This window comes from Pipistrellus hanaki (assembly GCF_964339955.1).
Source record: "Pipistrellus hanaki genome assembly, chromosome: 17".
Classification (NCBI taxonomy): domain Eukaryota; kingdom Metazoa; phylum Chordata; class Mammalia; order Chiroptera; family Vespertilionidae; genus Pipistrellus; species Pipistrellus hanaki.
In genome coordinates, this window is record NC_140519.1 from 33,598,477 (window position 1) to 33,670,565 (window position 72,089).

Consider the following 72,089-nt stretch of genomic DNA (forward strand, 5'->3'; position numbering starts at 1 on the left):
CTTGTTGATAGTAGTCATTCTGGCAGGTTTGAGGTGATACTTCATTGCATTTTTAGTTTGCATTTTTCTGATGATTAGTGACCTTGTGCACCTTTTCATATGTCTATTGTCCATCTGGATGTTCTCTTTGGAGAAGAGTCTATTTAGGTTTTTTTGCTAAATTTTTAATTGAATTATTTGTTTTCCTGGTGTTGAGTTGAATGAGTTCTTTATATATTTTGGAAATTAACTCCTTATCCCGTATTATTGGTGAATATGTTCTTCCACACAATGGGGTTCTTTTTCATTTTGTTGAAGATTTCTATTGTTGTGCAGAAGCTTTTTAGTTTGATAGTTTAATGGAAACTTCATACTGTTTTCCATAGGGACTGTACTGTTTACATTACTGCCAACAATGCACAGGGTTCCCTTGTTTCCACATTCTTGTCAACACTTACCTCTTGTCTTTTTAATGATAGCCACTCTAAAAGGTGTGAGTTGATCTCATTGTGTGGTTTTGACTTGCATTTTCATGAACATTAGTGTTATTGAGCATCTTTTCATGAACCTGATGACCATTTGGATATCTTGTTTGGAAAAATGACTACTCAGGTCCTTTGCCCATTTTCTTAACTGGATTATCTTTTTGTTGCTGTTATTGAGTTATTTGAATCTCTTACCACATATATGTGGAATTTTAAAAAGAAAAATTCAAAGAAACAGAGAACAGATTAGTGGTTGCCAGAGGTGGAGGTTGGGGGTAAGAAAATGTGTAAATATGGTCAAAGAGTACAAACTTGAGTTATAAGAAAATAAGTTCTGGGGTTATAATGCACAGCATGGTTACTATAGTTAGTAATATTATATCATGTATTTAAAAGTTGCTAAAAGTAGATTTTTAAAATTCTCAACACATACAAAGTATACCTAATTGTAACTGTTAGGTGCTGGCAGTGTTAGTTCACCTTCTTATAGTAATTATTCATAGTATTTACATATATAAAATCACTTCATTATACACCTTAAAATTTTTTGTTGTTGATTATATCTCAACAAAACTAGGAAAATATATTAAAATAATTATGAATCCATATATGGTTTATTACTTTTTGCTTCAAGGTGGAAATTAAGTTGTTTTATTAAAACATATTCTTTTCATGGGATTTCCATATAAGGGGAATATAATTTATTGGGAATATAATTTAAGTTGATTCTGTGTCATTTTCCCTTCATAATTTGGAGTGATTTTCCCATTAACTTTTAGCTAATAAAAAAAGCAAGCTGCTTATTAACTGTATGGCACACATTTTTAGTGTCTCAATTATTTAACATTTAATATAATAAAACACTTTAGAAATTCCATAAGAAATTTGCCTCCTCTATACTTAAATGCAATAAATGTGTCACCTTGGTTGTTGATATTCTATGATATAATTTTAAGACCCAAGAAACCCGTGTATTAAATATTATTTCAGTGTTCTGTGCCTCAAGCAATTTAAACTAATGATAACTTTTCTTTCAAAAGTATAATGTCTCTCAACTTATAATTTTCAGCTTGAATTAGTTCTGTAAATGGTTTCTTCTCTTCTGAGGACCCCATGATACTTTTACTTTCCTTACTAAAACTGCAGCATATTACTCCCAACCAGGGTACTTTTCCTTTACTGGTTAACATAGTATTGTTCATAAATCAGAAAGCATTTATTTCCCTTAAATATATCTAATAATGTCAGAAGGCTAGGGAAGCTATAGAAAGAGTGATGCTAATATATTTTCTAGCTCCTTCCTTCTATCATTGTACTGAGTCAGACTCCATTTTTTGCTGATGGATTACTGTCAGTTTTTAAGCCTCAGCCCTCACTCTGTCCCTAATAAGAAAATCTGGGTATTCCCTCCTTTGGTACCAGCAGGGAATTTAAACCATAAAAGACTCTGCTTCTACATAGGAAATCTCAACCTGGCCCTCAACCCAAACCACTCTTATTTCCTTTCATTTGTAAGTCACTTTCAGATCAATTTGAGATGCATTTCTTTTCCATAAAGCCTCATCCTATCTAATAAAAGAGTAATATGCAGATTGAACATCACTTCAACACACAAGATGGCTGCCCTCATGTGGTAAAAAATGGCTGCCCCCATGTGGACACGAGATGGCTACTACAAGATGGCCAGCAGGGAGGGTAGTTGGGAAGGACCAGGCCTGCAAGAGAGGGCAGTTGTGGATTATTAGGCCAACATGGGAGGGCAGTTGGGAGGGGGCAGGCCTGCAAAGGGAGGGCAGTTCGGGTGGGACCAGACCTGCAGGGGAGGGCAGTTAGGGGTGACCAGGCCTGCAGGGGAAGGCAGTTAGGGGCAAACAGGCTGACACAGGAGCAGTTAGGCATCATTCAGGCTATCAGGGGGTAGTTAGGGGGTGATCAGGCTGGCAGGCAGAAGTGATTAGGGGCAATCAAGAAGGCAGGCAGGTGAGCAGTTGGGAGCCAGCAGACCTGAATTGTGAGAGGAATGTTTAACTGCCATTTTAGGCCTGATCCTATGGGCAGTCGGACATCCCTCAAGGGTTCCCAGATTGGAGAGGATGCAGGCTGGGCTTAGGGACACCCCTCCATGCATGAATTTCGTTCATTGGGCCTTTAGTTCTATAAATAAGCAAACAAACAAACCTTAGTATCTTCTTGGCATATATGTGACCTCATCAGTATTATTATCTGAACTAAAATCTGGGTGGGAGACCATCCAGCAACCACAAGTGGCTTCAGGGCTGATTTGTCATCCTGCCTCTGTACTCTTTTCTAGATGAGTATCCATCCCAATAGAGAAGAACAGCCCTGCCATTTTCAGGTAAAGGGATGAGAATAGACACATATGGTATACAGGAGAGGAAAGACTGAGAAGTTCATACTGTACCAGACTCTCATAGTTAATTTAAAAGAGGGAACTGTTAAGATATTATATATCCATAAATAAATGCTGTCATAGTATTCCTTATATATATTTTTCCAAGAGATAGAATGTGTTTAGGTGCATTATATTAATTTGTTAGGGCTGTTATAATACGTATGTGAAACTGACAATTTTTGTCTCCATTTCTATCTTTCTATCATTTATGTATAATATATGATACTGTCTGGTACATGGAAGGCTATTGAAAAAAAATTACTTATAACATGACCTAAAATGCAAAGCTTGCATTATCTATATCTGAATTTCAACAGACAACTTAAAAGGGGAGATTACTGAGAATATCTTATTTAGATCTTAGCTGTATTTTCTTGCCACTTTTGCCAAGCATCTTCAAGAGAGCTTCTTAATTGTTTTGAACGATGAAGAGTTGTTGTTGTTTTTTAAATGGCATGCTAGAAATTATTATAAAGACAATTTTATCATCAATGTTAAGGAGCACACAAAATTCTAATTTCCCAATGTAGGCTCACAGCTTGTGAGAAATCTGAAAGGCATGAAAAAGGTATTCTGAGAGATAAAAGGTTACTCAGTTTGTGTGAAGCTATTGAAACTTCTAACCAAAGGGCAAAGAGGCAGTCATGCCAGAGGCAGAAGTAGCCTGGAAGTGATAGCAAAAGCTTCAAGAGACACCCTCATCTTGTAACATTGTCCAGTATTTCCTGTCAGTGATCATTTTCTACAGTTTGAAAATATCATGACATTTTGAATTGAATTACAGTCCTTTTTCCAGCTTACTCTTCTACATCCTGAATTTATGGATGGATGTGATATATTCCCGACTTGTATATTTTGTGTGTGAGATATGAATAATGTTATACTTTTATACAATCTACTACACTCCGTGAACTTCCTCCAGGCTTCATTTATTCTTGATAAATTTTCACTTTTTAATTATTAAATCATAATTTTTCAGGATAAAATTCAAGCTATTTTAAAGTCACTGTTTATTAATATTTTCAAAATTTTAAGAAGAAAATTATAGAAAAATATAGGAACAGTAATAATAAAGAACACTAACAAAGTAGATATTATTTATTCAGAGGTTTTTAAAGTTTATTTATCTGTATTGTTTTCAGACATTGAAATGAATATTCTTAGTCAATACTTTATTTGTATTAAAACATTCCTTGCCTAGTTGGTGTAGTTCAGTGAATTTAGCATCATCCCTACACCAAGAGGTCACCAATTTGATTCCAGGTTAGAGCACATGCCAATGTTGCGGGCTGGATCGCCAGTAGGTGTGCAGAAGGCAGCAAATTAATGATTCTCCTCAACTCTTTGTATTTTTTTTTTAGATTCCACATATAAGTAAACTCTCATAGTATCTGTCTTTCTCTAATGACTTATTTCTGCAAGTCTAATGTCTGCAAGGTCCATCTCTGTTGTCACAAATAGGAGGATTTTCTTCTTTATTATAGCTGAATTTTATATCTGTCTCTGTTTATCTTTATTCATGCATCCATCCCTGGACATTGGGTTGTTTCCTGTTTTGACTATTGTGAATAATTCTGCAATAAACATGAGAATTTAGATTCATCTTTGAGGTAGTGATTTTATTTCCTTAAGATATATGTCCAAAAGTGGGAAGGATCTATCATATAGTATTCTACTTTTTTTGTGTTGTGGAGCATTCATACTAGATTCCAGAGAGGCTGCTGCAATTTACATTTCCACAAATGTGTACAGGGGCATTTTTTTATCTAAATCCTTGACAAAGTCTGATATTTGATTTTATATTTTTTTTATAACGGCCATATTAAAAGTAGTGAATTGATACCTCATTGTGATTTTTATTTATATTTTGCAGATGATTAGTGATGTCTAGCAACTTTCATGTTCCTTTTTACTGTTTGAATGTATTATAAGGGAAAAGGTTCCTCTGTTCTTTTTTAATCAAATTGTTCATTTCTCAATCAAATTGTTCTTCTTTTTTTTCTTTTACTACTGAGTTGGATAAGTTTCTTATATGTTTGAATATTAACTCTTTATCAAATATATGATGTTTAGGTGTTTTTCTCATTCCATAATTTACCTTTCCAGTGGGTTGATTTTTTTCTTTGCTTTTAGATGATTTTAATTTGACACTTGTTTATGTTTGCTTTTGTTTTATTGTGCTTTTGGTATCATATAAAAATAACTTTAGACTTATTTTATAATTCCTAGGTGCCGCTCTGGGACATATATCAAAAGTTAAGGTAAATTAAGTTATTACTATATATCCTTCCTATTGAGATCCCAACTCTTCCAAGTCACATTTACAATAAATTTAAATTATGGATTCCCAATTTGTTTCTCAGTACATTTCAATGTTCTCAATAGTGCTTTTAATGCAGCATTTCTTAAAACTACACTCTATTATTGTCTCAGTATTATGTTTCAAGCAACACTGAACGTGAGCATGCATATGTAAAATGAAAACTAAGTAAGATATTGATCTGCTGTCTGGCCAACAGCAATTGAAGCATGCATCTCCACTTCAGAGTCAGTAAATTGTCTTTGAAACAATGATATGAGAAATCCATGCCTTTTTTTCTTTTATATATGATGATTAAAGTTCATTTTTCATGTATTAAACAGTTTTCTGCTGTTATGTTGCTTGGAAGTAAAAGTGTTCTAAATAATCAAATAATGAACTAATAAATAAATATAATATAAAAGAATTAATTCACTAAGAATACTTTCATCTTATAATCTTAATAATCTTTAATGAGTGTCCTAATTAATTCAAAGACAACACTGAAAGATATTGGATGTTGTGAGTGTTCATAATATCTCATAATTAGATATCAGTGCTAAATAAAATTATAAAAACTATTCAGGGTTTAATAGATCTTTGTATGTTCAATTTATTTCCTGTAGCAATCTACTGGTTTCCTATTGTGATGCAATGTAAAACACACCAACAACTTGCTTCCACAATTTTTAGAAAAAGTTTATATATTTTAGAAACTACTCTTTTCCTGAAAAATTAAATGTTTATGTTCCATTTTCTAAAAATATCTATTATTTGACTATTGGACAATAGTAAGCCAGTGTTACTGATATTGTTCATGGTCTTCTTGAAAACCAAGCTTATCAGTTTACACAAGCATGTCAAACTCATGGCCAGCAGGCAGCATGCCTCGTTTGACATACCTGGCTTATATTAATAACTTTAAAAACTATTAAATTGTGAAACCAATATATTGATGGGTGCCATATCAACTGAACGAAAGACAAATGGAAAACAGAAAAGTCATCAGTAAAACGTTGCTTCAGTGGCATAAAAGAAAGTCTCTTTTTGCATTGAATTGTAACTAGTGATGAAAAGTGGATTTATTTTGAGAATGCCAAATGCACAAAATCATGGGTTGATCCAGGTCAACCATCAGCATTGACTTCAAGGCCAAATTGCTTTGGAAAGAAGACAATGCTTTGCATTTGGTGGGATCAGGAAGGTGTAGTGTATAATGAGCTTCTAAAACCAGGTGAAACCCTAAATACTAATTGCTACTAACAACAAATAATCAATTTGAACCGTGCTTTGGTCATAACATGACCACAATGGTCCAGAAGACACTGCAAAGTAATTTTGCTTCATTATGACGCACTATCACACTCTTCAAAACCAGTTAAAGACACGTTAAAAGATCCTGCCGGGGAAGTAGTAACCCACCCACAGTATTCACCAGACCTTGCTCCTTCAGATTACCACTTGTTCTGGTTGATGGCACATGCACTTTCTGAGCAGCACTTCAAAATGTACAAAAAAGTGGAAAATTGGATCTCTGAATGGTTTTTCTCAAAACAAGAAAAGTTCTATTGGAATGATAGCCACAAATTACCTGAAAGGTGGGGGAAATGTGTAGCTATTGAATAAAGCACTTTTGATGTTTCTCTTGAAATTATGGTGTTTTCTTTGATTACAAAATCCACATTATTAACTGGTATACCTGGTAGACTTCCAGTCACCATGAGGTGCATTGACCACCTCTTGGTCCATCCTCCCCCTCTCAGCATGGTGAATGGGGAACCACAGCAAACCAAAGTGAGTGACAGTGCGGCAGGACTGGTGAGCATGTGGAATGATCAACCTCTTGGTCCCTCCCCTGGCCTATAGGCTCCAATCACAGCATGCCGATCACAGCGTAGCATGTGGCAGTGGGATGGGACTGGCAAAATGGCTGACCTCTTGGTCCCTCCCCCTGGCCTGCAGGCACCGGGGAACCAGAGCCATGCTGTGATCGGGAACCACAGCAAACCAGGGGGTGGCAGAGGGTCGGGACTTGGGCCTGGCAAGCCAACCTGTGCATGATTTCTTTTTTCTTTTTTTAAAATATATTTTATTGATTTTTGTATAGAGAGAAAGAGCGAGGAATAGAGTTAGAAACATTGATGAGAGAGAATCATCAATCAGCTGCCTCTTGCACACCCCCTACTGGGTATGTGCCTGCAACTAAGGTACATGCCCTTGACCAGAATCGAACCTGGGACCTTTCAGTCCGCAAGTAACGCTCTATCCACTGAGCCAAACCAGTTTTGGCAACCTGTGCATGATTTCTTGTGCTGGACCTCTAGTTAGACACACAAAGACAAGCTCAAATAAAAGGATATTCTTCAAACTTCAAAACACAACTCTAAATAGTGCTTAGAGAACAAGAGACAAGGCATAAATCAGGTAGATATAGCCTTGTTCTTTGATTTGAGAATATTTGGAAAAGATATATTAAAGCCAACCCACTGTCCTACTTCAAAAACAAATTTAAAATACTTTAAGGAGTTAGTTCATGCCCCAATTAGCCAAAGTAGTCAGCTATGGGAGAACAGTTGAGAATCAAAACTGCTTCAGGCCATGATGAATAATGAGTGAGCGAATGGACTAATTAATAACACCATGACAGTGTAAGTCACTTCACTGGATCTTAAATTTTGGATGCCAAGAGCTGCACACAAGTGATTAATATTCACTCTATAAGGTCAATAAAATTTATTTTTAATGTTAAGAAATCAAATTTTGCATTTTATATGCAGAGAAGAAAGTCACAAACATGCTGTTCCTGGTCTGTTAGTTACAAAGTAAAAATTATGTAGCCGCTAAAAGGCAAACAATGAGGCCTTGGGTCACCAACTAAAGCCTAATTGACCATGGAGATGCTGGTAATTACATGATGAAAACACACCATATAGAATCTGCATCTATGTTCCAATATATGTATTTAAAAAAAACCATAATTATTAAAAATAGTAATTCTTCATAATTCTTAATTATTTGACTGACTTCTTGAAATGAATAGCACTTCCTACTGGAATAACTCAGTAAATATGCATTGAGGGCCACGTTTATGATAGGCACTGAATATAATTGCTCAAATTTCTTAATCTCTTTCTTAAAATGTCTCTAAAATTGCACATTTCCTTTTCTTCACTTAAAATACAAAAGAGCCCCATTTCTTTTCTAAAATCTATATTACTAACAGTGACTGAATTTGCTTTCTGTAAACTGTTTTTTCACACTTTTATTTCTAATCCTTCCTCTTCAAGTAATTGCATCCTTTGTGTCCTAAAAGCTTTCTGATCCATACTTCATCAATCATTCAGTATTGCTACACTTATGGAATCAAACTAAACATTAATTCAAATATTAAACTGTTAGTGAAATTTGCATTAGGAAGCTAGGACTTCTCATCAGTGGCAATAATACTTAACTGTTTTTGTTTTGTTTTAATGACAGTTGGTTTATTTTGATGGTATGTGATGGAAAAAGTATGGCTACAGAATTAGAAATGAATTGGTCCATACAACTCTTTATTTTGATTCAATCTATGTAAATCAGACAATCTCTGTTCATTTAAATTACTCTAATCCCACTGGTTTACTTTATCAAAGGGAAGATCCTTTTCCTGAGCAAATCTTGATTTCTATAACATTGAAATGATTATATCTTTTAATACTTTTCCTTTTTTCCAGATTTATTTAGATATAATTGATATATGACACTGTATAACCTCAAGGTGTACAATGTGATGATTTGAAACATGTATATACTGTGAAATGTTTAGCACAATAATATTAGATAACATATCCTTCACCTAGTTACCATTTTGTTGTTATTGCTATCTGAGATAATTTATAATTTACTCTCATAGCAAATTTTAAGTACAGTACTATAGTCATCATGCTATACATTACATCTGTAGAACTTATTCCTCTCATAACTGGAGGTGTGTACTTATTAACAATCATTTCCCATTCCCCCTCAATCTTCTCACAGCCACTGTTCTACTCTCTGCTTCAATGAGTTAGCGTGTTAGGTTCCACATATACGCAAGATCGCATTATATTTGTCTTTCTCTGTCTGACTTATTTCATTCAACATAATGTTCTTCAAGTGGATCCACCCATGTTGATACAAAGGGAAGAATTTCCTTCTTTCCTGTGGCTGAATAATAATCTATTGGCCTGCCCACTAGGAATTTATGATCAAATCACCCTGTGAGCTTGCTTTTCATAGAACTCCTTATTTTCATCTATGATTCCATTTGTGTAACATTCTTGATATGACACATTTATAAAGAATGGACTAGAGATTAGCAGGAGTTGACAAGGGGAGGTGAAGGGAGATAAGGGGTACTGTAAAGTGAAGGAATAGTTCTGTATCTTGATTGTGTAGGTGGCTGCACAAATCTATACAGATGATAAATTTGTATAGAACAACACAGATAAACACACATACACACAAGTGAATGCATGTAACACTGGTGATATATGAGCATCTGTTCAATGTATCTGTGTCAAGTTTCAGGTTTTGACATGGTACTTAATTAAGTAAAATGTTACTATAGGAAGAATATGAAGAAAGGTACACAGGAACTCTCTATACTCTTTTTGTAACTTCTTGTAAATGTATAAATATTTCAAAATAAAAGTTCTGAAGATCATATGCTTGTAGATTGATATCATTAATTGGCAGTATCTGTTTGTATAAAATAACATTTTCAAAATGAAATACATAAAATGGCATTACATATTATTGATAGTATAAGATGGACTTTTGCAGTAGATTTGAATGATAGAGAATATCCCCCCCCCAATTGAATTCCATTCTTTTCATCATTAGACAAGCATTACAAAAATATTGTTAACCTAAAAACAATAGCCAAAGTGAAAGGCATCAAGCACTTATTTGAGATCAGGCAGAAATCCAAATTATGGGGTGAAGACAGGTGCTTTATGAGAAAGGGAAGAAAAATAATTACACTTACACAAGGAAGGGATTTCTACTGGTGCTAATAAGCTAAGGAAAAAATGTCTATAGGTGCAAATAAGCTAACTTGCTCTTTAGCTATCCATGGTGGTAAGAATTCTAAAGAATGTTCATAAGCCTCAGTCCTGGTGGTCAGGGGTCTGCTTTCCTGTTTTTTGAAATACAATGTTAGTTTGGCTCAGTCCAAAGGATATTTTGCCCAGTTCAATCTTTCCAAAGGTTTCAGGAGTAAGCCATGTAAGGCAGTTTCTCTGGAATAGCTGTCCTAGCTCTATTTTCAAATGGCTCCACTTCTCACTATATAGACTATATATCTATAGGGGTTGGCAAAAGTAGGTTTACATTGTGAGTATGAGAAACACAGTTTATTCTTGTATTGTTATTTTACTCATTAATTATTCATAAATTATTATATTTTATTAACCTACTTTTCCCACCTTTGTATGCATATATTATTATTATATTTTTATTAAATTTATTGGGGTTACATTGGTTAATAAAATTATACAGGATTCTAACTTTGTGGGAATTTTTTTCTCTTGTGTTATATAAGTAACTGTATGATAGCCTCTATTTTGCTTTTTAGACTGCAAAATTTAAAATTTTTACTATCTTGTGCTTTACAATAAAAGTTTCATAACCCCCTGAGTAGCCCTTCTATTTGAAAACCCTGTAATGTCTAGGTTTAGTTTTGCCTTTTTTTTTTTTTTTTCAGGGGTTGGCAGGTGGTAAATTATCTTCTTCGACTTGATTTACTCAGAAGAATCTATAATTTTTCTGTCTTGGATTAATATGCTAATAGCCAAAGAATAAAATTAGTCTGAACAATCTCACCATGTAATATGAAGGCACTCCTGTAAGCACTGCTATTTTTGCTCCTAATTTCCCTGCATTCTTAGTTTATTTTGATGAAATTATCAAGAAATAATTTACTCACTTTCTAGGAGAGTGGATGAACAGTATTTAAGGAGTAGCTCAATGAATTTGTAGCAGAGGTGGTGGAGACAGTGTTTTGGCTGCTTTTTTTTTCACAGATTCTCATGCTATGATCCATGTGGTAAGCACATTTTATCCTCACCTTTAAGGTTTTCAGTAATACTCATTGCTGAGCTTTTCTGGGATTCTACAGAAAGAATCAGTCTGCTTCTCCTTGCTATTGCCTTCTGTGGGCACTGAAGTATTTCTTACCAATTATCTATCTGCTCTCTAACTTCCAAAAATGTATTGACATCACCCATCTATTCTTATCCTATCCCTCTTTGTATACATGAGGACTTATATTATTTTATATTATTTTGTATTTTAGTGAAATTTCATGACATTTTGAGTATTTGTGATTAAATATGCAAGTTTAATGAGCAGTTCTTTTCTTTAAATTTAAAATAACTAAATATGTATGAAAGAGTTTAATAGCTATTATAACTTTCTTCCAGTGAATTAAAACATTTAATCAAAGTGATTGAAGAGAATAATCAACTGCTTTTGGTTTTGCAACTTACACTAAATAAATGAGCCTAAATGTCAAATGACATATAGATTCAGATTGTGAGTCCTGGAATAAAAATGAAATAAAACTTCCCATTCTTTTATGAAGTCTCATGTGAAATAATTTTCTTATTGCTACCTAAGTCAAGAGCCTGAAAAATTCACCAAATTTGATATGCAACTTCTGAGTTCATCTTATAGGTTTAAATAATGAGAAAATAAATGGGAAGATATAAATCTCCAATAATACTTATTCTGCAAATAAAAGATATAATTTTGCTTTATTAGTCTATACTTTATTGCTTTTTTATTAATAACACATATTAATATATATATAAATTATATTAATATAATTTATAAAAAGGCAGAAAACATAGAATGGGAGTAATAACTAGAATGGAAATTCACTGAAGACATACAAGTTTTTGCCAGATTTCCTTACATTGCTCCTATCCTGCTCAATGCCCTAGGGGTTTTTACTGCCTAAGATACTCACAGAAAAATGGTAGGATGTGTTCAAGTGTAACTGCATGCCCAACTAGGCACAGAATTGTCAGTTTAAAGCAGCACATTAGATCAATCTTATTGAAAATGAACCCTACAAAACCTATATTCGGAGGCAGTTTTTTACAGGATCCTGGGTATACAGTGAATATACCATTCCACTGCTATGGAAGAATGGTGCACAATTTTAAAAGCTCTGCCTCAAAATACTGTTGAGAAATAAAATTTAAAGATCAAGGGACAAAAAAAATCAAAGCCCACGAATTTTTTAAAAATCCTTGCCCCTAGCAAGACTTTTTTGATAGAGTGGTGTTGCAAGCTTTTGTTTTATAGGCCATTAAGATGGAAATTTTAACCTCTTAAAATTTATATTAATCAAGTATCTGATATTTTAAAATATTTAAATATCACCACTGAATTGAAATATTTTTAAAAAGATTAATAAAAATTTAAAAATCGATGGTTATGGAATAAATTTAAAATATCTTTTATGCAGTATTGCATTAGAATTACTGGGGAAATAGTAAAGCTTCCCAAAATTAAATAACCTCAATCAATTTTAAAAGATTGATAGAATATACAGTGAAGGAAAAATTGATGTAGAGAAGGGACATTTTGGAATTTAGAATAGACAGAGACAAATTCAGATTTGAAAAGCTCAACTGACATTGTTTAACGTTGTATTCAGGGTATTAATACTCACTTGTGAAAATGAGCTAAATTACTGCCAGGACTTAGTGACATTTGCTATGTTTAATGTTAATAGAAGTTTAACAAGGCAGTATTCTTTCTTCAAAGCTGCCTCTTGTGTTTAATTCTCAGAGGCCTCAAGATCAAACAATATTGTCATAAAATTAGTGTGTTTAAGGCTTTTAGCATATGGCTAATTCAGTCATAATTTTAAAAAAATGATTTAGCATAAGCCAGATAAATTTCCATAAATACTACTACAAAATTCCCATTTTGTGGAATAATTAATCATTAAGATTAAATAATTAGATTAAACTATCATTATTCCATAAATCAAAAGCAATACAAAATGTGCTGTCTATTTTTGAAGAATTATTCAGAAAAAAAATTACAAATACAAACAAAATTTATATGCAAAGTTTTCATACCAGTGGTTTATCACTTACTGATATTAACATTTTACTCGTTTTTTTTTTTTGTTTGGTTGTTTACCAATTTTTAGGGATCTTAACTGTAGAAGAAGAAAAACTTTTCCTTGAACTACTTAGGTTTAGAAGCTGAGTGACTGGACAATTAAACTAATAACAAATTAATAGGAGAAATGTACACAATTCTATTAATTTTTAATAGAAGAAAGGGACTGGAAGAAAGCTATATATGGGAAAGCAATGATTGTTAAGAAAAATGGCTTCTTAGGATAACAGATGGGAAATATGATAGTTTGTGACAATGTCTGTCTTGGTTTGGTACCAATTTTTCATCTTTCCTGTGATAGGAGTCAATCTTCTCTGGTTGATAAAATTCTGAGGGGAGGGTGGGATTTATGAACATTAAGTTTTGGGGGGGATTTTGTATTTTGCTTTTTGAGGATTTGTTTTTTGGCAGATAAGAAGAATTTACTAGAGAATGTCGCTGCATTTGTTGATTCTCAGTTGTCTTAAGCTCAAATTAATCCTTATGGCAGACAGGATGGTATGTTTGGGGTGGCATATTTTCATACGCTTTATAACCATGTCATCAATGTAGCTATTTTAACAAAATTATATATTTTTTTAAAAATTTTACCTTGTGCCAGATATCAGCTCATAAAATCATCCAGAAATATCCTAACACCAACCTCATTATCATTCTATACAAAAAAAAAAAAAAAAAAAACTACAAACTCAGTGTTGTTTAATATTTACCCGTGTCACCTATCCCAACGTTTTGATCTATCCAAAGATGGAATAAAAGAAGTGAGAACTTAAAAATTGTTGCTTGATTGGTACTGTCATTTAATCTCAGGCAGGTTCCTCTGTCCACCTCTCACCTCCCTGAATAACCAAGAATTTCTTAACCTTCTATTACTGTAAATAACCAGAAAGAATGTCTGTGTATTGTGCTGAGTACTCCTTTTTCAGCCTCTCACTATCCATTAGTGCCTGCACTTCTTGGGCTGATTTCCGTTTCCTTTTTAAGAAGCCCTGTACCAGGACAAGTGCTGGGAGTAGATTCTTTTTGTGATTGGCAAATTGAAAGACTTGTAACTTTCTTTAATAGGAAGAGATAATCTTTAATCTCCCCCTTTTATTGTTATCATTCTGGAACTCTTATATATTTAATTTTTATCTGTTCTATTTCTAAGCTTTTATCTTATAATGTTTTTGTGTTTTTACTCTATTTTTAATATCTATTTTATTAAGTTGGCTTTTAAGTGTGAAAAAAATACATACTGTATTTTCCAGCGTATAAGACGACTTTTGAAACAAACAAAAAAAAAGCCTGCTCAGATTGGCCAGAGTCAGAGAGGTGGTCTATTATAAAAAGAACTGGTGTTGCCTCGGAAGTGGGGGGTAGTCTTATACAGCGAATATAGGCCTAAACCTATCTTTTAACTGTAAAAATTAGGGGGTCGTCTTATACGCCGGAAAATACAGTACATAAAATTATATATAGAAAAGAAAATTTAGAGTTTAACATTTTCTTTAAAACTGTCAAACCTCATAGGGAAGGCAGGGGAAGATGTGAGTGGGTGTAAGAGATCAACTAAAGGACTGGCATGCATGCATATGAGCATAACCAATGGACACAGACGCTAGGGGCTGAGGGCATGTGCTGGGGGATGGGAGCAGCTGGGGAGAGGTCAATGGGGGGAAAAGGAGACATATGCAATACTTTAAACAATAAAGAATTTAAATAAGTAAAAAATAAAATCTGAACCCATGTAACCAGCAACTAAGCATGACATAAAACTTTGCTTATGCCTTAGAAGCCTAGACTAATAGTGGTCATATTGTTGTTGCAAAAGACCAAAGAAAACCAAGGACACTTCTGAGAAAAAAAGGAAGGACACTATTTAATACGCCAGCGAACTCAGGGAACAGCCTTCCAAATATGAATGAAGGAACACACATAGGGCTTTCCTTTATATCTCCCCCCCTGTGGTCTTTGTCCCACAAACATGGATTATGCTTATGGTCCTTTTCCAGGGCCTTGTAAGAAGGCCCCCAGGTGTTGGGGATCTCCAGGGCATATCTGATGGTCTAGCCTGGCGCCAGCATTAATAACCCTCCCCCTGGGGCAGTGCACTGTTCACAGTAACAGGTTCTGCAAGACCAGTATCTGGGAAGGAGAGAAGGATTTAATTATTGGTTATCAGGAATGTACACTGAGCTTGCTGGCTTAGATCACTATAGTCCCAAATATCTGAGTTACAGTGGAATTAGCCCTTTTTAGCCTTCTCAACTACATGTCACTCCTTTGTTTTTCTCTATAATTACACAAATTAATTATCTAAATAAAATAAAATCCTACAGAAGGAACTTGTCCTAATTCTTTCACTCAATATTATGAATGTGAAAGTTATTCATTATATGTAGCTATAATTTGTTCTACTTCATCACTGTATAATTTTCCACTCTGTGAATACAGCAAAATTAATTTATTCATTCTCTTGTTGATGGGCAGTAAGTCTTCATTTATTTATGTCCTTTTTTCATCTCTTTCAGCAACGTTTTATAGTTTTCATTGTATAAGACTTTCTCCTTCTTCTTGCCTAAGTTAATTCCTAATAAGTATTAATTCTCTTGGATGTTATTTTAAATGCAATTGCTATTGTAATTTTATTTTCAGATTATCCAAAAATTTATTTTTAAATATCCAACTCACTTTTGTGGGTTGACTTTGTATTCTACTACTTTGGTAAATTCATTTGTGTGGAATCTTTAGGGTATTATGTGTAAAATATCATATAATCTGAGGACAGAGATAATTTTACTTCTTTTCCAGTTTGGTTACCTTTTATCTTTTTCTTGCCAAATTTCTCTGGCTGGAAATATTTAAATGGAGGTAGTAAAAGCGGGTCTCTTTGCTTTGCTACTAATCTATGTGGAAAATATTTTCATATTTCATATTTAACTATTGAGTACAAAGTCCAGCATGGGTTTTTTATATATATGATTTTTATTACATTGAGGTTGTTTCCTTCTATTCTTAGTTTTTGTGTGTGTTTGTTATGAAATGGTAATGGGTTTTATCAAATGATTTTTCTGGATCCTGGCAATGATCAGATGTGTGTGTGTGTTTTTCCCCTTCAGTCTGTTAATGTGGTGTATTAGGCTGATCAATTTTCATATGTTGAAGTATGCTCTCATTCAAGAAATAAATCCAACGTGCACTTAGTGTTCAGCTTTTTAAAATTATGCTGTTGAATCCTGTTTGTTAGAACATAGCCCAGGACAGAAAGTTGATATAATTTGTTATTTTCTCCACTTACTATGTTATCTTAGTGTTAGTCTTAAACCCTTGAGTTTTCTGACATCAAATATCTACTCACTTGTCTAATCTCCTACTAAATGACTACATTTCCTACTCTTTAGGTTTTAAACATTATAAGATTAAAATGAAAAATAATTTGGCTCATTTTGTTGGTAGATACAATAAAAACCCACACTAAGTAAAAAAAAAAAATTGAAACTTTGTTTTGTCAAATCTCAGAAGAATTTACAGCATCTAGTCTCCAGGACATTTTTGTAAATTAGGGAATACTCATTTCCTAAGTGTATATAAAAACATACTATATGATTATTTAGATTTTCTTTCTTAGGAAAATTTGGGCTTAGTTTTGGGTGAAGGAGGATATATTGAAATAAGAAAATTATAAAACTAATTCCAAAGTAATTTTATTATTCTACAGGGAAAAATATTAATTATTTTATTTGTGCATATTAATAAAATGATAAGTTTAACATACTGGTTATTCAATACTGATTTTATGACTGAACATAACAACTACAATTATAATAATGACAAAAATAATAAATATAAGAGTTTCCATATCCAAATATTCTCTTCTTTGATCCCAGTATTATTTTTAAATTTCTTTCTGGTGCAATCAGAAACTATACAGTCTCCTGGACATGTTTGTTTGTTTGTTTTGTTTTGTTTTAAACTAAGTGCCTTAAATCTAGGACTAACTCTATTGTGTGCAAATATTTAAGCACATGTAAAAGTTACAGGATGATAACATTTACCAACCAGTTAACAAAAAGTCAATGTGATACATTATTTCCATGGTTTTTGAACAATCATCTTGTATAGGTAGAAAACTATTAATAGGTCAGTATTTGTGTTGTGATTTAGATAACTCTTAACTGAGATTTCTGTTTTGAAGAATATTTTACTTTCCACATAAAATAACAAGAGGAAAAAGAAAAAGAAAAGAACAGAGAGAACCAAAATACTTATTTTATTACTTTGGTAGAATTATTCATATCTAAAATATTGGTGGTGGTTTAATGAAATGAGTAAAAGGAATACATTTTTGCCTATGAACAATAAAAAGATATTAATATTATTGCCTTCTCCATTGATATTCATTGGATATTACAGTAGTCTCAAGCTGCTGAAACTTACTCTAACTAGTGGCAATAAAGCTGACAAATTTGAATGACTCAATTCATTTATATATTACTAGAGGCCTGGTGCACAAAATCATGCACTGGAGGTGAGGGTCCCTCAGCCTGGCCTGCATCCTCTCACAGTCTGGGATCCCTCGCTCCTCACTGCCCGGCTCCTCACTACTTCTTACTGCTCGGCTAGCTGCTCCTTAGTGCTGCTTCTGGAGGTGGGAGAGGCTTGAGCTCACCAGCCGTGAACCCAGCTTCTGGCTGAGCAGTGCTCCCCCTGTGGGAGCAGTAACGGCAGGAGTGGGGCTGCCAGCAGATAGGGTTTGGTGGCTAAGGCAAGAGAGGCCAAGTGGGGGTGCAGAGGATGTGCCAAGACTTGCACCTGTGCCCATTTCAGCCTCACATCCCACAGTTCTTGTCAATGTGCATGGATTTGTGCACTGGGCCGCTAATAAGTTAATAACAGAATTATGGCTATCCTGGAAAGTTGGAAAAATGGATCTAAAGACCAAAATATAATACAGTGGTAACTGGCATATAAAGGCTGAAATATCAGAGCAAGAGAGCAGACCACACACAGAGTAAGAATCAGAAATATATTTTATTACATTGTGCCATCACAAAGACCAAATAGCCAGACAAAACAATTTTTATCCAAAACAAGTTTTAATAATGATTAGCAAATACTGTATATAATGCAGGACCTCTAGCATATGCAGTTGCAGTATCTCAGAAGCCCTGAATTTATCAAGCACCATCATTAGCTCTTAAATTAAAATAAATTGCATGTTTATTTACAATAAACAATGAGACATAATAGTATAATATATCCTAAATAAGCATTTCTAGATCACTATTCAGGACAGTACTTACAATACCCGCACTTGGATCTTAGCAAATGGTATCAGTAGATGTTTGCAAAAATATATGCTCAAGGTCACACTTGCTTTGTAAACTCTTCTATTCCCAGTACTGAGGATTAAAAGCATGAAGACCTTGTTAACTCAGAAAATAATATTATGAAAACAGCAGAAAATTATTTTCACATTGGAGTGATACTCTGATCACTCTGTATACAGTGATGGGTAATAGGGAAATGGAGTACTGCTGGCCCAGTGACATTTTCTCATTATGCTTTTTATTATGATAATATAATTTTCAAGAGTACTAAATAAGTTTACATAAAATTATATTTCCAAACATATATCATCTAAAATAGGGGTGTCGAACTCAATCAGAGAAGGGGCCAAAATCTAAAATCCAGCCTAAATCGCGGGCCGAATGGTTTACTGAACAGTCATAAACTGACAATGTCATAAACTGACAGCGGAGTGCAGTGATGACAGCGCGGTGCGGGCCACATTGCAAGGCCTGGCGGGCTGGATTTGGCCTGCGGGCCTTGTGTTTGACACATGTGATCTAAAACATACCACACATTTTTGTGTCCATTAATTTTCTATTGGTATAGGTCATTAAATAATTTTAATAAGTTGAAAACCCAGCCACAAGATTAATAAAGGATATGTCTACCATCTTCATATTTTACAAGGCATTTATAATTGTACTAGAGGCCCCTCGGCTTGGCCTGTGGTGATCAGTGGTCCTCCGTACTGCTGCAGCCTGGCCTTACCTGCCAGCTTGTGCTCCAGTCCGCTGCTGCCTGTGACAATCCCGCACAGCACGAAGTACTGCAGGAAGTGGCAGGCGGCCGAGGAGGAGCCTGAATCCAGACTGGGCACCGCAATGCTCGCACTTATCCTGGCCCTGCTGTGCCTACCTCCGCTGCTGTTCAGGTGTGCAGTGGGAGCATCATAGGAGAGGCTTGTGCCCCACAGCTGTGTTCACCAGCTGTGAGCCCATGGCGTCTGGCACCCATCTGTCAGCTGAGCAGTGCTCCCACAGTGGGAGCGCACTGTTCACCAGGGGGGGTGGCTCCTGCTTTGAGCATCTGCCCCCTGGTGATTAGTGAACATCATAGCTACCAACCAATTGTCCGGTTTTCCAGTCATCTGGTTGTCCGGTCACTTGGGCTTTTATATATGACATAATACCTACCTGTGAGAGTTTAAGAACTCCCAGCTATTATATGAATCATAATATTGAATACATACAAAAATTATCTCAAGGCATGACAGCACATTTTGCATTACTGAACAATTGACTTACACATTTTCCTATGATATAAGAAACTATTGACTTGGATTTTAGCCAAAGCTATATATCAGTTCCTAATGCCATATCTTGGTCTTTTCCCAGAAATTCTTTGGTATATTCACAGTGAATGATTTAAAACCTTTTATGCCTATAACACCTGGAAGCCATAACATGTGCAAATTTTGACCTTTCAAGTTATTCTCCAATGACACATTTTTAAACTATATACAAAGAAATAGAGAAAAATCACTTACTAGAACATTAAATTATCTTCAGCGTTTATAATTTGTGTTCTTTTTAATAGAGTTTACTTTATGATTATTTCTCAAAGACAGTGGAATGGGACTTAAAAAGATATTGAATATTACTCCAGGCAGACCATAGGATGCAGACATCAAAAAAGAATAATAACTCAGAAACAGTTGGCTATAGTTATGTTTTCAATTCTCTTTTATCCTTACCAAATCAGGTTCCCCCCAACATCCTTCAAGGGGTCCGGCCTCAGGCCAGGCCTAGGGATCCCACCAGGCCATAATTCCATGCACAGGGCCTCTAGTATTTATATAAAATTTGGGGGGGGAGGATAATTAGGAAGTTGCATTTGAATGTCACTATTATCAAGAAAGAGGAATGCTATCTCTATGTCTGTTTTTACTTTTTATCATTTGAATTATTAGTAAACTCTGGCATTGGGTAAAACCCATGATTGCTGTAAATCTATTTTAGCAAATTGAGTCTTCTGTTAGTGAGGAAGATGATGGAAAAATTTGAACACTGATGGCTGTTTCATTATATTGACTAATTATTGTTTTTAGTTATAATTTGTAATCTTTGTTTTAAAACTTATTTTAAGACCTGTATACTAAAACATATATTTATAAAATAATACAATGGAGGACATAATTAAAAAAAAATAGATAGGAATGTTGGAAAAAAATACGGTATGCTTATAGATTAAATAAAACCAACAAAATATTGATGTCAGTTAAAGCTAAGTAATAAATACATGATAGTTCATTATACTATTCTCTCCGCTCAGAAATATGTTTTAACTTTTTCATTAATATGCATTTTAAAAATTTTAGAATTTATGAAAATATTTGTCAATCACAAATAAACAGATGTGGAATGAAGTTGTAGGTATGTAGGATATGCAGACATAATCTGTCACTTAAATACCGACTTCTAAAACTTTGGGCACCAGTGCAATTCAAAGCAGAATTTGTTTTGACAATATTTAGCTGGCATACAGAATATACACAAATAAACTGCCTATGAAACAAAAGAAACCACTGAAAGTTCTTATAAGAAAGTGGATGCAAATTAATTGTGAATGTCTTATATCAAAGTAAGAATGAAAAATAATTTTGGAGAATTCATTCTAAATTTAATATACATTCATTAATCCTGAAATTAAAAAAAAAAAAACTTTATCAAGTTCTACCATACTTACTAATTGTTATAATGTAGTCTAATACTAATGTAGTATCAGTGTCAAAGGCTTCTTGGAAAACAGCAAGGGTAAATAAAATAAGTTGGGGCATACTGATGTTGGGATAGAAGGATGCTTTCAAAGATTTCTGTAGGCTAGTGTTGAAATATGTGATGACAAGAAAGTAAATATAATAGTATGTATACCCCAAAATTTGGCAAAGCAATAGTATCACAAGTGAGAATAAGAATATATACTTCCATTTTGGACAAAGTGAGTCTACAAAATTATTTTGAGTCTGTGATGATAAGGAAATATTTAAATTAACATTAAATTCTAATTAAGCATAGTAAAGTAGAGTAGTTTATTGGAAATTCCTAAAACGCCCCCACAATTTGTCAGAATAGAAAGTAAATCTCAAACTTGTTTATGAACTGCAAGTATCCTCATTATTTGTTCAACTTGTGACACAAATGTTTTATTTCTTAATAAACCAAATTATCCCCAAGATATACTAATTGAGCTAATAATAATTAGGCCAGACCTGTCTAATGAGCAGCTCCTTAGGAGAAAACAAACCTATGGGAAATAATACCTGAATTTTGATTAACAGCCTTGTGAAGGTGGACAAGCAGAACAAACCCAATATGTAATGGTTGTAGTGTAGTCAGCTTTAATCACACAAAAGGCCTTAGCCATGGCCGTAAGGTGGAGTTATCACCGTGCACATCATTCCAGCAAAGATCTCCTCTAGTATGAAGTTAAGGCTATGATCTTTATGAACTGCTCAGTACAAATACATCATGTTCCATAAGCAATGCCCAACTCAAAATTGTATTAACTCATAGTTAAATAACAGAACCATGGAAATACATTGTCTTGCAATTTTGGGGAGGAGAGTTACACATCTAACGTAATAAAATTTTTAACTATATATTCTATTTCCTCTCAGTAGCAAAAAGCTCCATGAAGGCTATAATTTGGCCAGTTTCTATTTTAGCACTAGAGGCCCAGTGCACGAAATTTATGCACAGGTGGGAGGAGTCCCCTCAGTCCAGCCTGCGCCCTCTCCAATCTGGGACCTTTTTGGGGATGTCCGACTGCAAATTTATGCCCGATCCTATGGATCAGGCCTAAATGCAGAGTCGGAAATCCCTCTCACAATCCAGGACCACTGGCTACTAACTGCTCACCTGCCTGCCTGCCTGACTGCCCCTAACTTCCCCCACTGCTGTCCTGGTCACCCCACCCTGCCCCTCCCACTGGCCTAGTCACCCCTAACTGCCCCCCTACCAGCCTGGTCGCTCCTTACTACCCCCTCCCTGCCAGCCTGGTCACCCACAACTACCTCCCCTGACTATCCTGGTCACCCCCAACTGTCCTTCTGCCAGCCTGGTCACTCCTCACCGCCCCTCTCTGCCAGCCTGGTCACTCCTCACCGCCCCTCTCTGCCAGCCTGGTCACTCCTCACCGCCCCTCTCTGCCAGCCTGGTCACTCCTCACCGCCCCTCTCTGCCAGCCTGGTCACTCCTCACTGCCCCTCTCTGCCAGCCTGGTCACTCCTCACCGCCCCTCTCTGCCAGCCTGGTCACTCCTCACCGCCCCTCTCTGCCAGCTTGGTCACTACTCATTGCCCTCCTGTGGGCCTGGTTGCCCCAAATAACCTGCTGCTCAGTTGTTTGGTCACACCTCACTAACCCCCCTGCTGGCCTCGTCACCTAAGCAGCCTGTTCGGTGGTCTGTTTGGTAGCAATAGCCACTTAGGCTTTTATATCTATAACCATATATATAAATTTGCCTCCCTTATTTTCTTCTAAATGCTAGAATATCTTTGTGAGATATACAGAATTAAATTTATATTGTTATGCAATTTCACTCAATAACAAAGGAAAAATGAGTCATATATGGAACCTGAATCTAAAAGGTTTTATTTCATATCACTGAAGGCATTACTTTTTCAGCAATGGTCCTGTTTTCTGTCAACAAAGAAGAAACAGGTACTTTACATCATTTTCTAAGAAAGAAATCGGTCTTGCATGTTAGATGAAACAAAATAAAGGGAAATTTTTAATATTTATAAGCAACTGCTTTCATAGTTCACTTGAAAATAAAAATATTGAAGAATTTATGACTGCTAATAAGCTGTGGATTCTGGAAGCAACTACTGAAAGCCTATCACAAAGTAATTTTCTCATTTCTCTTATTCGTAGCCTCTGTCATTACCTTATTTGAAGCTTGACTATTGTTAATTGCTCTTTATGCCTTTAACCTTTACAGCTTCAGCCTCTATGCTGCTTACAGAAACTAAGAGTACTATTCCCAAAGTTTATAAGATAAAGTGTGCTGGTTTCTATAAGGTATTCATAATCAGTGTAGACATTTAACTATACTTTCTTACATGTCCCTGTATCACAGTCTTTTGTCCAGTCTAATCAAGCTATTTAATTTTCTGAAACACTATATTATCCACATTTTTCCCTCTGCAAGAAATACCTTTCACATCACCTCCTAATGAATATTTGATAATCCTGTAAAGCCAATCAAAAATGTTTTTGTAATTCATGCATTAATTTTTTGAAGTTATTTTCATAGCATATTTTAATTTTCATAAATTTATAAGTATTTATTTCAATGTTGTGATGCTTTTTGTTGCACAGACTGGGCTACCATATGGGGAAGGGGAAAGGGTCCCACAGACTTTCTGTTTCCATGGTTTGTAAAGGCCGCAGTGCCTGTGTCCTGTTATCCTCTCTGATTGGTCAATATTCCCTTTCGAATTGGTTACTCTAGTGATTCCTGAGGCCCTCCTCCCTCATAGTCTTTCCATTCCTTCTGGGCTTCTTTTTTTTTTCCTTTTTTTTTTTTTTTCAATATATGTTACTGATTTTTACTGAGAGGAAAGGAGAGGAATGGAGAGCTAGAAACATTGATGAGAGAGAAACATCAATCAGCTGCCTCCTGCACATCCCCACAACCACGACACATGCCCTTGACTGGAATTGAACCTGGGACCCTTCAGTTCCACAGGCCAGCTCTCTATCCACTGGTCCAAACTATTGTAGTTAGGGCTCCTTCTGTGCTTTCTTCCTCCTTTATTTTGTAAATATAGACATTTCTTGGTTACTTCTAGTTCCCTGGTCTTATGGAAATGTAGCTGCACTTGGCCTCCTTGTGTTATGGAAATGTACCTTCTCCCAATCTGTAGCCCTGTGTTTTTCCATGGACCCCAATTCTAAAAATTCCCTAAGCCTGCCTATATGCCCCTAAAATTTATGCTTCATGGGGAAGGTGCTTGCCTTATCGGTATAACCTGATGAACAATGGATTGGCTAGGTAGTGGACCCCATCATGCTTGCAAAATCTTGGAAAGTTAAAATTCCAAGACAAAGAGTTTCCTTTTTCTTATTCTCTTGCTTGCTCTTGTTAGCTCTTTCTCTTGCTCTATGACCTCATTTACCTGTGCACTCACCTGATCTCTCTCCGTAGCCATGTGGCCTTAAGCAGCTGCATGGCCCATGGCTGTGTGGACCCCACATGCAATGCACTACAGCTGAGAACCCAAGCCAAGCTAGCCAGGTGCTGGACTGGACTGGATGTTCATATGGAGCAGAAATTCTGGCCAGTGGCCTTTATTCTGGCCCTTCTGAACACATTGGTCTTCTTCTATGGTCAGACTGACAGAAATGCAACCTAGGAGGGGAACCTCTTAATTTTAAATAATCAACATGGCTTTCCACAAAAAACCATCATCCCATGGGGGCCTCCAGAAATTCTTTTCCTCACTGCACCTCAAGAACTTCACTTCCACCAATAACAATACTAATGTGTATTACCTAATAGTTAGAATTATGAGTTAAATAAAAAAGAAACATGAGAAGTGATAAAAATAACATTTTACCAGTTTGCATCTCAGTGAGGGTATAAGTACAATGCCCTTCTCTCTCTCTCTCTCTCTCTCTCTCTCTCTCTCTCTCTCTCTCTCTCTCTCTCTCTCTCTCTCTCTCACACACACACACACACACACACACACACACACACACACACACACTCTGTATTATCTAATTGATTTTCAGTTAGAGTTACAGGTGTTTTATTTTCCTTAGTTCCCGCTTTAGCATTATTCAGTTCCCTGGCATTCTTCCAGTGATTTCCTTTCTCAGAAACCTGGTTTTCACTGCCTCATTGTTTGCCAAGCATTCAAACTTTGGCTTTCATTTATAAGTTAATGAAAGGCCCTAAAAGCCTCCCTGCCATGCAGTGCTAACTTTAGAAAGTGACTTTCTAATGACTGAGAGACTGTTCGTTAGGAAATTCCAATTTCCCCCCCATGAAGCACCCTCTTTAGCATTCTTTCATATTTAGAGACGCCTTTGTCCAGGAGCTCATTTAGCGCAGTGTAGCCAACTGGAAAGGGGTTCAGCTGAAAGTCAGTAAAACGAGGTTTCCATCCTGGCTCTTACTCAGCATACTCGCTCTGTGGCCCTGGATTTCCTTTTGTTAGTTTAAAAATCAAATCATTGCCTTTGCTTCCCATTCTTATCCTCTTTGTTCTACTCCTTTCTTTTTACCCTTCACAGTGGTTTGAAGGATAAATTACATACTATGCCAAAAACTTTGTATAAGCAAGGAGATGTTCCTAAAGTGACATTGAGTGTATTGCAAAGAAGGAGCCCTCTGCTTGGTATGCAGTAATAAATACATGTAAAGGAGTATGAAGGGGAAAATATTATCTTTACTCAAAGTCTACCATGTCCCAGGCATTGTGCCAGATTCCCTACATATGTTATTTCATTTATTCTTTACTCAATTATGGCATGATATACAATCTCAAATGTATAGATAAAGAAATAGGCCCAGCCGAAACCCGTTTGGCTCAGTGGATAGAGTGTCAGCCTGCGGACTGAAAGGTCCCAGGTTCAATTCTAGTCCAGGGCATGTTACCTTGGTTGCGGGCAGATCCCCAGCAGGGGGTGTGCAAGAGGCAGCTGAGGGATGATTCTCTCTCATTGATGTTTCTAACTCTCTATCCCTCTCTCTTCTTCTCTGTAAAAAAAATCAATAAAATATATTTAAAAAAAAAAAAAAGAAAGAAATAGGCCCAGGAATTTTAATTATCCCTTTGGTAATTTTATTAATTCAGGGCATAAAGAGTCACCACTAGGGTGAATTACAACCTGGAAAAGGGGAAGAAAGTGGCATAGCTGCTCAGCAGGTGCAGGGTCACTTTCTGGGTTGAGGAGAATGTTTTGGAACTAGATAGAGGTGGTTGTGTACAATATCTTGAATATACTAAATGTCACTGAGTTGTTCACTTGCAAATGATTAATTTTATGCTACCTCGATGTCACCTCAATAATAAAATTATTTAAAGAAGCTATATAAAGATTATTTTACCCAGTAGATACAAAAATATTCAACCTATGCCCCCAAAGTCTCCACCTGCTGTGAAATTCTTGGCATTGGAATACAGGTGAGAAAAACACTGTGAGAAATTATATGTGTGTCTGAGATCTTGGTCTCTAACCCCGATAAGAAACTCCAGTAGCTGGGTGGGTGATGTAGAATAGTCCCATTACTCTGTAGGGAGCTACAAATGCTCAACCCAGAGTAAGCTGAAAGGACCATTTGGTCTATTTCCCATGCCTTTAATCAAGTCTTGAAAGTCAACCCAAAGTGTACCTAAAAGTTTCAGAGAAAACTTTTTTAAAAAGGCAAGCAGAAAGAGAAAAAAGAAGTTTTTTGGTATGTATGTTTGTTTTTGTTTGCTTTTAAGAGAGATTTTTTTTTTAGATTAACAAACATGATCTAATCACCACTGAACCATTTACAAATCATAAATAACCTTAAACAAGTTATTTGACAGTTAAGCTCATTCTCATGTACAAAATGGGTACACTAGTAATGCTCTCTTGGTAAGGAGTTTTAAAGCATTAAGTGACATAATGCATGTTAATAAATGTTAATAACATTAGTAGATTCATTCATTAGTCATTATTAGTCATTCATTATCAGAGAGGGAAAGCAGGAAGAGAAAACAGTGGCCCAGACTGTCTACCAGCCCTTATCCTTCCAAACTGTGGATCCCAAGAGCAAAGATTTATTTGATGTGAACTCCAAGAAGTTCTCTTCTTTTCCCTTCCTATCTATCTAAATCAATAAAAAATATTTTAAAAAATTGAAAGTATAGTGGCCATTTGCCAACAGGGGCTTCTCACAGACTGTATAGCAAAAGGAACCTCAGTCTGAACTCTCACTTCCCACATTATGTCCCACTTATTTATGCCACTTGAGTTTTGACTTGCTTCCAGTAGAATGAAACCCTATCAAATCATACCTGCACAATTTAGATACTTCATAAAATGGATTCATTAAAGACATGTGTAGGAAATTTTGCTATAAAAAACTGTCTCACCTTTGGAACTCAGTTTAAATTGTTGTTACTGAATCTGTCTCCTTGGCTGCAGTTCCTTTTTTTTTTTTTTTTCCTCTCAAATAAGTGCTTTATATTCTTTATTACAGTAGTCTAAAATTAATTTTGGTTTACAAGGCTGTTGCCTTTCCAGGTGGTAGATCCCACAGCATTGTTTGATCTGTGGTCCTCTTCCACCATTTTCAAAGCCAGCAGTAGAATTTCTCTGATCTTAGATCTATCATCATTTAGTTTTCTGATCATAGCTGGGAAATGTTATTGTTGTGACTCACTGATTAGATTGGATCCACCAGAATAATCAAAGATACTATCCCCATCTCAAGGTCTAAAACTTTATATCTGCCAAGTGTCACTTTGCCTTGTAGGATATAATGTATTTATAGTTTCTAGGAATCAAGGCACGGACATTTGGGGAGCCATTGTTCTGCCTGCCTAGTATCTCTGATATACTGCTGGAAAATAAACTAGGGATTACTTAGATCAAGGATCCCAATTGCAGGATTATTATCTGAACTGCAGACATTTATTTCATAGTCAACAGTGTATAAATTCTAATTATAGCCACAAGAATCAATGATATTACTCAGAAAGAGGATATAAAATGGGAGGTTATTGGCAAAATTTTGTTTCTTGAGATTGTCGGACTGAGGTACCCATTTTCTTTCTGTCTGTCACCTGAATTCTGCTCTGAGCTCCTAGAGGATCCCCAAATTTCCTTACCACATGGTCTTCTCACACTAGGTAGCTTACTTTTCGCAGAGGAATGGCATTCTGACTTCTGTCCCTGACTTCTAGGCCTTCTTTTAAAGGCTTCACCTGCTTTAGTCAGGACCACCAGGATGATCTCCTTTTCATGAACTCAGTTGATTAGGGGCTTTAATTACATCTCCAGAATCCCTTCATCTTTGCCAGATGATGTAACTTAATCACAGGAGAGATTCTATTATTTAGCAGCAAGCTGATCTAGTCTATGTTTTGAGCCATGTTCTGTTATAGTTTAGCAGCAAGTCACAGGTTCTTCCACATACAAAGAGAAGTTAATCTTTCAAGAGTAAGGATCATTGGGTAGTCATGTTAACATTATGTGCATGACAAAGCTATCATGAAATCCTTATGAGAGGGTGGTGTGGACTAGGGAAATGACAGTGAGTCTGATAAAGAGTGATTGAGCAGAAGATCTTTGTGGTCAGCTGCAGGTCTGGTATAAGAAGGGGAAAAGAGTCAAAGGGTGGCACTTAAATCTGTGCAGATTAGATGGGAAGCTTAAGAAGCACTAGAATTGCCCCGTTTTCTGTCTAGCACTGTGCCAAAGGGTACTCAGTAACTGATAGGTGATCATGATGACAAAGATACTTTGGGCAAAGCTATTTAATAGCTTTTTATTCTGAGAATGATGCGACTTCTTAAAATAATGTTTATGTTATCTGTATTGAAAATGTATTTATCTTTTTTTATAAATTGTGAATAGAGAAGTTAGAAATAGGACTGTGTCTTCATAAGACTAATCATTCAGATATAAAATGAAAGATCCCATCATTTACCCTAACATTTAAAGATGTTGGATACTTTATATGCATTTAAGGGAATCATGCAGTCTGAGAAAATTACCCAGATGTTTAAATCTGGCAAATGTGGAGATGAATCCCAAATGTTTCTAATTGTGGTGTGGTGCATGTTCCTTTGCAGCTTGAACCTCAAGACCCTCATCAGTCTCAGTTTTTAGTTATTTACTTTAGGATTTTATAAAATAAAGAAGCTAAAATATCAGTTCATGAATATTGGGTTTCTTCTTTTAGAATAATGTTAACATTTTATTAAAGAGGATGATTTTAAAAAGATTATATATATATATATAAATGATGGTATATAGTGTTCAATTAAATTATTTCATATTTGCATAATAATTTTATAGCTATAATTACTGTAGAACTTCCCATGGGTATGGTGACATGTTTATATAAAATGAAAGATGGGTTGTGTTTAAGTGGGCAAACATTGTAGGAGTGTTAGTGTGTGAGAGGGAGCAGAAAAGATACATATTTTGCTAAGATTATATATAACTAGCCATTTCTCTTGACATAAGTTTTACTATAAAGCTATAATATTTTAGTACCTAAAAAAATTATAAAGTCAGTGTTTATTAAAATACATTTCATTTTCAAAATTGAGCTACCAGCTGTTGAAGTCTATGTACATTTTTTTGGGGGGGGCAATCTATGTATTATCTATATATTAATCTACATGGGAGAAATTGTTATTGGAAACATGATTGTTTAAATATTTTAATATTCAATACTTAACTGTATTTTATATTTATCATTTAATATTTTGAGTAAATATTTTACAATCAATTTTAATATTTTTCTTATATTTCTGTGTGTGTCTAGTGGTAATAGCAGAAGTAATGATATGTCAAAAAAAGGAAAATCAGGCCCTCAGAACCAAGCATACAATAGAAACCATATTTTTTTGGTATTGTAGGGGGGAAATTGCACCATGGCACCTTGGTGGCTTCGCATGTGTTCACATAGGCTAGGCAGGCAAAGCAAAGGTTTGAGCGAAAGCTTTTCTGAGCCTTTGTGGAAAACCTTTTGATTCTTTTAGAACCCAACAGGATAGAAAGCTAATAAGGAGCTGCTATGAGGCCAATATCTAATCATCTCTTTATATTCCATGGGAAACTCAGTTTATTATCTCCCAGATTCTAATGAGATATGAGGCTTTCCTCCTTGTGTTCCTTAGAGTATAATGGCCATCTGTAAGCACTTTGTAGAATTGACTCTTCAGAAACAGGGTTCCTATAACTTGTATTGTCATCCAGCCCCTTTTATTTTAGGTTCATCTTTTTCAGTGTGGGGACAAAGAACAGAGTGAGTTCTTTTGTTTGCCACCTTTTCTTTTGTTGGCTATGTAAATAATAAACTGTCTGAACCTACAAGTGGTGCACTGTATTCTACTGGCTAAATCCATCAGGATTGGCCTGGTCTGCTGCTGTGTGCTTGATGGGTATGTATTTAGAAATATGGGTGCAGCCATCCTCACTTTGGCTTGCCTCCTCTTACTTTTTCTGTTTTGTTTTTTCTTCTCTCCAACACAAAACACTGCAAACTCCTTAACAATGTTAGGTAACACACTCTATTGTGCTTCCAAGAAAGCAATTGGCTTCGTTTCCAGAGTCCTTCATCTTGACAGGGACAAATCCCACAGTAATCTTTTAAAATCACATGAACAACACAATTCTATCCAGCTCTTCTAAAAGAAGAGCTGTCATCTATGAATCAACATCATAATAAGAAACTTGAACTTCAGTGTTATACTCCTGTATGTAGTATGATGCTGTGCATGTGTACTCTTCTCAGAAGAAAGGAGATATATTTATTTTCTTTTGTGTTAAGAGCAGTCATCTCAAAGTCTGGGGCTACAGAGTATTAGCTAAGAAAACTTAGTTATCATCCTGAAAAGTCTTAGGTGTAAACAGTGCATAGTATGAAATCTAAAAGCCTTTAAGCCTTAAGTTTAAGGTATAGAGACAGATCATTACCCACTCTACTCATCACTATGAATGTAACAATTAGCCTCTGTCAGTTAACTGTGTGTGATGAACCTCTTGTTTTCCAAGATTGGGTGTTGCTATTAAAAAAGTTTCAAAATGAGGTATTAATTAAAATAAGTCCATTTCTATGAAATGCTGGTGGTTTATCCAGTCCCCTGGAATTTGTTCCATGATCCTTCCATTATCTAAATACCATTTGTTTTGTTTTCTTTGTTTTGGGAGCTTTTAGTATCTTTCATTTTTTAAAAAATGGTCATAGTTTTATAGTGTGCTTTGACCAAAACTGGACAACACTGAGAAATAATTTTAATTAAAAAATTCCAAGTTTACTTTTGATGAGAAGTTCTTAATATTCTCCCTAGAGCCGTGGCAATGGAGCTCAGTTGGTTTGGAATCTTCCCAGACACCGAAAGGTGGCTGATTTGATTCTCAGTCAGGGCATATGCCCTGATTGTAGGCTCTATCCCCAGTAAAGTGTAGGCTGGAGGCAGCAGATAGATGTTTCTCTCTCACCTCCCTGTTTCTCTCCCTCTTCCTCTTCCTTCCTCACTCTCTAAAAATATCAATAAAAAATCATTAACAAAACATATTCTTCCTTGATATATCTAGCATACAGATTTTTTCATCCAAATTTTTCACTTAAAATATTTATAGAAATTAGTGTTTTCACTAAGAACTGAGTTTATAGCATAAATTGACTCATTCTTTACATTATTTTCAAGAATAAACTATGTACATGTTCTAAGAATTGTGAAGAATATAATTTCTTGTATATTTATATTTAGCATATTTGTGCCCCCAAATCACAAGATGATGTATTTAAATATTTAAAATGACAAATTAAGACATGGCTAACCACAATGAACATAAAAATGCAGTTGAATATGTATATACAGAAATTGTCTTCAAATTTGTCAATTACTTTTTTCTTTCAAAGGAATCAGTGATTTTTGAAAGTGTGAGTTGTAGCAATGATACAATTTCCCCCAGAATATTCAAATTTTTTAATTGATTCATCTTATTTTAACCTAATGGACATTAGTATTTTAGGAGAGCATGGAGATTTTCATCTAGGCAAATGACTTTGAAAAAGAAACTTAAATGCATACTCAAATTTTAATAAGTAAAAACAATGCTATGCATATCAAAACTTTTTTTAAAAAAATAAATGAGCAGTTTATTATAGCTGAAATATCTAGGCATTTCTAAAGGTGGGGTGATTGTAGATGGTTTTTAATCATAAAAGGAATTATCTCTTCTAAATATAATTTAGACAGTTTTTATAAATATCCATACTTATGCTTCCTTCCATTATTTTCACGATATTTTTCTAGTTTCTATATTCACTTTTTTTTTTTTTTTTCCAAATTCTCTCTTTGGCATTTATTCTAAATAAATATGAAGGAGTTCTAATTCTTAATTGCCTATTTAATTAAGGATAATTTGGTACTCAAGAATTATAAAAAGAAAATTAAAAGTCTACATTTTGGATATTTTTATATTTATATATGCTTTATATTTTTCACACTGTTAATAGTGCTCAGCAAACAACCAAAACATAATATCACATGTTGCTGTCACTTCATATTTGATTCCCATATGTAGTTATTACAGTAAAGTAATTGCATGTGGTTAGTTTTTTAACAATTGCCATATCTAAAATCTAGTATTTAGCCCTATTTATCACCGAACTGTGAGCATTTTTCTGGGAAATTATTCTGTCTGGTTCTATAAACCTATAAGAAAGAACATTATTTACTTAAGGGACAGATCAATTGGGGAGAAAATGCGCTCAAAACATAGAAATTGAGTAAACTATATAATACTATAATAGTAACCCTGTGTATGAATCTGTGTGCCAATAGCTCTCTGCGGGGCCTGGCTGCTTGGTGCCTGCTGCCCAGAGGCTCTCTACAGCCCAGAGGCCCATCTGCAGCCCAGAGGCCCACCTGCAGCCCAGAGGCCCACCTGCAGCCCAGAGGCCCACCTGCAGCCGGACACGGAACACTTGCCTCATCACCACGGCAATGAAGTAAGCTGCTCATGCTACCAGCTCTCAGTGGCCGCACCCCTGGGACTAGGGAACTCTGGCAGGGCTGAGAGACCTGGGTGCCACCATCTTGTGGCTATGGGAACTGCCATCGTTGTGATGGATAATGGTTAATTTGCATATTACCTTTTTATTAGGTAGGATAAGCCTAATATGAAAATTGACTGAATGACAGAATGACCATTAACCACCAGGGGTCAGACACTCAGTGCAGGAGCTGCCCACAGCCTGCAGGCCCCAAGCCAATCAATGTGGGTGCCAGCAGGACCCCCCTGACTACCCTACCAGTCATCCCACAGAAGGAGTCGACCTGTGGCAGCAGCAGGGCATGGGGCTTGCCAGCGAGGGGGTGGCAGCAGGGGATGGGGCCAGCAAGTGGGCTGGAGCTATCCCCCGGACTGTCACGGGGGGGAGGGCCAGCTGGCAAGCAGGCTGGCACCACCCCCTGAGCACCCTGCAAAGGGAGGACCCTTGATGGGCCCCTATAGAGCTACAGGAGGGAGGGCCGCCATAGGAACCACCCATGTGATTAGAGGGTTGTAATTTTTAGCCCCCTATCCAATATTCTGGGAGGGGAGAGGGACTGGCTATAGAGTTAATCACCAGTGGTCAGAGGTTTAATCAGTCATGTCTACTTAATGGAACTATCAGAAAAACCCTTAGTAGCAAAGTTCAGAGAGCTTCCAAGTTGGTGAACACGTCAAGGTCCAGAGAGAGGGATGCACCAAGAAGAGCATGGCAGCACTGACCCTAGGTAGTTAGTGCAGCTCATCACTGTCCCCACACCCGGCCCGACGCATCTCCTCCATCTGGGGGTTCTTGAGTTGTATCCTTTTTAAGTTATAGTGAGTAGAGTGTTTCTCTGAAAACTATCATCTTTAAAGAAAATTATCAAATCTGGGGAGGGTGTAGCCAAATTGGACATAAATGTTGGTAATATAGGGATCCACAACTTTCAATTGGCCTCTGAAGTGGTGATCAGTCTTGTGGGCTGAGCCCCTAACCCTCGGTAGTTAGTATAAGAATTGCATTAAATTATAGGCAACCAGATGGCATCCACAGAGAATGGGAGAATTGCTTGGTTAGGAAAAGTAACATTTGTTATCGGACATGTTCTGGGTAGAGAAAGGATTTTCTCCTTGTGCAAGGTATCAATCTCTCTAAGACTTAATATTTCTTATCTGGAAATTGTGGTAATTAAATTTAGCTTATCAATTTTTTGGAAGGGGCCAACATAAATATACAACTAGTGCAATAGTAAACTCACATTATGTAATGTACATTAGATGTTATTGTTAAACTAGAGGCCCGAGGCACAATATTCATGCAAGAATAGGCCTTCCTTTCACCAGCTGCTGGCCCCAGCTTCCCCATTCAGCACCCTGGACCCAGGCTTCCCTTGCAGAGGGAGGCTCCGCCCACCGCCTCAGGCTTTGCTGGGCGATTTTGGTGTGATGGCCGGTTCCTGACCAATTGCATCGCACCTGCCTTGGCTGGCCTGGTGCCAGTGCTTGTCATAGCGTGGTTGTCCAGGTGGTCATTTCACCCACTGTTCAACCCTTTCGTCAGTTTGCATATTATGCTTTTATTACATAGGATAAACATGACTTGGAAGCAATCTTTTCATTTCCATTTGCACAATTTACCATGAAATATGCCATGCTGGGTTAATTGTATTTTCTAGCTGTATTACAGTTCTATAGGGCTGTCTATAAAGTGGTGGAATTTTGTTTCAATGCACAATTTCATTGATTCAGTCTAAGAAAGAATTATCTACCTAATATATTATGTATTGTCACAGTCAAAAGTATAAAACATAAGTCAGTCCATGAGTCTGATATAATAACAGTGAAGCTATCCCCATCCTCCCTTCAAACATGGAGATTCTAAGTGGCGAAGATTTAAAAAGTATTTACGTGGGAGCTTTGGTCTGGGAAAAGTATTCTCAAGTCAATAGAAACAAAGTAGAAAAGTAAAGTTGAAAAGTATCTTTAGCAAATAAGGTCTCTGTCATCGTAAACAATGAAAACAATATTTTTCTTTCTATATAATAATATACTTTGACATGAATTATTCAGAAATTGAATTAGACATTTGAAACAACTGTTCTGGCATTTTAGACTTCATTTTAATTGTCCAGATTTTCAAGTAATTGGGGCAAAGGTTAGTATTATTTTTCGCTTGATTTATCTAAATAATTATCTCAGTTTTCCACTTCATTTTCTACATGTCAATATAACCTTGTGCTATTTCTCTAAGGAGGTATTTGACATAGTGTGACTTTTCTCTGCCTTTTAAAATATAATGTGCCACACATATTTGGGTTTTCAAAGTAATAAATGAAGTGAAGCTTTAGGAATTAGGCAGGTAATACAGTGGTGCCTCGCATAAAGAACGCCTCGCACAGCGAACGCTGCACACAACGAACTTCATTTCATGATTCATACAACGAACTTCGTTTCACACAACGAAGTCGCCCGAGCTTCCACGACTGCTTCGCCTGAGCTTCCACGATCGCTGCCGATGTATTGCATCCTTTCGTGCAGGCACTGCAGGCAGTCGTTAGTCACTGCGCTTAACTTAAGCACGTATCGCGGCAATCGTTCTTCATTACGAATTAAATCACGCACGTATCATGGCAGTCGTCCTTTTAAGTTAAACTCAATATTTTTTTTATATCATGGCTTCTAAAAAAAGCAGGAAGGTGATTTCTGTTGAAATGAAACAGGAAATGTATCTAAATAAAAATAATAACAAAAAATTTATCTTTTTTTATGTCATCTTAGCATATTTTATGCTACAGAACGAATTATTTTTTTTAACATGTATTGTTATGGGAAAACGCGTTTCACATAACGAACTTTTCGCATAACAAACTTGCTCCTGGAACGAATTAAGTTCGTTGTGTGAGGCACCACTGTACAAGTAAGTTTGGTCAATGTAATTAGCCATGCTGGGTAACTGACACATTTCCATTTAATTTTATTGCAATTCAATGAAGTTGGTTTTAGCAATTTGAGTATAATAAATCTGTTTTCTTACTAACATTCCCCACCTCAGTTATTTCTACTTTACTTTCCCAAACCACTATTTAAATGAAAATATGTGGTTGATACAATAATTTTTATCAATTCATTCACTTATTATATTTTTATTTGAAGATATATATTTATCAAATTACATCAGAATAATGCCTCAGAGTTTCAAAGTATTGTAATTTCATGTTCAATATCTAATCAAATTTTGGTGAAGCAGACCCTACCCTGTTTCCCTGAAAATAAGACAGTGTCTTATATTAATTTTTGCTCCCAAAGATGCGCTAGGTCTTATTTTCAGGAGATGTCTTATTTTTCCATGAAGAAGAACACAGTACACATTTATTGTTCAATGAAAATAAAGGAAATTTATTCCTGTATACGGTACGGTAGTATGGTAGTTGTCAACACAAACTAAACAAACTGTGAATCCTACAGTATCAAGAATTTACTCATTTATTCAATGACAATCATGTCATCAGCTTCTGGAACATCATCATAACAATCCAATTCCTGAATTTCCTGGTGAATTTCTTGTGACTCCATTTCTTTCAGAATCAGTGGACCAAATCTCTCATGTTTAGCCTGGGGGGGGAGGGGCGGCTTATTTTTTGGGATGCCTTATATTTCACTCAGAAGGAAACCTGTAAGTATGTCTTATTTTTGGAGGATGTCTTATTTTCAGGGAAATACGGTAGTAGTGATGATTTTCTAGGTCAGAATTGCTTCTTCACTTCTAGATATAATGCTAATTGTGGCAGAGTGATTAATTTCCCCCAATCTTCACTCTCTCACCATTAGAATTATATATCCAGGTTTTTTATAATTTTATACTGAAGTGCCTCTGACTACAGTACACAGGGTCTTTTTCCCTAACCCATCCATGTGGCACATGATTTGGATTGGCCCATAGATTCTTAGACAATATGAGGCAAATAGAAGCTTTAGATGTGGATGATCTGGCTTGGCTTCTTGTACTTCCTTCATCTTGCACTTCTGCCATCTCCATGATTCTTGGTCCCATATTCTTGGTCCCAGAATGAGAGATGTGGAGCAGAACCCCACCAGACTCAGCCTGGAGCCAATTTCAGCCTACCCAATAAGAAATAGTACAAGAGAAATAAATATTTGCTGTTGTAAACCACAAGGGTTGGATATTGTTTGCTGATGCAACAGCATGCTATCTAATATACATATAGGAGAGGCCCGCACAAAATTTGTGCACCCTGGGGTTCCCTCAGCCTGGCCTGTGCCCTCTCTCAGTCCGGGAGCCCTAAGGGGATGTCCAACTGATGGCTTAGGCTTGCTCCCCAGAAAAGTACATTTAGAAGTATTAGCAAGTTTGAAATAAAATATTCCATGTATTAAATTAAATGTTTTAGAATTTTACATTTATCCTTGCACACACACAGCAATCATTGTCTTCCATCATGTGCTTATTACATCAGATGTTTTAAATGCTTACAATGACATTCAAATTATGTAAAATTTAAAGATGTGGTTGAAATAAAATAATTTTATTGACTAAAGTTGTAAGAGCATTCTTAATAGTGATTATTAAAACTAACTGAATTTTTTGCCCTTGCTGGTTTGGCTCAGTGAATAGAGTGTCAGCCTGCATACTGAAAGGTCCCAGGTTCAATTCTGGTCAGGGGCATGTACCTTGGTTGTGGGCACACCTATTGGGGGCGTGCAGGAGGCAGCTGATTGATGTTTCTCTCTCATCAATGTTTCTAACTCTATCTTTCTCCCTTCCTCTCTGTAAAAATTCAATAATATATATATATTTTTAAAACTAATTGAACTTTTAAATGTCTGAATCTTAAATATAGAGGCTTAAGGAAAAAACACACATAAAAGAGTTGTCTTGGTTAAATCATTAATTGAATATTATTTACTAAAGTAACATCACATTGTCTCCTTTGTGTCCCTCTTACCAGCCTTAAGTAATCATCAAAATCTAAAATTCATGTAGCATAGGTCTACAGTTCTCTTTAGCTCCCAAGAAAAGCACATGATGCAGCATAAACCAGTTGCAGTTATCCCTCTCCACACAATAATGGCTGCAAATAGTTAGGGATTTGACACTAGCCAAATTAAACCAGATAAATCAGTCTCCCACTAGAATTTTCCAAATTGAAGAGACATGCACTCTTTTCCCTTGGATTAAATTATGAAGATTAGTTCAGAGGATGACTACAGCTGTGTACCATTCATGTGAAAGAACCAGAGGATAACAGGAAAGAGAAATGGAGAATAAGAGAAAGCACACCCAGGTTCTATTTGTATCACTAAATCCAGGTGACCCTGGGACTTGTTCTAGGTCTTTTTAAAAATCAATTATAGCCTCTTTATTAATTATATTGATTTTGTTACTTGTAACCAGATTTCTTTACTACTACACTTGAGAAGAACATTGCATTCTTGGTTAGCAGGAATTCCATGGCATTTTCCCAAAAAAGACCATGTTGTTTTCCACTGCAAAACAGAATCTACAAGTCCTGCTTGCTCTGCAAAAGAAGCAAAGTTGAAAGTTATTTCTTGAAACCCTGAGATAAAAAGAATTTCCGTAATTATAAACATTATATGTGTTTCTTCACCAATTCCACGAGTTCTCACAGGCTGAGACCATAACCTACATAAAATGAGGAATACATCTACTTTGTAAGGTAAAATGGAAACTTTCCAATAAAAATCTATTTTAATTTTAAAATTTTAAGAAAAATTAATGTTTATATAATTTCAGGTACTTTAAATTTTTCTCTAAAAGATTGACTATATGATAAACATGTGCAATTTAAAGCATTTAATTTTATCTTTGGATTTGTACTGTAATTTAAGCATTCTCTATATCATAATTACATTGCTATTTATTTAAAAGTAAAAGTAAAATTAAAAGGTTACCTTATAGGAAGCATATATAAGAATCAATACAAGAATCATTGACTTTATTTTTTTTTCTGTCAAATGCAAAGATATAATTATTACCATGGGCCATGAACTAAAGACACTATCTAATTTATTTTTTTGAGAAGAAAAATATAATTTGGGGATAGTATATTTTGAAACTGTGTTCATTAAGCACAATAGATAGACGTAATTGCTCACATTTTAATCTTCCATCATCTTAATTGTGGAAATTGGTAGTTGGTTTGATCATTGAACTTAATATAATTGAGAGACTTTTCTACCTGGTTCCCCTTTAAAATTTTAGATTAAGTTATTAAATTACATACAATGACTTAATTTCCTAGATTATAATAAGATCACTTTGGCAAAGCTCCTCTTTGAAAAGATAGTTAATAAATTACTTCTAAATAAAAATGATGAGAAATAATAGTATATTCTGAAGTCTTTTATACTCCATTAGGATAATCAGAAAATGTTAAGATCCCAGGGTTTGAATAATCTGTGTGGCCATTAAGTAATGAGATGAGCCATTAATGCTATTGTATGACTAATATTTCTAAAGTTCTGTCAAAATGAAAAAAAAAACCACAACAAAAAACTAGCTTCCGACCTTTATACTTAGAGGAATCAGTTACAATAATAAAAGCTCATTATTTATAAAGACTGAATTACTCTCAGTTATAAAATGTCAACTCAATGTAGTTTAATTTCCATTTCCTTGATTACTAATAAAGTGTAGTATATTTTTATAATGCATTTGCATTTTTTTCTGTGAAATGCTTATTTGTGTCTATTGTCTATTTTTATCATTTATCATGTACAGGTTTAAAATTATAAAATGTAATATTTTTCATCAATTAATATGTATAGATTCACTTAGAAAAAGATCTGATGTTTCTTTAAAATTTAACAGTTTCAAATTAAAAATATTAGTTTTGAATAAAATGGTTTTTTTAATATATTTTATTAATTTTTTACAGAGAGGAAGAGAAAGGGATAGATAGTTAGAAACGTCGATGAGAGAGAATCATCGATCAGCTGCCTCTTGCACACCCCCTACTGGGGATGTGCCAGCAACCGAGGTACATGCCCCTGACTGGAATCGAAACCGGGACCCTTCAGTCCGCAGGCTGACGCTCTATCCACTGAGCCAAACTGGTCTCGGCTGAATAAAATGTTTTTAAAAAAATTTTTCTTGCCCCTTTAGTAAATGGTGCTGGGAAATTTTGTCAGATACATAAAAAAAAAGAAAGAAAGAAAGAAAGAAAGAAAGAAAGAAAGGAAAGGAAAGGAAAGGAAAGGAGAAAGGAAAGGAAAGGAAAGGAAAGGAAAGGAAAGGAAAGGAAAGGAAAGGAAAGGAAAGGAAAGGAAAGGAAAGGAAAGGAGGGGAAAGGAAAGGAAAGGAGGGGAAAGGAAAGGAAAGGAGGGGAAAGGAAAGGAGGGGAAAGGAGGGGAAAGGAAAGGAGGGGAAAGGAGGGGAAAGGAGGGGAAAGGAGGGGAAAGGAGGGGAAAGGAGGGGAAAGGAGGGGAAAGGAGGGGAAAGGAGGGGAAAGGAGGGGAAAGGAGGGGAAAGGAGGGGAAAGGGAAAGGAACTAGGTCACCAACTTGCACCATACACAAAAACAAACTCAAAATGGCTGAAGGACTTGAATGTAAGATGGGAAACCATAAAAATCCTACAAGACTCCATAGGCAGCTAAATAGCAGACATATGTCATAGCAATAATGATAAGAGAGACTAAGGAGAAGTAAACCAATGGGACTACATCAAAATAAAAAGCTTCTGCACAGCAAAATAAACCATTAACAAAACAACAAGAAAGACAACTGCATGGGAGAACATATTTGCCAATGATATTTCCAGTAAAGGTTTAATCTCCCAAATTTACAGAGAGCTCATACAATTTAACAAAAGAAAGATAAACGATACAATCAAAAAATGGGCACAGAATCTGAATAGACACTTTTTAAAAGAGGACTTACAGGTTAAGAGACATATGAAAACATGCTCAAAGTCACTAATCATCCCAGAGATGCAAATCAAAACAACAATGAGGTACCATCTTACACCTGTCAAAATGGCTATCATCAACAAATCAACAAACAAGTGCTGGCGAGGATGTGGAGAAAATGGAACCCTCTAGCATTGCTGGTGGGAATGCAGACTGGTGCAGCCACTGTGGAAGACAGTATAGAGTTTCCTGAAAAAGTTGAGAATGGAACTCCCATTAGACCCAGTAATCCCACTTCTAGGACTATATCCCAAGAAACCAGAAACTACAACCGGAAAGGATATATGCACCCCTGTGTTCATAGCAGCACAATTTACCATAGCTAAGATTTGGAAGCAACCTAAGTGTCCATCAGCAGATGAGTGTATTAAAATACTGTGGTACATCTACACAATGAAACACTATGCTGCTATAAAAAAAGAAGGAACTTTTACCATTTGCAACAGAATGGATGGAACTGGAGAGCATTATGCTAAGCGAAGTAAGCCAGTTGGAAAAAAGTAAAAATCACATGACCTGACTCATATGTAGGATATAATGATCAACATAATTTGATGAACAAGAATAGATCCAGCGACAAATGGTAGGGGAGTGGGGGAGGTTAGAGAGCAACCAAAGTACATGTATGTATGCATATTAGCATAACCAAAGGACACATACACCAGTGGGGATCAATTGGGGGGAAAAAGAGACATATGTAAAACTTTATTCTCAAATACTTATTCTCAAACTTATTTTATATATATATATATAAAATAAGTTTGAGAATAAGTATTTGAATAGTGTAGTGATTCCAAGGACAGTAAATTTCATTCCCACATATTTCTGGGAAGAAGAATATAATAAATATTGTACAACCAAAACAAAATGTGGAAATATTTTGAAAAGTTTAAAATTTTAATAAAATGTAAGTCTTGTTATTATTAATTTTTCTAAAACATTTAAACAGACTATTATCTGTGGGCAATTGTGCCTCAAAAGCAGAATGCCACTCTGCTGTATTATCAAATGAAAACTCACAATTAGGGAAAAATCTATAAACTCCATTATCAAGTTCCTTCTTGCACTAAGGTGAGCTATGATTTACAGTGATGGCCATATCTCTTACTGGAGATTCATTGCTTGCTGCCTTGACAAGAATTATACCCTGGAATTAGTGTCTGTTTGAAAGACTTGATGCAAAGCCTCAGTTTAATCCTAGATGAAGTATTAAATCAAAGTAATTCTGAGATTCCTGCTATTGAGAAACATCATTATAATGCTCACGGAGTTAGTGTTTTTAATTTCATCATAAAGTCTTGTGGGTAAATGTCTGGAAAACAGTCCATATTGCAGTAATGTTTGTGCAGGTATTTGTCTCTTTAAGATGTGATTTGCAGGCCCCAAATACATTTTTAATCAGTGATTTAGATTCTTAACCAACCCAAGTAATAATTGAGTTAGGCCATTAACAAGATGTGTAATGAGTCATGAACACCTCATGTGTACTGTGTGTTTTGCAGAGCTCTCATTGGAGTACCAGAATCCTGCCCTGCAAACATAACTATGTAAGATTATTGCTATTCAGAGGACTGAACCTCTCCCCTTGCCCAGGCACACTAGTCCAGTAAAAAAATAAAAATAAAAAAATAAATAAAAATCTATAGTTATAAAACATATCAACTCTCTGGAAAATTACTCTCTATATTTCCTCAATAATTAAGATATCCTCAAAAAGCCACTTTCTTCTTGGGAGCTATAGCTGTTTAATATGAGGTTTGAAATTCTACCCCAGGGACAGCTATGTCAGGGATATGATGAGAGAGAAAAAATAGCCTCATGAATGCAAAAACCTTATTTGGAAGATGATCTTGCATCCATGAATCACAGTTCATTCTGCCCAGGAGTTGGTTTTTATATCATTGTAATAAAGAAATTTCAGATTGGAGATATGAATAGGCCACAAGATGGTGTCACTTTTTGCTTGAAAAGCAGGTCTTCTCCACAGTTTTTTCCCTACTGTACTGATAGACAATATGAACTTTCTTATTTCCTTTCTCTGATATTAGGTAAGTTTTAGTTCCCTTACTGTCTTCTGTCAAGAAAAAATTATCAAGCATGTTGTTAAATGTGCTGATAAATCACATTCAGTGGTAAATAACATCTATTGTAAGTGCTAATTTTTTAAATTTCAATTAATTCAACTCATCTTTACAATTAAATATTTATACTGCCACTCCAGAGAAAAAGGTCATTTTAAAAGGAATTTATTACATTTTTCATGTCCTTTTAGTGCTACCAAAAGAATTATATTACATATAAACCATTTTAGTTGTAGCTGAAAACTATTTAACTGTACTGTGCCAGCCAATGGGGTATTTAAAATATTGCTAATCACTTGTATTGTTTGTTTGTTTGTTTTTTTCTCAAAAGACTTACCTACTACATTCTCTCTATCTTCAGTTTTGTTCTGTTTTCTCACATTCAACATTTTCTGGAGAATTCAACTCTTCTATCCCCTAAAGTTAAGCACTTGATAAATAATGACTGTATTAGTTGACAATTTATAAGTTGGCTTTTTTTTTTTTTTTTTTTTTTAGAGATTTGTACTTTCCTACTTTCCAAGATACAGTGAATTGCTTTAGTTCATTTGCTATATAGTTGTAGTTGACTTGTAAGAAGAAAACATTAAAAAAAAAAAAAAAAAAAAAAAAAAAGGAAACCTATCCCTGGGGTGCTAGGAAATAGTCTATTATTCTCAAGAAGGAGGAGTCAAGACACAAAAAATACTGCAGAGTAAATAACTTATTTAAGCAATCATAATATAGTCCTGAAATTGTGTAAGTATAAACACAATTTGTAGTTTATACAAATCTCTACCATTGCACCCACCAATATCATCCTTTGGAAATTAGTTATCTAGAAAGGTTTATGCCCAAATAAATCATAGTTAAATATAACAGGCCAACAGACTTTCCCCATAAAATTTAAATATATATTAAGTGAATAAGAATATTTAAAAAATATTAACTTTTAAACTATAGTTATTAATGATTAAAACAAAATTCACTCAGAATAATAAGATGTATAATCATAATTTTAAAATCTACTTTCTTAACTAATGCATCAATTAAATAAAATTTGTCAAGCATTTAGGTATGTGGACATAGAGATGGAATGAGAACCAAAAAGTCATGTGGAAATTGTAGCAAGAATTGTAATTAATATTTTAAAATTTTTTAGAATAATTTATAACTGATGAATGACATATATTTTATTAAATATTGTAATTATACCATTGTAAAATATTGTCAAGTTGAAACATATTATAAGTTGGATTTTTTTTCTACACAATCCCCTATTTCGTTCTGTGTATTAGGCATTAAAGTTATAACAATTGACATTTAGATTTAAATAGTAACATTACACAGATATTTTTAAAATTGTATTCTTTAGTATGCCTAACTTCTATTTGGAATTTGAAATTATATTTTAATTTTTTTTTTTAGACAGAGCTTCATTAATTCTTTAAGGATTAACACAACTTCTCACTTTAGAAAAAATAGTGAAATTTTTATAAAGTCAATAATTCTGTTACAGCCTTTTTCACAAATTTAGATTGGCACACAGGTATTAGCAAGTTGAAGATTCATTTATCTCATCACACACAAAAGGCATTTATCCTTAGATTCAGTAGACATATTTCCATGATATGAAAAATTTGAATAGCTCATTGCCATTCAAAATCCCACTGAGAGACAATTTCAGAGCAAGGTACCAGTAGGAAACAACTACCAATATTTAAAAGAGTTTCATACTGGGAAATTGAAAACTGCAGTGTGCTGGTCTTATAGGAAGCCTGGTTTGCATTCACAGAGCCAAAGGCTTCAGCCTTTTAACTCATGTAAACATACATGACTTTGAAAAAAGGAAATGGGAAAATATAAAAGCCTGAACAAATGAGAAGACACAGGATGGAGAAAGCAGCTGGATATCACTTTGCTTTCTGTTCAAAACATATTTGTTCCCCAGGAAAATAGCTTAGAATATAATTTGTGATGAGGCTTCCCTAATGGATAGCCACCACAGTGTAACTATTGCTAAAAGCAATTGACATCCATTTTCAAAGCAAAATGAAAGACCTGCTGGTGTGCTGACAAAAAGGTATGGGGCTTACTTACAACTGCCTACGTGCTGTTATGTAATAAAAGGTTTGCCATGGAAGTTTTCTCAGGCTTACATTTCCTTACTCCATTCTATGTGAGTTTTAAAATAAAAATCAAATTGTAATCAAGAAGGTAAATATAGAGACAATCCGATTTATTTAGTCCCCAGAAGATTGCCATGGATCTAAACCCTAGTAAGAGTCAACTTATCCAAAAAACAAATGCCTTCCATTGTGTTTTCCTGTTGTAATATACAGGCTTGATACCCAGTGGTGGGGGAGTCAGGGAGATGTGCAGAAGTCATCCTATCAATTATTATCTCTCCTCATTGATGTTTCTATTTGTCTCTCCCTCCCCTTCCTCTCTGAAATCAAAAAGAAGGGCTGAAGTTTGTGTCGTTTTTAGAATTGCATATATGTACTAGAGGCCCAGGGCATGAAAATCATGAACTGGTAGGGTCCCTCGTGGCTGCCAGCTGCGGCCAGGTACTCCTTTCCTTTCCTCTGCCACCTCTGCTCCCTGTTCAAACTCCCTGACAAACTCCCAGTCAAGGAGACAATTTGCATACTATGCTTTTATTATATAGGAGATACACACACATATCCTATATAATATAGGATATATATAATTATGCATAATATTTTTTTGAGTGGGGGTCCATTCCTTATTTCAAACCTATTTTCTTTATATTTTTCAAGTTATTTCCGTAGGCACTATTATGTCTAGATATCTAGAATGACTGGACAAGGAAGGGTGGTGAGTGGAGGTAGAAGAGAACATAAAGGGGATAAATGGTGATGGAAAAAAAATAGAAATTTGAAAAATATATTGAAAAAGAACATGAATAAACCAAGATATATTGTTATTGTAAAATCCTGAGAATGTGAGGACAGGAAAAATAAGTGGGGACTGCCTTAAGTTTTACAAATGGGAGCAGCATTCCTGAGCAAAGTTAAGCTAGTAAGCCAATCACCATCCATCTCCATATAGAGCAAAATTCAACTGAAAGCAAAAGTATACTAAAAAGTAAGTTGCTACATGCCATTGATTTTTAACAGTTTCATATGAACAAAACCTCCTTAATCAAGATAAAAGTGTGGAACTTGGCTTTCCATTAAATAAATATCAATATATAAATATATAAATAAATAAATTCTAGTATTTCTATGAGTAAGCCAGCTTAAAGAATATGTTTTACAGAATCAAGTATTGAGTCTTTACTAATCAAAAGATCCCATAAAACTTGAAAGTAGCAATAGAGCAATGTGTGTGTTTGTATTTTTTTTTTCAAATTTAGTTTATAACTTAATGGGTTTTTTTTTTCTGCTACATAATCCTTCTAAAAAATTATTACCGCTTTTCTTTTCATATGAGAAATATAAAACACAAGATTATGACTCTTTACTACTAATTACCCATTCCCTTAATCACAAATAAAATAAATAAAAAACAAAAATATGTTCACTAGAGTTATGCTTTATTAGATTTTTACATCCTGTGTTCTATGTGGGTTTGTTTGCTGAAAGTGTGTCTTTGTTTTACCACTGTTCTTTACACTCTTCCTAATTCTAAACATTTCCGAAAGAAGTCTTAATTATTTATTTGAAACAATTTTTGAATCTCTATTATGTGCCAAGTCCCAAGTATAAAATTATAAAATGATAAATTAGAAACAAAATTGTAGCTCTTATGAAACATCAGGAAATATTTATATCACGGTTAAATTAAATAATGCAAGAACTGCCATGAAGGAAAATGAAGACAGTGCCAAATTAAACATAATTTCCATAGCATTCTTAGGAAAAGCACCTTTGAACTGATAAGACTTTAGCTGAGATCTGGAGGATGAGGATGACTGGGCAAGAGAATAATGACAGTACCATATGATTTCTCTCATATGGATAATTTAATGAACAAACTGCACCACCAATCAAAACAGAGACAGACTCATAGATAGCAGACAGATAGCTCTGATGTGTGTGGCTGGAGATGGGGTGTACAAGGAGGGATGAAAGGATTTAGCCAAAAAAAAAGAGAGAAGAGAGAAGTCAGGGACATGGACAACAGTGTGATGATGGCAAGGTGGGGAGTGAAGTGGGTAGAGGTGGATGGGATAAATAATGATGGAAAAAATAAAATAAAATCCTATATAATAAAATGGTAATATGCAAATAAACTATACAGTGGAATGACTGGTCTCTATGATGCGCACTGACCACCAGGGGTCAGATGCTCAATGCAGGAGCTTCCCCCTGGTGGTCAATGTGCTCCCTCAGTCAACCTCCCATGGCCCCTCCCCATGGTTGGCCCTCCATTGTCCCAATCCGGGGGCTAGCCGGCCAACCAAACATGGTCCTTGCCCCCAGCTGGCCAACCTCCCAGGGTCCCTTCCCCTGGTCAGCCAGCCCCTTCATAAGCCTCGATCATCAGCCAGGTCTAGGGACCCCACCTGTGCATGAATTCATGCACCAGGCCTCTTGTAAAAAACAATTTCTTATAAAAAAAAAAAAAAAAAAAAAAGATAGTGTTGGAGGAATTAGAAGACCAGTATGATTTGATTATATTGATCATGAGACATGATGAATAGAAATGAGGCCAGAGAGAGCAACATAGGTGAGATGGTTAGTAGGGAAGATTTTAAGTAGAATGCAGAATTATTGAAGCATTAGTAATAGCAGTGATGTAAATTATGAAATATATGTCTTGCATTTTACAAAGTTAGCTGGCTGAAAATTGATAGAGAATGAAGATAGGGAAGGATAGAGAATTGGTTGTATCTAAGTTAGGGATAATGGTTGCTTGGATAATGGCAGTGATAGTGGTGAAGGATAGAATCCAATTCAAGGTAATATTAAATAACTGTTGCAAGTCCTAATGCTTTGACTAATTAAGGGAGAGAAAGGATTAAAGCTGACTTTCTTACACTTCTGAATAGAACTTCACATATATGGTTGTCAATTAAATTAAATTAAAATATGATAATTTTGATTAGTACATATATGGCAAGTGGTAGAAAAATAATGGAGATGATCCTTCAAGTTTAAAATATTGTTACCTCCAACTATAATGTTTTGTATATAATGTTGGTACCATAGCAATATTAAAACATCTTTCTGTCAATTTTAGCTATGTTGCTCTTGATTTTTTACCAATTTATCTACATTAGTAAAATAACTTGGAATCCATGTGTTCTCTAGGTCATTGAGAACCTCAAAAAATCTGCTCTGTTACTTAATGCAGTATCAATATAAGTTCAGTACAATTGTCACAAAACTCTGATAATTCTAATCCATAGTCAAAATTACATGTAGATTGTCATATCTAAATGTTCCTGGCTTTAACAAGTTGAAGAGAAAAGATAGGAGAGAAGTGAAATCAGAGTTTCTGTTGCCGTTATTGTTGTGCTCATAAACAAAATATCCCTTTAATAGTCAAATACAGCATTATAAAGAGCTTATCTATGATCACTCACTATGTGAGACTACTATTGTAGAACCTCCTTCTGGTAAGAGAGCCATCACTTGACAGTTGGACCACCTTATAATAATTGATGTGAAACAAGTTGATAAGAAGCCACTCTGTTTCTTAATAACCATTCTTATTCCAGTCCCTTTTCCTGATTAATGTGCTTTCTTGGCATCCAAAGAGTGCCAGGTGTTACTAATAAATTCATGCAAAATTCTCACCTTTCTGCACACTTGAAATATGACCATAAATGTATCAAAAGTCATCAGATGCCCAGTATGCTCACTGAGATGCAAAATATGTAGAGAAATGATTGGCAATAGAAGTTGTGTTCCTAATGAAATTTGGCTAACCTGTGTTAGCCAATATGTACTGCATTTTAATTGTCTGCACTAGCAAAAATTCTGGCACAATGTAGTCTCTATTACAAATGGTTTATATGCTTCATTAATGATATTATTTACAGAGGTAATCAGTGAATGGATTGGAAGGATCTGTGCTTTAGAAAGAAGTTGCCAATTGTTATAAAAACTAGAGGCCTGGTGCATTAAATTTATACACTTGGGGGGGGGGGGGGCCGGCTCAGCCCAGCCTGCACCTTTACATAGTCTGGGAGCCCTTGGGGAATGTCCTTAGCACTTCCATGGAGGTGGAAGAGGCTCCCGCCACTGCAGCTGCACTCGCCAGCCATATGCCCGGCTCAGGGCTTCACTACACTATTGTCTGTATCCATGGGTTATGCATATAGGCATATAAATTATTTAGTTAATCTCTTCCTGGCTCCAGCCCACCCCTATTTCCCTCTGAGAATCTTCAATCTTTTGCATGCTTCCATTTTTCTGGATACATTTTCTTTGTCAGTTTATATTGTTCATTAGATTCCACATATAACCGAGATCATGTGATATTTGTCTTTCTGTGACGGGTTTCTTTTGCTTAGCATACTATTCTTCAGGTCCCTCCAGTAGTTGTCTCAAAGGGTAGGATTGTATGATAGATTGCATTGTGCTTCATTAACTCTGATATGCTCTGTATTTTATAGACTATCTGAAACATTGTTCCTTATGGACATGTACTGTTTCCCAAACTTACTTAAATGGGATTTCAGAATTATTTTACGTTCTCTACTTAAGTCTAAAGAGTTCCCAGCTTGTAAATAACATCTATCCTTCATTCCATAGAGAAACACAACAATAGTGTAACATCATGGTCACTCTGGGCTCCCTCATTGCTACTCCCAGGGGAGGAAGAATGAGTTAGCTGAGCAATGAAACTCAGCTTGTTTTTCTTCCTTTTATTCTCACCTGTTTCCTGTTCTCAGATTATATTCAAACATACTCTGTTTGCCACAAAAAAATATAAAAGTATTAGTCCGGCACTCTACCTCTGTGCCAGTGACTGGGTGAACTTGTCTCCGTAAGTTGTAAAAATGAGTGAGCCACAGTCTAAAAAATGCTTCCCAGGAGCAGATTCATTAATTACAAAAATTAGAGCTTCATCTTCATTTGTCTGACACTTGGACCTATTGTGTAATTGGTTTTGCACTCAGATAAGAAGGATTGTTGATAGTAAGCCCCCATAAATACGCCAAAAACATTGTTTTTATATGTAACTCTTCCATTGAAAAGAATTGAGTGAAGCTAGCATATAATAAAAAACAAATAATGAATTTCCTAACATAAAACATGTATTTATTTAAAACCATTGGATATTGATCCAATTTAAATATGAATATGGTTATTTTTAAATATCAACAATTTTTAAAAAAAAAATCAGTGGAAACTTGATTGTGATATTACCTAATTGGAAAGCATTTTGTAAATTATTAAATGTAGTTAGTAAGCTGCTGCTTATATATTTAGATTCATATTTATTAATATAATATACTAGAGGCTTCATGCACAAAATTTGTGCAAGGGGCTTGGCCCTTGCAGCCCCTCACACCCTCAACCGGCCCTTGCAGCCCCGGCTTTGTTTGGAAGGTCGTCCAGATGGTCATTCTGCTGTTCAGTCTAATTAGCATACTAGCTCTTTATTATATAGGATAGAAAATATTATTTTTGTATTTAGGATTTGGTCCTTGTTAGAAATTGACTAACATATAGACAGGGAAATCTGTACTTTTCGAAAATACCATAACATAACCATGTCATTGTTTTTAGAATTGCCTGAGATGCAATTTTGAAATAATAGATATATAGAGTTTGATACTGTATAGGTTCTTGCTACGCAAAGTATGCACAATGGATCAATGACATTATGATTACAGGGAGCTTGTTATCAATGTATAATCTCAGGACCTTACTCCAAACCTGCTGAATCATAACATGCATTTCCCCCCAACATTCCCATAAAATTATAACTTTAGGAATATTTTAGAAGCCAATAAAGGTCATACAGAGTGACATAAAATCATGTAAGTACAAGGATACTATCTATGTGTCAAGATAGTTTTTATTAAAGTATTTTTGCATTCCTTAGTTGATCCCTTGCTAAGCTCCAACAATGAATAAATTAAAATGTGTGTTCAGTTCTTTTATTCTATTCCCAGTGTGATATATGAGAACTATCATAGTGTCATGAGGCTGTCTTTCAGTGATTACAGAATCTCTAAGCCCTGGATTCAGGTTGAGTCCAGATATTCTCATTCTAATTCTGTGTTTCCATGACCGAGTCCAAATATTACTAGCCTCTGAAAATGGGGGAAGACAATTCCTCTCTACCAGAGCACATATCATGGCATATAACATCCCACTGAACACACATTATAGCCTGGGAGCTCTATAAATATTGTTGACAATGTATTTGGCTTGCCTAGTATAGTCCTAGATTATTATTTTTGCATGATTAATAATGGTGTCCTGTTCCCTTTTAAAATGTCCTGGTAAATAATAACTTACATAGTCACTCTGTCTATAAATAAAGCAAATAATAAAAATATCTGAAGGACTTTCATCAGATAGCATCATATTCTCAGGCTCTATTTTACAATATAAGCAGAATCTTAGGGCAAATTCTACTCTCAGTATGTTTGAAACAGTGTCTTTTTTGGAGGAAACTTCATACTATTTTCTATAGTGGCTGTGCAATTTTACTTTTAGTTTTTACATTTCGTCAATGTCACTTGTGTACAAGGGTTTCAGTTTATCCACATCTTCACCAGCACATTCTTTTTTATACTAATCACCATCTTAATAGTGAAGAAATGGCATCTCTTTGTGGTTTTGATTTGCACATCCCCAATGATTAGTGAGGCTAAACAGCTGTACATATCTTCTTTGGAGAACTGTCTATTTAAACCTTTCGCCCAATTTTTAAATTGGTTGTTGTTCTCTTTTTGGGTTTATTTTGCTATTAAATTGTAGCAGATACTTAGATATTTTGGAAAATAACTTTTTATAAGCTATATCGTTAGCAGGTATTTATTCTCATTGTGTTGATTACCTTGTCACACTGTTGATTGTTTCTTTTGCTGTGCAAAGCTTTTATATTTTCATGTCCTCCCACTTGCCTATTTTGCTTTTGTTGCTTGTGCTTTTGGTGCAGTGTATTCTATTGTGTAAATAATTTCAAATCCGTGAAATTATTGTCAAGGTCAGTGTCACAAAGCTTTTCTCCTAGCAGTTTTATAGTATCTAGTCTTAAGTTTAAACCTTTAATCTGTTTTGAGTTGATTTTGTGTGTACTATGTTGTGTAAGATAAGAGTCCAACATCCTTTTGCATGTTGCAGGATATTATTGTTGTTTTTTTGTTTGTTATTTTGTAGAGTAATTATACCTCAATAAAGTTGCACAGAAAAAAAAAACACACACACACAAAATAAACAAGATGGTGCTGAAACAGAGACTTATAACCAAAATGCTTTTGAATGTTTTTTTTTTTTTCTTTCTATATTCCACCCTCTTTATTTCAAATATCACTATAAATTCATTTTATTTTCCGGGCTGTTACATGATAGCAGATGTGACTATATCATGTTGAGAGCTTTTAAAATATTTAGTGTACTAGAAATATATGAAAGTGCTACTATGTGGCAGTGTCAGAGACAACCAGCACTGCTCAGCACTGCTGCTCTGAGAGTCCTTATATTCTTCTACATTCTCCCATTCAACTACGTCACACAGGTGAATTTTCGGTGGCAGGGCAGACGGAGAAACTATGAGAAGTTGTGGGTGTGTGAGAATGAGTCTTCATTGCAGAAGCCAAGGGCCATATAGCCATCAGACAAAACAGTCCTTTACAGCAAAGTCCATGAAACAGGCAGCCATACACCTGCTGGTAAATACATATCTTTCCTACAAAGCACCATTAATCTTTGTACCCCCAGTTATTATCTGAGCCGCCACATGCTGCCCCTACGCTTATAGTTTTACGTAGCAATAGTACCTGATCTCTCCCTCAGAGCTTCAGCCTCAGTAGCAATTCCAGCACACTCTGGCTCAGCAGTTCTTCCTGTCTCCCCTGCCCAGCACACTGGCTGGTTAAATGGTAGCTATATCTGAGTTCTCCATGAGCTCTTAGCCTTACATGGTAGCAGTACCAGCTCTCAGCTCCTGAGCTCTCTAGCTTCTCCTGCACACACGAGCTACATTCTCCGTGACTATGTCTCTGCTTCTCTGAGCTCTCTGCCCAGCTGCTCTCTCTCTTGCAGACTTCTGGTCAGTAACCTGTGTGTTACTCCAGAGACAAAGAAGGCAAGTTGCCAACTGTGCCATCAGTCATTGGCATTACAGAAGGGAACAGGGTACCCTGTGTCCTTGCACCCATTCATGGTATCTTGGTCTTGGACACCCTGATTAGGCTCATGCTAAGAGCAGCCTACGCCATTCTGGTGTATTGACAACAAGGCCTCTGTTCTCCCATTAGCCTTGACCATCCAGGGACCCTGGTGCGGTTCCCACAGGCAGTATATTGTTCAGGACATGGAATGTTATAGCTAACATTTCTCCAAATTCCCCAGCTAGAGAGTAGAACTGGACTAGAGCATGAGGCTACAGGCCATGGTAATTTCCACTATTTCTCACTGTATATTTCTGGTTATTTTTCTTATGCTGCCACAAGTATTTCCTGAAAGCAAGGGGAAAAACTTCAAGACACTATTTTTCCAAACATGGAAGGCAACCAAAAGACATAAAACCAATGACTTTTTAGCAGCCCGCTTTATTATACCAATCTGTTGAAGGTTCCTAGAAACAGACTCTGAAATACAGAGGAGTGTGCATGAACTTTATTAGGTAGCAATTTTCATATCATTACGTGCAGAAGGAAAAAGAAGGAAACAGGGTTGGGAAGAGCAGGGAACTGGACTATAAAGCAGTTTCAGAAAACCCATGGGGCGCTCTGCAGCTGGGATGTCCCTTCAGAATTATCCCGAATTCATGCAAGGTTGCTAGATGCATGCATACTTGTCACCAACAAGTTAAACTCTGAGAAATAAAATTGTTGAGAGATGTTTATTCACATGGATTTATTTATTTATTTATTTATTTATTTATTTATTTAATTTTTTTTTTACTGAGGTAAGCAGAAAATGAATAAGTTAAATTAGGCAATAGTCTTGAAAGATCTTCTCTATCTCTCAAATTTCAAATTTTAATTTAAAAATTGAGCAAACAGTAGTCTTTGCCTTGGCAAAAGATCAAGGATATTTATTTTCTAGTTAACCAAGTATGAGAAGGAATTTTTAAAATATCATTCTCAAGCTCAGCCGGTGTGGCTCAGTGATTGAGTGTCAACCTATGTAACCAAAAGGTCATGGTTCCATTCCCAGTTGGGCACATGCCTGTTTTGTGGGCTCCAGCCCCAGTGTGGGGCTTGTGGAAGGCAGTTAATCATGATTCTCTCTCATCATTGATGTTTGCATCTCTCCCTCTACCTTCATCTCTGAAATAAATAAAAACATACTAATATTTTTAAAAAGATAAATCTAAAAATGAAATAAAATACCATTCTTGATTGTTTAATCTGTCAAATATTTGAATGATAGATATGATGATCCTTTTAGTAATAATGAATAACTTATTGCACCACAGGGTAAGAGAAAGTTGTGGACTAGAAACTCAGCTGGTTGTAATTTATATATTTTTTATTCTCTTCACTCTAGTTGTTCCTTTACAACTTATCCCTGGAAGTAAGGATCACTTAGGTCCATACTGAAATGAGGTTTAAGCTCAGAGGAGGTTTATTTTGTAGAAGTTCTCATGCAAAGTGCATCAGAATCCTTTCTTGCTCTTTCTGATCAGAATGAAGTTTGATTCTCACTAGCCTCTACCATGGGATGAGGGAAATTTGAATCTCAACTCAGCAAAAAGAGAAGGAAAAGAAGAAAATGAGAGAATGTATGGACAGTGTAGTTGTTCAACTGCACTGAAGGGATAAAAGAACACATCACTGAGAATAAGAAATTGTGGGTTCCACGGCCATTTACCAGCTATACGTTAAAATTATCAATAGCCCCCTCTCCCCCCAACACACACACACACACACACACACACACACACACACACACACTTTTATTCTCCTCTTTAAAATGGGGAAATACATTTCTCAAAATCCACACCAGAAAAAAAAAAAAAAGGATAACAGAAAAATAACAAGGCTGGTTTCCTAGTCCCCATCTCTTTAATTTTTCAGGTAATTTATCATCATTTTCTTCAGATGGATGACTTGTAAGGGGAAGGGATTGGCTTGATTTTAAGCAGACAAAACATGTTCTAAAATGAACTGACATGACTCAGAATGTTCCTTGAGTTTCATCCATAACTTCTGTGTGAAATGGTGAATTAAATGGCTATTAGACAGAAACAAAGGAAAGCATTTCAGGCATAATTATCAAGCTGCTAATATCCTCAGTGCAGCACAGCATGATTCATTTCTGTTGCCTTGTTCCATCCTGTTTGGCTACAATCCAAATTTATCCAGACATTCATGTATGGATGAAATCACTGACAGTCTCATGCTTCCAGTTTTCTCCCCACACTTATTTGTCTGATACAGCACCTGCTTTCATAGTGCCCTTCTTGTTAGATACCCAGAGCCTGAGAAGCAAAGCATACTATTCTGATCCTTGGAGGTCATTTTTCTTCCTGTTTTCCCCAACTTTCAAATGTGTTCACTGTTAAACTTACCTCTGTGCATCCCTTGTTTGTTTGCTGTTTGCAATTCTATAAGTCCTTAATTTTTCTTTTTAATTTTCTTGGCTTGCACTACACCTAATTGAAAATATTTCCTATCTTAGAAATAGTTGCATAGAAATATTATTTAGAAATACTTATACTGCAAAGAGTTATATTCACTAAAAAGAAACAGAAATACAGATTGTTGCATATTCAAAATCTCTGTTTTTTCATTTCTTTTTTTCTTTACTGCCATTCCCATAAGGAGGAGACTTTTGCAAATTTAATAATCAGGATTATCTCACATCATTTAAAGGTGAAAAAGACAACTGAGGAAAAGTCATTATTCTAGTTAAAATATTTTTTTATAATTTTCAAATATTTCTGATAATTAAAAAATCTTGTTCAATTATTTTGGTTCTTATAGCAAATGAAGAGTTTGAATATAGCCAGAATTAATTCTGTTTTCAGAAATATTCAGATCAAAAACTATATACATATAACACACACACACACACACACACATATATGAAAATGAATATGTATAGAAAGCCTTAAAATTGTAAAGGAAAAAAGAAACCAAGAAACAGTGATAAAATGAACTTTTCAAATTTATAAAATATCTATTATATATATAATTTGTATATATACATATACAACTTTATATTATATATTAGTATATGTATATACATGCACATATGTACATATAAGAACGAGAGAATTTGTTACAAATCTACATTCATAAAAGAGAAATAGGCAAATTGACCATACCTTTGTGACATCCACCAGCCAGTCAGGAGTGAGTATGCAAATTAATCCAACAAAGATAGTGGGCTATATGACCTCTACATTAACATGGTGCTGCAATAGGGAAAAAAGGAAATTAGAATCAGTTCTTGCCCCAAAGGCACATAATTCAGATTTGTCAGACACACAAAATGCAGAATCCAGGTGAGTAGGAAAACCCATGTTAATGCTCTCCTTGTGTTGCTGTTGGAAAAGCATCCCTAGCTGAAGGAGCAAACATTTTAAATGCTTATATAAAATGTGAAAGAAACACAAGAGTAAATTTAAATATGAACTGATATGGCATTAAATTTCTCAGCATAACCCCAGCATTTTAATCACTATCCATCATTCAGTCAAGAATATGGGAAACTCAAACCAAAACTCCTTGCAATTTTTGTTAAATAAATAAATAAAAACAAATAAATATGCTTTTAGATAGAGATTCTCATCATGGTCCTGAGAGGGATAATACTCATGGCAACAGGAGCAGGAAGGGTTTTCCTCAGACTGAAAAGCAAAGGGCAAATGCAACACTTAATAGACTTCCTGCTTTAATCACCTTGAAACATAATATTTGCTAAGTTTTTAAAATGCAAAAGACACAGGATAGTTTTTTTGTTTTAATCTTGACAAACTTAAGCTAATTTGGAACACCTGTGCCTACTGATATTTAACATAGCACATATATCTTGAGTATATGCACAGACACCAGAAAAGCTTAAGTACATTTAGTATAATAGACATTTTGTAAGATTCCAGATGCAGGTGTTATGTTTAAAAGAAAAAAAGTGTACCTGCAAAACACTCACAGATGAGTGTTTTGCACCATTGAAATGATCTTGAGCTGTTGGAGTATAGGAAAATACCAATTACAATACATAGCACTTTCTCATCAGCTATATATTTCCACTAATGAGAATGCAAAATTAGCTTTTAAATGGTAGGTACAAAAAAAAACATTGCTTCTGAATAACAGGCAATAGTCACTGCTGTGATTATATAGTCATAGTAAACATTTAATTTCTAAGTTTCTCCTGTATTATCCTTCACAAAAAATAGAATCATGATAGTGTAATAGGTACTTGTTTTATTGGCATTGCCCTCATTCCCACTTATGACTTTTAACTTAATCATACATTCAACCAAAGACCATGTTGGAAGACCAAAGACTTGGACTCTAGTGTGATGTTTTTTATTGTTTGTCATAGATTAACCAGGGCTAAGTTCTCCATTATTTCCAAGTGTCTAAATCACTTGTGATATGATCTCTCAATGACAAGATACCCATGTCATCAAAGAATTTTTCTCACCTTGAATTTTTAAGTTGTCAAGAATTCTGCTTTGTGCTACTTACCAATACTTCCTCATTATTTACTGCCTGATGTTTAAAATGCATACTAAAAGTTTTTAAAAAATTGTAAAGACATTTCAGTATCAGCTTTTATACCATCCACTCACATACATTCACCCTCCCCCGCTCCCAACACACACCACATATCACACATAGATATCTAAATGGTTTAACAACTTGTAATGATTCAATGAGGGGTCTTTAGGTATTTTTAAAGATAATTTGCTTAGTAGACATGGATAGAGAGTGAGATATATTTATACCTTTCCTAAGTGGTTCTTTATTAAGATGTCTTTAAAATAGAAACTGTAGGAGTTGGCATTTTAGAATTTATTCTGCCTTTCAGGTGATTTTTCTTTCACACAGTCTTTAGGAAAATATATTTTTCCCAAGAGGAATTTAAAAGAGTTGACAGCAACTGTTACAATGATAGTAATCCCATATCAATCACAGGTTAACAATGCAATTAAATTCCATTCAAAGAGTATATACTGTGGGCCTAATTAGAATAAAGTACTGAACTAAATTGGTATAATTTACAAAACTTCTTCAAATGGTAAATACCTCAGATAAATACTGCCTTACAAGCTTATACATTCACATTTGGGGTACTTCTCTGTGTTTATATTACTAACAAGGGGAAAAATACAACAAACCATATTTCTCAATGTTGAATTGACTAAAAATGTAAAAAGTCACTTTGACAGAAAATGTGACTCATAAAGATTTTTTAAAAATCTTGTTGGAATTAAATAATCTGAGTTATACCAACATCTTAGATATAATTCAGTACTTTGGGACATTAAGGCCTGGTTCTTAGGCCAATTATGGTGAGGATCAGAAGCTCAACTTTTAACCAATTACCTCTATATCTAACACTTTATTTCACTATGTGTTTTCTAAAGCTTCTATTTATACTGGTAGACATTAATATGCTTTATTTTTTTCTTGCTTCTATCAAGATAATTACCCAACTTAGAAAGGTTGAGAACCACTGAATTAGATGCAAAAATTAATGAAATTTTGTCATCATTTTTTGGAAATGGAATTTGTTTCCAAAATATTCATTTTGGAAATGAATATTTGTGCTAGGTCAAATTGAACCATTTATTTCCACGTATAAAAGAATAATATCGATAAATGTTGGAAGAAAACTAATTATACCAGATATGTACCATTTTTTTTTTTTTTTTTCATCATGTGAATGTCTCTTAAATTTAGAAGAAATTCCCAGATTGTTGATATGCCTGTGGAGAGGCAAAGCCCTATCCTACCCCCAACCCCCACATTCTAATAGGTCATCTATATAATAAAAGCCTAAGCAACAGTTATGGTGGAATGACCAGAACGACCAGTTGCTATGATGTGCACTGACCACCAGGGGCAGACGCTCAATGCAAGAGCTGCCCCCTGGTGGACAGTGTGCTCCCACAGGGGGAGCAGCCACTCAGCCAGAAGCCAGGCTCACAGCTGGCAAGCTCAGCAGCAGTTGCAGGACCCTCCTCTGCCTCCACAGCAGCACTAAGGAGCAGCGAGGTGAGCAGTGAGGAGCAAGCAGGCAGGTGGTAAGGAATGAAGGATCCCGGATTGCTAGAGGGATGTCTGCCTGCCAGCTTAGGGATTCAGCCTAAACTGGCAAGTAGACATCCCCGAGTTATCCTGGACTGTGAGAGGGGGCAGGCCAGGCTGAGGGACCACATCCCTGCTAGTGCATGAATTTCGTGCACTGGGCCTGTAGTAGACATATAAGCTTGCATTGATGAATCAATCAGACCTTTCTTCCCTACGCATTGAATATTCAGAGTAGATCACAGATTTCAAAAAAATGTTAAAAGTTATTCAAGTTGGCAGGGTGTAATTTTTAATGGTGGCATTTGTAAGAGGTGGCAGGGTTGAGATTCCAGTACTGATATGCCCAGACTGCTGGCATCTATACAATCTGTTTCAGTAGCCATTGTCTGCTATTTACCTTATTTCTACTCCTTTTTTTTTTTTTTTTTAAGTATCCCAATTCATTCTAGGAGCAATTTTATAGCATCTCAATAATTTAACTTCATTCCTATGTTATGTTTCTGTTTTTGCAATCAAGAACAAGGAATCTAAAAAATGCTTCCTAAAATATTGAGAAGTCTATACTTAAATGGAATTTCTAAATATAAAAATGAAAAAAATCAATAATCTATAGAAGAAAAGAGGTCAAAGTGCTCAGATTATATTACACCTTTTATCACACAAATATGAGTTTGGGAAATCTATGTTAAATCCATTGCATGTTATAATATAGGAAGATATTATGATTGTGTAGGTTTTTTATTTTTTTTTTTAGTCTGCCCTCAAATGTCAATACTTTATGAAACAGTTTATAGAAATTGGAGCAGCATATAAAACACTGAATATTGCAGGTAGATAAATCCTAGGATTGTGCACATTTGAAAATATTTATGAAGGCTTTTTGTTAGATTAAGAGCCAATGTTTGAGGCTCACAGTGACCCAGAATATTGTATTTATCTTATTTATCTGACAGAAAGTGAAATACAGCAATGCCAAAAGATCAAGCCCCAAAAATGTTTTGCTGTTTTATTCAAGGAAATAAAAAAATGACTAACTTTTGTGCATTTTTTGAGATTTCTTGTTGTAGTTTTCATCTATTCTTAATTTATAAATACCGTTGTGCTCCTAGCTCACCTATGGGCTCATTTTTTAAATTTATAGTCTATTCTTATGTGATGTCATCTAGCTTCCTGGCTCTAAATAACAACGATATGCCAGGTCTTCCCAAATCTCTCTTTAAACCTGAACTTTTCTTTTAACTCCAGACTCCTATATACAACTACATACTATTAGTAAAAACACATGAATTTGGTGGTGAAATTGATGGCATTTGACAATTTTTAGCTTACCAAAAAAGAAACAGTTTTATATGGTTCACACTAATCAATACCTTCATTTGAATGTTACATAACAATCTCATATTTAACAATATATAAGTGCCCATTATCATAAACATGCACAAATAGGATACATTTAACAAATGTATGGTATTTAAATGAGTTATATTTTATTTCATAAAGAGAATGATTAAGTATAGTTTATATTACAGTTATAGTACATACTCATTTTTCCCCACCACAGCTGGAGAGAAATCACAGCCACCTAACCTCTTTCTTGCTTGTAATGGAAAGCAAAAGAACTGTGTTTTGATCAGTAATTATAATTTAAGTATGTAAACAAGTAAGGTGACAAACAGTGGGACAGAGAAACACAGCATGTCTGATTGAGAAAACTGCATGATCAACAATATTGTGTTATACCAAGATCTATGCTAAAATCACAGAAAATAGGTCTGACTATTCAAAACAAACTATGCATAAGACTAACCTCTTAGTCGATAACATTTATATTTTCATTTTTTGGAAAGTTCAAAAAGATGAAAATAGAAGCAGTAGGTGATAAGTTGTAAAATAAAGCATGGGGATGATATCAATTTTTTTTATTTAAAGGATATAGTTTGTTTGAAATATACAGATTATAGGTCTTAGATGGGAAACATTTGAAAATCATGGATGAGACTAGCTCAGGTCATGACCCTTAGTGTATCTTTTCTAAAGAATAACAAAGAAGGATTTAAGCATTGAATGAATTATGTAGAAAATTATAAGTGTTTAGGAGTATAGAAAATTGGCTACAATCTGAGAACCAATTTTGTAGTTGTCATTGTTTAGGTTCTAAGTGCATTCACACGTATATATTTTAAGTGAAGGTCTATAGATAAATCACTAGGTATGCTGTGCAATACTCATTACTCATTTATAGTCAAGCCCCTGATTGTTTATAATTGTCTTTCATTTGATATATAAACACCCAAATTATGACATAATCTAGTATTATTTTATGGACAAGCAAAATGAGAACCGAAGACATTAACTTGCTTTTAACAAGTATATAATAAGGCCTACCGAGTTTGCCACCAACTGCATTCAAATTATGATGCTTTCTGATAAAAAACCAGCATTGTTGCTTCAGAAAACATATTAGTATTCATAACTCCTTATATTTTACTTTTTGTCTTAATTTGTTTTTTGGTTTTATCCAATAGGATTTTATCATTTTGAATCATTGGCCTATGCATTCTCACATACATATTCACACAGTAGTTTCTAGCTAGTCTTACTAAAATAATTCATACTTATTAGAATGTATATGTTTAATTAATAACTATTTTTATTTTAGTGAATATAGCATAATGAAAAATTAGCTATATATTTCAATAATGTCAAGACTAAGTTATATATCTTATCATGTTTTCTAATTAAATAAGTAAGATAATAAGGATTATAATTGTATGAGTTCTATTTTTTTCTGTCTCTCATGTTCTTTGAATTAATCAACCAAATAAAAAAATGCTATTTTTCATTTAAGATCATCCACAGAGTCTGTGATAGAGCCATGAATTTTCCTAGGATCCTGGAATAGCAGCTTAGACCAATATCATGAGTTAGATCATGCTATTACATAGGAAGTCATAATTAAGCATTTGATCAATATAATTACCTGCCTAGATCCATGGAACAAACTGTTTAATCTGACATAATTGCCTTTCCATTTCTGCTTCAACATAAAAAATATGCAAATGATTCATTTTGATTATTTGATTACAATTTTTGGCTTTGGAGAGAATTAATCATTGGATTTAGAGTTTTAAGGGATATAGAGACCATGTGAATAACTCTTATTATTCAGATAAACTTGCAAGAAATTACTAAAGCAATTATATATCTGACTTCAGATCTCATGATCTCAGAGCATTGTTCTTCTTGTATCCCACTCTCTTTCCCTTGCTTATGCAGTACATCACTAGCTAGAAAACATGGTTAAAGTTTAAAAGAAACTCTCTGAGCCCAGCCAGCATTGCTCAGTGGTTGAGCATTGACTTATGAACCAGGAAGTCAGGGTTCAATTCCCAGTGAGTGTTCAATTCCCCGTCAGGGCATATGCCGGTATTGCAGGTTTGATCCTTAGTGTGGCGCAGGAGGCAGCCGATAAATGATTCTTTCTCATCATTGAAGTTTCTACCTTTCTTCCCTCCTCCTCCCTCTCTGAAATCAATAAAAATATTTTAAAAATAAATAAATAAAAGAGACTCTCTGAGAAACTGCTGTTATCAACGTGTAAGTTTATAAGGTGTTCAGAACGCTACCATATTGTTTATACTGCTGTAATAAAAAGACTAAGCAGAGTTTTATTGCCAGTTTTAAAAATCAGCAACACAACCAAGTGCAGCCAGCTCTCACTCAATGCTGTGAAAGTATGGACTGTGAAATGTTTCTCATTATTTCTTCTTGACAGCTTTTGAGGAAGACGTATAATGTTTCATCTTGTCTGTAATTTTACACTTGCAAGATAAGTTCATAGATATTTTACAATTAATGTATATAAGAAAGGTTGCCGCATTCCAAGAAACTTACCTGAAAAAATGCCAGATTCAATAAAATTACCACCTAATCGTGTAAAAGTTATCAAACTTAAAAAAAGAAATTACAAAACTAATCAAAGTCCATGAATAGTTTGTACAATCTGCTATGACAGCAAATACTTTGGGTTATTTTAAAAAGGAAAAATCCAGGGTACAGACACTAAATAGTACAATTTGTGGTAAATGTCAAGGAACATTATTCTGATAAATGCCATTGTAATAATTAGGTGGAAATTGTTCTAAGTTTTACATGCCATATAATCAGCTTTGATAGAAGGATCAAAGGTGCAAATTTTAAGTCCATTAAGTGAAAAAGATTTATCTGATGCTTTACTGAGAAGGAAAAACATGGAGAAGATAACAATTTGCAGTAAAGTCATTCTCTTTAACTATAATGTACGCTTGTAGGTTTTCTTAATATTCTGTACACTTCATCCTCTTTGTGAGTGCAATTGTAATGATTTTAAACACATCAAAGTAAAAAGTGAAGTTCATTAAAATTGTAGTTTCCAGTTATAATAAAAACAAACACAAATACATGATTCCTGAAGTTTCACTCTAGGTACTGACTATGGGAAGCAATGAACTTTTATTATTTGCCCATCAAGCAGAACAAGTTATTTAAAAAGTTTGGTAATCTCTCTTTCTCTCTCTCTCTCTCTCTCTCTCTCTCTCTCTCTCTCTCTCTCTCTCTCTCTCTCCCCCCTCCTCTATTGAAACAATAAGTCAATATGGGAAATGAAACAATATGGATTAAACTCTCAAAAATTATCTTTTGGGAACACAAACTACTATCCTATCTAATGACGAGGGGATATGCTAATTGAGCATCACTCCATCACAAAGATGGATGTACTCATAGCTGAGGTCAAGTTCCCTTAAGGAGCCTTAACAAGTAATCAGCAGGACCTGAGGCTATGCCCTCCCCTGCCCCTGTGGGGCTTGACAGGACACCTTAGGCTGTTGCCTCCACCCAGCAGGGCTTGTTGGGGGACCTCAAAATGTACTTCCCATCCTAGTGCTAAGCTAGGGGACCTCTGACTGCTCCCCCCACCCCAGCACCAGGCTGGGGGACCTCAGGCTGTACCCCCCACCAGGTGAGGCTTGACAGGGGACTTTAGGCTGTGCCCCACAACTGATAGGGCTTGACAGGGGAACTCAGGCCATGCCTCCTGTCCTGGTGCTGGGTCAGGGGACCTAAGGCTATGCCACCTGCCCAGTGGGGCTTAACAAGGGTGGGACTGGCCAGGTCTGGATCTAGCACAATGCGGGCAGGGGGCAAGTCGGGTCTGGGTCTCTCACGATGTTGAGGCGCATGTGGGTGGGCGGGGACTTGACTTTGGGTCCCATGGTGATCCCCAGACTCTGACAGGAGGAAGGTTTTCATATACATTTTACTAATTTTCTTTCATCTCTGACTCTATTATAGAGAAAGGGCAAATAGCAATATTAAATTATTTCCCTTTTAATGTGCATGAATTTCATGCACCAGGTCAATGGTATAATATATGAAATAATAAAAACATATGCAGCATATTGTTTCATCATTTTTCTAAGTCAGAGCTTTTTAAACTGGATGAGATATTAATTCCTTAGCCTTAGCAAAAACCAGCCCCACCTCCCCATTTATCCTATTGTACCATACACGTGGTATGTGTTTCATGGTATTACAAATGTTGAGACTTAATGGCCTTGCAATAAGTTGTATAGGAAATCTAAAAAGGAAAACATCATTATGGATTTTCAGAAATAAGGAAGATGGAAGAGGTTGCTAGCAGGATACCTACAGTATTTAGAAGCTATATCTTCTCTCTTTCACATTTAGAATGCTTAGCTCAAAAGAGTCATAGCTGGTTGACACCCTGTCTGGTTTCTCAAAGAATACTGTCTAGCTGCTTGTGTATATTTGGGCATAAAGAAGAGGGAAAGAAGGATGGTGTGAGAGGGAGCCAAGGTGATTTTGGAAAACTGTAATTGATTCGTCACTTCACAAGTCCCACAGACTCAAGGTCAGTCTAAATCTGAGGCAGAAAACCTAAATCTGTTTGGCAGTGACTGAATGCTTGCCACATCCCAGATTGGAAGAACCTATAAAATCAGTGGCTTTATGAATCAAGCACAACATATATCTGCCCTTTAATGGGGCACAAAATAATATTTAGTTTGTCCTCAAAAGTGACAAAATGTGGTTTGAAAGAATTTAGATGAAGGTACTTGTTAACAACTATTCAAAAATAGAAGCAGACATGATATTTTATGAAAATACACATTGATGTTTCAATGCAAAGGTTTTTGCAACCTTATGTTTTATCTTTTATGAAATTCAAATTTCACTATATTATAAAAAATGTAGTCAGCCAATGTATTTCTAGGACATCTAAGAAATTCACATTCTGTGATTTTTAAGAGATTGAAATAAATTTATTTTAACTATAAAAAACATATGTAGGTAAAAAATGTATACTTCTTTTTGTTAGCTGGAACTCATAGTCAGTTCATCTTGCCATTGTCTTTACAACATAATGAGTTCTTTCTTCCAAATCTATTCTGATCTATTTATTCAAGAATACATTAAATTTAAGAAGATGCTCTCATATAAAAAAGAGCTTTAGTTTCTTTATTTTAATAAGATTGGTAAGGCAATGAAATGTTATTTAGAGTCAACTGAAATAAGAAATTTATTATCAGGCCATCTGATGTGCAAAATAGTTGCCTATGTTTGTTATATAGGTGGCTGTTATATTTAAAACCGCTTTATTTCTCTCAGACCAATATTCAAATGGCTGACAGGGAATAATTTGTTTTTTTCAGTGAATTCATGATTGTTGTACAAGGAAAAGTTCCCTCACCTTTCAGTCAACAATTTATCTTCCTGTGGTGATTTATTTTACTATTTTCAGAAATGCTTTAGTACCTACAGCCTTGGCATGCTTTTTTTGATCTGGGTATCAACTGAGTCCTAAATAGTTATGCAAATTATAACAAGTTCTAAACTTCTTGAATTTTCTATTATTACAGACAATTCTGTCTTTTTTTTTTTAATTTTTTTTTACAGAATTTTACAAACAACATAAAATTGAGAGGAACTTTTAGATGTATCTATAGGTCAACTGTATATTTATGGTTAGCTTTGATAAAGAAGATGCAATTACATTACACAGGTGGCAAAAATCAAAGCTGAAATAATACTTGGAGGTGTCAGAAATATTTGTTGCTGAGTCATAAGCTGTAACTGTATTCTGATTGCTAAGGAAAAAGCTCTAAGACAGAAGGGTCATTTATGAGAGAGGAGAGAACAGAAAAAGGAAGCACATTAGATTATTTTTTTATGTTCCAGTAGTATCTTAATTTAATTAAATTACAAATGTAAATATGTGTGAGATACAAATATAAATATGTGTGAGAATTCGATTTCCAAAATAGCCATACAGTTCCTGTTTAGTATCATGTTTCGTTGTCCATAGAGTCTACATATATCACCTGTCAGTGCAGAGCAAATTATAAAGATTATGTACCTTTATTATGTGCTAAAAATGATCACATTTTGCCATATTAGTTTAGTGATACATTCACCTACACCAATGCCTAATTTGAAGAAAGATCTTAAATAGAATAAAAAAATGTGGCAGCTCTCACACCTTTTTCATTGTTTTGAAAACTATAGAAAGTTCTGAAATATCTTAATTGGATCAACATAGTCTTCACATAAGAGACATTTTTCTAATAGTATTTTTCAGAAATTAGGTTTCCATAAGATCATATTTATCTTGGTGAGGTAATTGAGGACCATCAAATACTATTCTACAAGTGATTAGTGAGATTTTAAGAATGAAATGGGATCTATATAAGTTCAGTGTTCTTTAGTGTGAGAATAGACTTGGCAAGGTGGTGTTCCCTAATTTTATTCCAATTTTAAAGTTCTGTAATTCGCTGCCACAAAGATTTGGTTCTGTGTTTCTAGATTTAATTCAGAGCTCTTCCTTTTACTTTACTTTTACACATGCAACATATCTTGGTTTATCAAGAAAACACCTAAATGTCTAGGACCATCTTAATGTTTTTATTATTATTATTATTTTACTAATTACTATTTTTTTGGATTCTCCTGCACAAATGCACCTACATATGTGTTCAATAAAATCAGGCTCTGTTTCAAAAGGCTAAATGTTGGTAATAAATAATTACATTATAGAGCAGCCAATTGCTTTTGCATAGTGTTTGCTCCATTCTGCTTATTAGAATCTCCTTAGCAGAGTTATTTTATAAAATGATGCTGTGCTTTTATATGATAGAAAAGTTGTGGGAAGTCTCATCAAAAAGGTTATGAAAGTTTACGAATGGAATATTTTCCTGATTTTTTTGACCCCAAGTCAATGTTAGGTATGTATAAAAAAGAGAGAGAGAGAGAGAGAGAGAGAGAGAGAGAGAGAGAGAGAGAGACAGACATAGTCATCTTTCTTTGAAGAAGCCACTGATAATGTATTTTCTCCTGCCTCCAATGTTCCCTTCTTAACAAATGGGATCACTTTCTTTCAAAGTGTTTTATAAGTGACTCATGCCAGCTCTATAGGAAAATCCATCACAAAGCTCAAAGACATTATCTCAAGCTGTGCTAAGTTAAAGGTGGAAATATAGGGGTCATGGCCATTTATGTGGTTGCTGAAACTATGGAAATGAGCATGGAGGAAAGAAGAGGGACAGAGAGACAGAGAGAGGGCAGTAACCAAGAAGAAATACTCTGATTGGAGAATGAAAAGGAAGAGAGTGCCATGCCATGGAAGATGAGTAAGAGTAAAGCTATGGTATGAAGAATGGTGCACAGTGGCTAATCCTGTGGATTTTAGTTAGGATCAAGCCTGAGTCAGTCACACTGGGATGAGGCTACATAGAGGATTGACATTCTTAAAGTGAATCGAGTAGACTTGGGAGGGAAGACATGGAGTGTATTCTGAGTTGAACATTACTATCAAAGAGACAGTAAGCTTAAAATACGCTCAAAATATTAGCTCTGCCAGTCAAAGGCACATGCCCAGGTTGCGGGCTTGATCCCCAGTGGGAGTGTGTGGGAGGCAACCAATCAATGGTTCTCTCTCATTTTTGATGTTTCTATCTCTCTCCCGCTTCCTTCCTCTCTGAAATCAATAAACACATATTTAAAAATATATATATATTAGCTCTCCCGAAACCGGTTTGGCTCAGTAGATAGAGCGTCGGCCTGTGGACTGAAAGGTCCCAGGTTCAATTCTAGTCAAGGGCATGTACCTAGGTTGCAGGCACATCCCCAGTAGGGGGTGTGCAAGAAGCAGCTGATCGATGATTCTCTCTCATTGATGTTTCTAACTCTCTGTCCCTCTCCCTTCCTCTCTATAAAAATCAAATATATATATATACACACAAATATATATATATTTAAATATATTAGTTCTGTAACAATGTGGAGCTACATGTTGGTAACTAAAAGATGTAGATGGAAAGATTGTTTTATTTTGTTTTACTCAGAAGAATGTACTGAGGTGAGGGTCTTGTGAATAGATTTCAGGATTGATAGTCAGTAAGGAGGGAGAGGTTATAAACACATTAAGAACAGGAATAGTACTTGGCTTAGAAAAACAGCAAAGCAGGATGAATTAGTGATAATCTGGAGCAAAAAAAGGGTGGGCACAGATATAGGAAAATTAGTATGTATGGGTGGGGATAGGGAGTTGAGACATGAATCTTCATGGATTACCATTATATAGTGAAATAAGAGGCTTTCTCAAGGTGTAAGTTCTCTTATTATTAATATATTGTTATATTTTAATATTTTATCATTCAAGTTCAAGAGCCATGCTTTGTTTCTTCTTTCTCTACAATATCTCTTGGTACTGTTAAATGCATTTTAGTAGTATGCTCCATCTTATGGATATTAATAGAAAATTTAGTCTCCATTATAGAGGTACATGACACGTAACCTTCTAACTAGAGAAAAGAAGTTGGTATCCAAAAAATAGAGATCATTAATATGATATTCTATAAGTAATATTATCCAGTTAAAGTATATATTACTAAAACCTCTTATAAAAAGCTTTTTTAAAAATAAGTTAATCCACATGCCCTGCTTACAGCTGTGATGCAGAAGTGTGTTTGGGTTTGTGCATTGTACCACTCTTTTCTATGACATGAAGGTCACAAGGTCTTTCCTCTGTCTGATGATTGACAAGGCAATTTCAGAAATTAGATCCATGTATAAAAAAGCTCTAATTTAGTGTATAAAAACTCAAGGGATGATCGTTACCCAGCTGCAGGATAGAGTGATTCTCTAATTGCATACACACAAATACTAACAAAATGGTGTAACATTTTTCTAACACTCAAGACACAGACAGTACATTTTTATGTTCATACAAATGCGTGTATTAAAAAACACTGCTTTTTAAACTATAGAATTATAATACTCTCAAGCTCATAATATATATTTTGATAAAATTTCTGAAATATAATTTTAATTCCCAAATTTTTAGCTACAAACAATTCTTAAGGATTGAGAATACTTTCATCAATTTTTATTCAGTGATATTCTACAATACAGCCTTAACTAGAATCACAAAATAAATTTCTAGGGATTTCTAGACATATGTGTTCTCTTTTAGTCATTTATAATTTTTTAAATATTCACTGCACTCACTATATAGCAGTGTTTTTCAACCTTTTTTGGGCAAAGGCACACTTGTTTCATGAAAAAAATCACGAAAATGTTTAATAAAAAATGTTTAATAAAATGTTTAATAAAAAATTAGAAAATGTTAAAAAATTTAACTCTGTGCCTATATTGACTATATATAAAGTAATTCTCTTGAATAGGAATCAAATAAACACAAAGAAAGTATTTTATAATTACTTTATTATGAAATATTAAGTAAACAAAATAGTGAAAAATTATAAAATTCTTTTTTTTTTAAATAAGTTTTTATTTATCATATTATTACAAATGTTCCTTTTTTCCCCCCCTCCAATGCTCTCCTCCACCAGGTTCCCACCCCACCCTCTGCCCTTTCCCCTCTCCCCATTGTCCTCATCCATAGGTGCACAGTTTATGTTCAGTCTCTTCCCACGCCCCCCTCTCCCCTTTTCCCCAAGAATCGTCAGTTCACTCCCCTTCCATACCTCTGATTCTATTATATTCAACAGTTAATATTGTTCATCAGATTTTTTTAATTTCCTTGGTTTTTAGATTCACTTGTTGATAATTACGTATTTGTTGTTCATAATTTTGTCTTGTCTGCACCTACGGCACACCAGGCAACATTTCGCGGCACACTAGTGTGCCGCGGAACAGCGGTTGAAAAACGCTGCTATATAGTACATGAGAAGAATGACAAAAGAAGCAGGATGCATGTTTCTGTAGTTTGTTGCTGATAAAAAATTGCCTTTTAATTTTACCTAGACGAAAAAGATCTCATCTGCTTCTTTCTTTCTTTCCTCTAATAGCACAAACATCATTTTTAAGCCATTATTAGCTTTGAGTGAGTGGGTGAGTGTGTGTGTGTGTGTGTGTGTGTGTGTGTGTGTGTGTGTGTGTCTTGCTAAGGTATCCAGCCACCCAGGAAATGAATCTCACTCTTATTTGTAATTAGAGAACCATAATAATAATTTGTGGAATTTCAGGTAAGGATGCAGAGCTTAGACCCATGGTCCAGAGAAGGAAACTGCAAATGTTCTGCTTAATAAATTAAGTAGAGTGCAGGCAGGACCTTGGCTAAAGGGAAAGGAGAGCATCTAGCAACGTGACAAGAACCAGAGTGGAAGAGAACAAATAGGCAGTGAAATGGGTGATACTTTTCCAGGAAGAGCGATGTCGAACATTAGGTTTGCAGTTATTTCCAGTCCTATGTGGTAATTGCTTTCTGCTACTTCCTGACCTTTAGAAAGATCTTCCACAAAAAAAATCCACCTGGCATTAGGGTAAACTTAGGGGAATGAAAGAACATTGATGAAATCTAGCAAAAGACAACATGATATGATCAGGTTAGAGCAGGAAAAGCAAGCAGTTGGATAGGCGAACTCAGTAATAGAAATCGCTTGTACTACATATAATAGAAGAATGTGACTATTAGGGTAGAGGGCAAATATCTGGGTGCTACATAAAATCTTCAGAAAGTAAGTCATGTTGCCTGGTTTGCCACATTGCCAGAGGAGTCTGATACAGGAGTGAAACGAAGAACGGAAACATGTGGTTTCATTTTGGCCTTTTGTACAATATGTTTTCTGAATCTGAAAAAAATCATTAAAAATCATAGGCTAAAGTTTAAATAAATTAATCCTAAGTAAAGTACAATTAAAGAATGAATATACTTAGAAAGCAGTGAAGGTGTAAAAAAGTTTTTAGGTGAAAAAGTTAAGTAATGTCAGTGTTCAAGAACAGGGGGAAAGCTTTGGAAGGGTT